General features: G+C 45.5%; 2 protein-coding genes across 5 annotated transcripts; one reads left to right on the forward strand and one right to left on the reverse strand.

Moving 5' to 3' along the window:
* Positions 1–5,315: 5,315 nt before the first annotated feature.
* ACIN1 (apoptotic chromatin condensation inducer 1) lies at positions 5,316–45,734 on the reverse strand. 4 transcript variants are annotated; one of them, XM_042476983.1, is made up of 18 exons: positions 45,548–45,734; positions 39,263–39,328; positions 38,846–38,957; positions 34,345–34,433; positions 32,967–34,202; positions 30,640–30,879; positions 29,899–30,002; positions 24,471–24,609; positions 14,811–14,856; positions 14,093–14,235; positions 13,844–13,999; positions 10,734–10,884; positions 10,473–10,618; positions 10,276–10,383; positions 9,688–9,795; positions 8,259–8,577; positions 6,750–6,850; positions 5,316–5,988 (listed from the first exon to the last, which is right to left on the reverse strand). In XM_042476983.1, the coding sequence occupies exons 1-18, from the start codon at positions 45,683–45,685 to the stop codon at positions 5,686–5,688; spliced, it is 3,705 nt and encodes a 1,234-aa protein (XP_042332917.1). In that variant the 5' UTR covers positions 45,686–45,734; the 3' UTR covers positions 5,316–5,685. The 4 variants fall into 4 exon arrangements, with proteins under 4 accessions (XP_042332917.1, XP_042332918.1, XP_042332920.1 ...); XM_042476984.1 differs by lacking the exons at positions 29,899–30,002; positions 30,640–30,879; positions 32,967–34,202; ... (2 more) ...; positions 39,263–39,328; positions 45,548–45,734 and adding an exon at positions 26,231–26,435; XM_042476986.1 differs by lacking the exons at positions 24,471–24,609; positions 29,899–30,002; positions 30,640–30,879; ... (3 more) ...; positions 39,263–39,328; positions 45,548–45,734 and adding an exon at positions 21,704–24,463.
* A 243-nt stretch (positions 45,735–45,977) lies between these two features.
* On the forward strand, positions 45,978–51,585 carry C6H14orf119 (chromosome 6 C14orf119 homolog). The gene is made up of 2 exons (XM_042476987.1): positions 45,978–46,129; positions 50,051–51,585. The coding sequence occupies exon 2, from the start codon at positions 50,052–50,054 to the stop codon at positions 50,397–50,399; it is 348 nt and encodes a 115-aa protein (XP_042332921.1). The 5' UTR covers positions 45,978–46,129; position 50,051; the 3' UTR covers positions 50,400–51,585.
* The last annotated feature ends 6,696 nt before the right edge of the window (positions 51,586–58,281 follow it).

Consider the following 58,281-nt stretch of genomic DNA (forward strand, 5'->3'; position numbering starts at 1 on the left):
ACCTATAATGGAGTTTTCTTGGCAAGATTTGTTCAGAGGTGGTTTGCCATTGCCTTCCCCTGAGGCTGAGAGAGTGTGACTTGCCCAAAGTCACCCAGTGGGTTTCATGGCCGAGTGGGGATTTGAACCCTGGTCTCCAGAGTCGCAGTCTAACACTCGAACCACTATACCATGAGCCCCCCAAAATAAATAAAACAAGATGGCATTTAACTAATAACGGATAATAAAGCTAAGCGGTAGCTGTAATTATTATAGCCCCTTACAGGACGCAGAATCAATATTGTTTCAGTGGGTTTAAAGACTAGGTTTGGATACCTTTGTGGCCTATGGACAAATGTCCCAGTTTGGTGCCCTGCAGAAGGGTTTAACTACAACACTCATCATCCCTCCAGTCAGGATTGCAAAGACCAAGGCCATTCTGGTTAGGACAATGGAAGGTATAGTCAACTCTGGTGGAGGAGGCCAAGTTGGGGAAGGTTTGAGATACCCCATGGGGAGCCTCCATATTCAGATGCAGTTTTGCCTTTGAAAATACCTTGTTGTTATTGTTGTTGTTGTTTGCCTTCCAACTTATGGCCACCCTATCATGGGGTTTTCTTGGCAAATTTCTTCAGAGGGTGGTTGCCATTGCCATCCTTTGAGGCTGAGAGAGTGTGAAAATACCTTTCAATGTTTTGTTTTAAATGTTGTTCAATGTCCTGGAGAACCCTGATCTCCAGCGTTGTAGTCCACGTTTCTAGCGACAGCAAGTCACATACTCTCAGCCTCAGAGGAAGGCAATGTCAAACCCTCCCTGAACAATCCTTGCAAAGAAAGTGTTCACCTTAGGGTTGCTGAAAGTAAATGTCTCAAAGGCACAGAGCAAGAAAGATGCATCGAGTCCTTCCTTGCTGGGAGAAAGGCAATGTACATATTTCATATAAATTAAGTTAAATTAATTGATTTTATCTGAGAAAGAGTCGATGCTTTGCCATTTTATGTCTCCATCTCACCTGTTTTTGAACAGGGACTGGAAACAGACAATGTGGGCAGACAATAAAAGCCACTACTAAACCATCTATGCACACTTACATTCCTCTGATTTAGGTGTGAAAAATACTTTTTTCAGCTCATTGTTCTAGACTTCAGATATGCAAATATTTTATTGATCTCAGACAGTATTTCTTGAACCAAGTGTAGTGGTCAATATTATTGAATGTTCAAACTTCCTATCCCTTTTTATAATATCCTGCGATTGGAGTTCATTCTTTATCTGGAATATTCGTATCTTGACCAGTCAACCTTGCTGTCAATTTGTCTCATTTATCTCTTTAATTGATGTGTTTTCAGTGACGCTGTTCGTTGTTGTCGTTCCTCACCTCGATCCATTGGGACAGGTGGGTAAGAAATATGTTGTTGTTGCTATCATCATCATCATCATCATCATCATCATCATCATCATCATCATCATCATCCTGGGATGTGTGGTCCAAAAGAAATCACATTTCCAAACTGGCTTCTGCAAGGGATGAAGCTGTCTACACAAAGGATATTGGGCCAGGAAATCAAAGGCAAGTGATGCTATCTGGAGGAAAAACAGTGAAAAACCTCCAAGCCTCATGTGGGGTTCCTATGCGCTCTCTCCCTGGAGAAGAAGCAGAGGAAAACCTTTGACACCAGCCACAGAGGGAAAGCAACTAGTGTCCCGGAGTGGGGATTAGCTGCTTTTCCAGCTGGGCCCTTTCCTTCCCCTTCACCACTTCACAATCCAGTTAGGTGCTGTAATCCCTCTAGCTTGAGCCCCCGAGTTAGGAGGATCGAAAGAGGAAATCTGGTAGATCAAGCCGTGAAATCTGCCACAGAGATAGGAGACGGAGGCAGAGAGGGCCGCGTGGGTGTGGGAATGTGTGCGCAGAGTGTTTTAAAAGCTGTTTGCAATGTCTACTCCCACCCCCGCCACATACGCACACAAATTGCTGAGCTCCTGGGTTTCCGGCCAGAAAAAGACGACTCTATGCACCTGGTAGACAGGCACATAAGATGGGATCCCTGAGGGGCAACGAAGGCTCATTTTAGCACACTGAGCATCGCCACAAGCTAAACATTTATTGCTCAGATGTGGAATAGTTTTGCTGCAAACAGGTAAAGGAAAAGGAGGTTGGGGATGCTGTAGGGGCATCTAGAAGAAATGATATACAGCTGGCCCTTGCGGCTTTGACTTTTTAGCTTTATTTGCAGCTTTTATTAATATGTTCTCTCTAGGAATCTCTAGGTCCTCCGGCGCAACTCTGCCAGAGGTTAACCACAGAGTTGCGGTGGAGAACCTAAATGTCCCTAGAGAAAACACTTCCCTGGGCATTTTTAGATCCTCCAACATAATTCTATGATCAACTTCTGGCAGATGTTGACCATAGAGTTGTGCTGGAGAACCTAGAAGTTCCCAGAGAAAACACTTCACTAGGCATTTGTAGGTACTCCAACATGGTTGATTCGATGATCAACCTCTGGCAGATGTTGACTGGAGGACTTGGCGATTCCTAGAGAGGTGTTTGCGCAGGTAAAAAGAATAGCGGGATTTTTTATTTGTGGCTTTTCCACATTCACAGTGGTCCATCACCCCTAACCCCAGCAAATGTGGAGGGACCACTGTAAAGGGAAATGGAGAAAAGTGGCAGGGAAATGAAGCGTGGGAGAGCAAGAGTGGAGAAGAGTGGGAACAATTCATGGCAGGCAAGAAATTAAAACCAGCAACAAGGAACCAGAGAAGCAAAGGGGAGCACTGTCAGCCCCATGGCTGGCTAGAAGAAACCATATCCCTCAAAGTTCAACCATGTATGCTCCAAGAAGTGCAATCAGCATCTTCTGGTGGGAAGGTAAGGATGTGAACCATAATGTTAACAGAGGAGACAAGAGAGACAACTACTGTAAATGCAAGGATCTGCAACAATAAACAAAGTATTTTTAAGCTCCTTATGGTTCGATAGGGGAGAAATTGTTGTTCAGTTTGGACCAGGGTTAAAGGACTCACTACTTAACACTGTTGTTGTGTGCCTTCAAGTCAGTTCTAATGTATAACTGCCCTAAGTTACCCAAACTGTATGACAGCCAGTGTGATATAATGGTTTGAGTGTGGGATTATGACTCTGGACACCAGGGTTCGAATCCCTGCTCAGCCATGAAGACCCACTGGGCGTCCTTGAGCAGGTCACATTCTCTTAGCCTCAGAAGATGGCAATGGCAAACTCCCTCTGATGAAACCTGCCAAGAAAACCCCGATAGGCTTGCCTTAGGGTTGTCATTTGTCGAAAAGGACTTGAAGGAACACAACACAGACAACACACAGAGCTCCTGTTATGGTGGACTTAGGTCCTTCTTTTGACCTGTGATTTAGCTGTGGAATACTGTCTCCACCTATTGACCAAGAAGGCAACTACACTCCTGCCAAATAACAAAAGGTCCTAAGGTGGGACATACAAACCTACAAATCCTGGGATCACCCATCCAAACCTTTTAAAGGGTTTTTGTTGTTGTGTGCCTTCAAGTTGTTTCCGACTTATGGCAACTTATGGTTTTATCTGCAAGATTTGGTCTGAAGAGGTTTACCATTGCTTTACACTGAGGCTGAGAGCATGTGACTTGCCCAAGGTTATCCACTGGGTTTCAGGACCGAGTGATAAATTGAACCCAGGCCTCCAGAATCATAGTCTAACAAGCTGCTCCTTAACCCATTGTCATGAGGCTTTTTGGGCAATCAAGAGAAAGTCCTTGTCTCAGCCTAGCCAAGCTTGATAAGGTTAAGCCTAAAACAAGGGATAGAACTACAAGCTCTATGGGATAACCATGCTAAGAAAGAAATAGTAACTCCATCCTCCATCAATGGGAAAACCCTGTAACACACTTTGCACAACAGCAGGCGATTTAATCTTATCACCTCTACACAATGCATTTGCCAGTTTCTGAAAGTGACTGAACTACGAATACCAAGCACCATTTTACAGGGATTTTTCAACTGTGTAAAAAAAGAGCAGGTGCTGCCTCTTTCCAAGACACTGCTAGGTAGAGACTGTACATTTTCTATTTTCACCTCATTGGGAAAACAGAAATGTGCACTGTACAGTGTATAAATGTACGTCGTCTGTACATTTTCTATTTTCACGTCTATTTTCACCACCTCAGCCTGAAGGCTCCAGATCCTCTGATTTTGGAAGCTAAGCAAGGTTTGCAGCCCATTAGTACTTGGATGAGAGACCATCAAGGAATACTATGTGCTGTCGGCTGCATTTCGGAGGACAGCAATGGCAAACCATCTCTGAACAGCCCTTGCTTGATAAAACCCTATTAAATATATAGGGTCACTGTAAGTTAACAGGCAATTTATGACGGCGCACACACATTTAAGCTTGATATTCTAAGAATATAAGTTTCTGCATCACGTTCAATTCTTGGGCAGGGGCAGAACTAATTGGAGAACCAAGTGACGCCTCTCGCATGCTTGCGCTTATACATGCATAAAAGTACATCTGGTAATTTAACAAAGCAAAACAGTGCTAGGTTTTTTCTGACCAGTTCTCTCTCTCTCTGATGCATCGCTTCCTGCAAAATCCCAGCATGTGGGGACACTTAATACCTGAGTAAGAAGCCATTTGAGGACTTCCAAATTAAATGAGACTTTCAATGATATGACAGAAGATCCATGCCCATTATGGAGAGCTGTTACTGGATTCTGAAAGCTTGCTGTTTTTCGTCAGTCTGCCCCATAGTGGCTGTGCAGTGTATCAGCTGTTGTTGTGGTGTACTTTCAAGTACAGTGGTACCCCGGGATACGAATTACCCAGGTTACGAATTTTTCGGGTTACGAAAAAATCCCATAGGGATTTATTGTTTCGGCTTACGAAGGTTTCTTCGGGTTACGAAAAAACCTCGGCGCTATTTTCCGCCACCGGAGGGCAGCAGAGAGCTATTTTTCCATTAGCGCCTATGGCAATTCGGCTTACGAAGGTTTTTCGGGTTACGAAATTAGCCGCGGAACGAATTAATTTCGTAACCCGAGGTACCACTGTAGTTTCCGACTTATGGCGACCCTATCATGGGGTTTTCTTGGCAAGATTTGTTCAGAGGGGGGTTGCCATTGCCTTTCTGAGGCTGAGAGAGTGGGACTTGCCCAAGGGGCTTCCACGGCTGAGCCAAGATTCAAGATACATTTTTTGAACTTTTCAAACCGTGGATGCTTGAATCCGTGTATAAAAAATCTGTGTATAAGAAGGGCCGACTGTACCACTTGCAATAAGCCCTAGCAATTGTCTCATTCACCCTCCAAAAAAGACGCACAGCAGGTATAAAACTAACGCCATCTCTTTATTATGCTCTCTTTTCCTGTATCATCAAGAATAATAATAAAAAAAATCTTCCCAAAATAAAATACAAATTAATGGGGAGGGAAATGGCCCTGGGGAGAGGAGAAGAGCGGAGGAGCCAGGGATACAATTATCCCAAAAAGGAAGAAGGGTCTTGCAGCTACTTCATCTTGGTGCTCACCTCCTACTCCTTCTCCTCTTGTAGCTGCTGATAAAGGAAAGCCAACCCACGGCTGTCTCGTTCCTTTCCCCCACAAATGAGGGTGAGGGGGCTAGGGAGAAGGGGAAAGGGCCATCACCGCCACCGTCCTCCCCCTTCCCCAGAAGGTCAAAGTAAAGAAGTTGGAATAGTTCAACGGCGCCCCCCTCTGTCCTGTACAGGCGTACTGCGACTCCGACTTCGGCTGTGTCGGGTCTTCGCCTCACGCCGCTCCCGCTCCCGCTCCCTGCCACTGCTGCGCTCGCCTCCCCTGCTGGCCCCACCTCCTGTGGCGCTGGGGCGCTCCCGCTCCCGTTCACGGCTGTGCTCCCGCCTCTTCTCCCGTTCAGCTTGACGGCTGCGCTCCCGTTGGCGGGCTTCCTCCGCTTCCTGTTCCTTGCGCCGGCGCTCCCGTTCCCGGGCTCGGGCAGCCCGCTCGGCTTGCTTCTGAACATACTGGAAACCAAGAGAAAAACATAAAAAGAGTTGGAGGGCTGTTAGAAAGCTAAACAGACAGAGCACCTCACTGACTTGAGAAAAGGAGGAGCCAGGTATACACCTAGAACTGTGGACTGAGCCTAGAATGAAGGCAGAACGAATCCAGGCATGTTTTAAGTGAGCTTTCTTCACAAGTTTTAATTTAAAAATGCTATCCACTGTCATTAGCATGTACAGTGGGTCCTTGGTATCTAGTGGGGTTGGGTTCCAGGACCCCTCATGGATATCAAAATCTGTGGATGCTCAAGTCCCACTAAACACAATGGCAGAGTAAAATGGTGTCCCTTATAGAAAATGGCAAAATCAAAGGTTACTTTTGAGGATTTATGTATGTTTAAAATTTGTTCATACTTGATAAACAATCTGTGAATGTGGAAGGCTAACTGTATGGCTCATTGCTCTCCGTGACAAACAGACAGGAGGGCAAAACAAACAGGAAAATAGGTTTCCGGCCCTCGTGGACAAAGGGAGCTGGGGTGGGGCAAAAAAGAAGAGAGAAACTTAACTTCTGCACCCTCTATCTTCTCACCATTTCACCCAACAATAAAAATCCTAAGTAACTGAGATGACAAGTTGTTGAACTGGTAGTCTGGAGGTGAGTCTACTCAAGCACTGAACATGACTGTCCAACAAGTCAGAGGAACTCCCTGTCTACCTAGGTTATGCCAACTGACACTGGAACCTGTTCCCAGAGCCTTTGAGGGAGTAGATTATCTCACCTGTGTGTCCGTGAGGGGCAGCCAGTAAATGCAGGGGGCTGCCTTGGTTTTGCGGAACAAATCGTCCAGTAGTTTAGCTGGTGGCTCCTCTTGAGCCTTCTCTATTGGGGAGCAAAAGAAAGGAGGGAAAATGTCAACAGGGAGGCTGCATTCTAAAGCCTAATCAAGATTTTGGGTGTCAAAACTAGAGTGTTAAGTGCGAGTCTCACACTCTTTTCTTGCTCAACCCATGTTCAACCTTGGAGGGCCAAGCCTACCCCCTCCTTCAAACGGACCTGGCTGATCAAAATGAGAGCTGTTGGAAGAATGGAGAGATGTTTTGGAAAATACACACTTTCTCTGTTGCATGGATGCTCACATCTGTGTTAGCCTGATGAACTGCAGGGCCAGTTGGGTTGGAAGGGTGTGGAGTTCTTTGCAGACCCTCCCACAAAAGAGAAGGAGAATATCTTACAATTGAAATGGACCACAAATGCAACCTAATCCAACTTCATTCTGCCATGCAGGAATCCATCGCTAAACCACTCCTGAAAGAGGACCATCCAGCCTCTGTTTCAAGACTTTCAAAGAAAAAGAGTTGACTACAAGGTCTGGAAACCTTGCCCTATGAGGAACGACTCAGGGAGCTGGGGATGTTTAGCTTGGAGAAAAGAAGGTTAAGAGGTGATATGATAGCCCTATTTAAATACTTGAAGGGATGTCATATTGAGGAGGGAGCAAACTTGTTTTCTGCTGCTCCAGAGACTAGGACCCGGAGCAATGGATGCAAGCTGCAGGAAAAGAGATTCCACCTCAACATTAGGAGGAATTTCCTGACAGTAAGGGCTGTTCGACAGTGGAACACACTTCCTCGGAGGGTGATAGAGTCTCCCTCCTTGGAGGTCTTTAAACAGAGGCTGGATGGCCATCTGTCGACGATGCTTTGATCTGAATTTCCTGCATGGCAGGGGGTTGGACTGGATGGCCCTTGCGGTCTCTTCCAACTCTATGATTCTACATCTGAACAGGGACAACTTCAAGGACAACTGATCAGCTTCCCTTCCAACACAACTAGAAGGGACTTCCCTCACCCCCTTTGATGCCAGTGGTGGGAATCGTACTTCTGAAGCCTTCAGAGCCCATCTACATTGCTGAATGTATGCACATGATGTATGTGTGGAGAAATGTCTCACTGTGGGGCACACTTCTCTTCTAGATCAAGTCCCAAGATTCTCAAACACAGGTCCAGTTCTTCTGGACTTCCAATTCCCAGAGTCAAAATTGTGGGATTGTGGGAGCTGAAGTCCAAAATATCCGAAAGCTCAAAGACTCAGAACCACTGCTCTAAAGCAAGCCACCCTCACAGAGCTTTGTTTTACTTCTGCAAGGCCATCTTATAAAAGTGAGAGTGACCTTGCGCTTTCACCAGAAGTGCCTGGCAAAGGCCACATCTGGCCCAAAAGGGTGGAAAATAGCATTCGCTGTTGCCACTATGGCTCCTCACTCTTGTCTTAAACCAGCAAAACCTACCTTTCTTCTCCGCTTTCTTCTCCTTGGACTTGGGCCGCTCCTTGCGGCGTCTCTCTCGGGAACGGGAGCGAGAACGAGGCCCCTCGCGTACTTTGTCCCGGTCCCACTCTCGCTCAGCCCGTGTCCGCTCCCGGCGCTCCATCTCCCGCTCCCGCTCAGCCCACTGCTCCCGCACAGCTGCTTCTCGCTCCCGTGCCTCCGAGCGCCGGGACAATTCGCGCTCCCCTCGTGCCGCTGGGCCCGCCCCTGGGAGAGGCAGCGATTCATTTGCCTTGGCCTCTGCGGGGCGCTCGGCCAACAGACCCCGATGGAAATCCAACTGGGAAAGGAGGACAAGAAGATTTGGCATATCTCTGTAGCTTTCCTTGCTATGCAGCCTACCAGCTGAAACATTTCCCATGAGGGTGTTTTCCTGACTTGTTTCACTGGATTTTAATGATTGGTTTTAATTGTTTTAATTGTACTGCAGCCGCAAGGTTGTGAGTTCGATCCCAGGCAGGGCTCCAGGGTCCATTCAGCCTTCCATCCTTTTGTAGGTTGGTAAAATCCGAACATAGCTTGTTGGGAGCAATTGGCTTACACATGTAAAATGCTTAGGGAGTGTTAGTTCACTGATTAGCAATATAGATATATACTTGGTCTTGCTATTGCTTTCAATCACCTGGGGGTTCCTCAATAATCAGACAAGAAAATACAGATAAATGACCTTATGGCCTCAACCCAACAGTCTTCTACCTTACTATTTTTCTTTCTCTCTCTCTGAGAGTCACATACATGCCTTGGAAAGATTACCAAGCAGGCCAGGTGATGTTCATTAGATGCCTCTATGCACTGGGCAATCAGAAGCATCCTGAACAAATAGAAAGCTTCCTACTCTGTCCAAAATGGGTAATAGCTGAAGGTAGATTTTGTTGTTGTTATTAAATGTCTCCAAGTTGACTCTGACTCATGGTGACTATCATGTGGTTTTCTTGGCAAGATGTAAAGACTTGCTACTGCCATCCTCCTAAGGCTGAGAGAATGGGATTTGCCCATGGTTACCAGTGGATTTTCATACAAAGTATGAACCATTACAGCATTCATTATAACTACCAACCATTACGACATCCAATGTCACAGAGTTCCACAAGAAAATGTGTTCCGCTGAGAATCACATTTCTCTTTCATCCATTTTGAACTGTCAGACATTTCTTTTCCAGCACCTTTGCTCCCCCTCCCTTTTTTGGTGTGTTCGGGTCCTCTCTAACAGGGAGATCTTCTACCCTTTTCTTTTTCTTAACATACTACATGGAGCACCCAGAAGAAGATTCTATTCGTAAACAGTAAATAAAACATCCTCCTATCTCTTTTGTCTGCTGAAGATAGCATTGCCACCCTGGCTTGACACAGAAGGGTAACCCTCCCATCCTTCAAATGTCAATGTTCATACCTCATCCTGCTCAGCAAAGTCTGCTGATAAGAATTTAGGGTTCGACTGTGGCCACCTGACCCCATGGAGGGCATTACGAGTTGCTACAGCTTCTTCCACTGTGGAATACTGAGGAAAAAAGGAAGAAGAGATTGACAAACATCTTTTTAAAATGCTGAATTTTAGAAGCTCCATTTTCTATCATGCGTGGAGCTGAGGACTGTCATGAAATGTTCTGCCAACAAGACTCAGTGGTGACTTTCACATCATACTCTGGGTTTTATACTGTATATAGCCACAGAGCACAAAATTCTGGACAGTTTGGTATCCCAAGTACTTTTCCTAGACATTTTATGTTTGAAAAAAACAAAACAAAAACAAGGGGTCAAGATATTAAGGCTGCTATTCTGCCTTCCTGGAGAAGGAACAAACAGGATTTTCTGTGAGAGAAAAGACGCTCTCATGCATACACAGAGAGGTCAGGTTTCCATAACCACCCACCAATGTTCCCTTGTTCTGATGTGACAGTAGACACAAGCACATTTGAAACAAGGACTCACTTCTCTCAACAGGGAGGAGGAAAAACAAAACACCCAAACAGTGACTCACTGTGACATAGCAGTGTGACTTGATCTTGTCAATCCAGAATGCCTCTTCCACCAATGTGCCTGTCCGACCCAGCAACTCCTTCAGCTGCCCCAAAGTGAAGGGTCTCACCTGTGTTGAAAGACACTCTGGGTTTAGGAAGGCACTGGTACTATCCCCAGTCGCTTGTTAAATGACTGCTGCACCCCCTCAGGACTTACCAGGTTGCAGATGTGGACGATGTTGCTGACCTTACCACGTGGTGGGGAGGGAACCTGGGCAATGCGGACAGGATCATCAATGGTGATGGAGACACCAGAGCGTTGCTGGCTTATGGAGCGTCGGGTCAGTGTATCGCTCAATGTGACTGTGGGATGAAGGAAGAAAATAAATGCCAAAGTGACCTCTCCAAATATATGCACCCTGAAAATCTCACCCCTTCCTGTGTTTCCAAAGTCCACCTTCCTGGCCCCCCACCGCACCCTTTTTCACTTCGTGCTCCACAGGGGGTGGTAACACCACAGCCTCAACAGCAACAACTGGAGGAGGCTCAGGCTGCTCTTCCTCACGGATCTTCTCCTCTTCCTCCTCTTCCTCTTCCTGGCCATTCTCCTGGCCTTCAGCTGGCACTACCTGCAGAAAATAGGATCATGGAGGACAGTGGGTGTTTTTTTGTAGTGAGGGAAACAAGAAACACAGAGGGTCTCAATCAAACGAAACAGCTGCAAAAATGGCATTTGGTCCCACTGAAATGCATTTAGCCACAGGTTAAGCTGTTCTATTTCCTTTCTTTAGAAAGCTTCCTTTTTGCAGTTAGCTTCCTCCCATCCTGAACGGCCAAATATGGAGGCTGCAAGGAAGCTTCCCTTGCAATTCTGCCTCCATATACAAAGCGGTTAGATCTGTGATGTGATGGGCTGGGAGAGGGGGAAGAGTCTTGTTGCATTTTATCAGACAAAGCATGGTAAAGCATAGTTATGTATGTGCTGTGTATTAGATGTTACAAGGTAGGGATTTGTGGGGAGAGGGCAAGAGAATGGTATGTTGGGAGTGACTGGTGATTGGTGAAACATCTGAGGGATTTAAATAAGGCTGGTATATGACAGATGGTCAGGGATGAGAGGGAGTCTGTCAGAGTTAGTGGGGTTTAGGAGTTTGGGTAGTTAAATGAGTTAGGGTCAGAGATAGAAGAGAGAGTCATGGTAAGAGTTAGTTAGGATATGAATGAATGTCAGTCAGGAGGTGTGTGTGTGTATCTGTGTAGCTATGCTCAATTTCTGCTTAATAAATTATTATTTTAAATCTCAGATAAGACATCTAAAAGATCCAAGATCGTCCTGGCCAGAAAGAGGCAAAGCAAAAGGGAATACAGAGTTTCTGCAGTGGGGGCACTCTACATAAAGAACATCTTTCTTATATGACATTCTTTTCCATGCCTTTTTAAGGCATTTTTATTTTCCCAGGTTTTTAATTTGAGAATCTGAGCCTCTGTTTTTCAGGTAGTGCCTTACTTTAGTAAAAATTATGTGGCTTTATATTTTACTTTATGCTGTTCATGGAACTACAATCTATGTACAGGTGTATCGCAGTTAACAAAGTAGATGAGTTCCCGGATATTACTTCTGTAGTGGAAAAGTAGCAGAAGCAGAAATAACATGGAAACAACAGGAATAGTTTTCTTCACCACAAAAAAGATGCATAGAAACCCCATGACAGGTTCCCCTTAGGGTTGCTATAAGTCAAAAACGACTTGAAGGAAAACAACAATAATTTTCACCATCCTTCCAGTGACGCTGCTGCTAAAAAAGGACAGGTTGCTTACCTGTAACTGTAGTTCTTTGAGTGGTCATCTGCGAATCCACATAAATGAGTTATTCTGCGCCTGCGCAGCATTTCCGGATCCTACTGGAATCGCTAGAGAAGACTTGGCGGTAGCTCCGCCCACCCTCTATATAGGCAGGATGTCTTCCCGTCCTTTCTCAGTTCCAAAAGGTCCCCCCGTAAGAGAAGACAAGGAAGAGAGAAGGACATGATGGAGGGGAGGATGGGTGGGATTTGTGTGGACTCGAAGATGACCACGCGAAGAACTACAGCTCAGGTAAGCAACCTGTCCTTCTTCTTCGTGGTCTCTGCGAAGCACAAAAATGGGTTAGACTAGCAAGCTTGTTCCTCTATGGAGGAGGGAGTGTCCTGGCAATAATTAAATTATTAAACCAGAAAAACAGTGTGAGTGTGAGTTATCTGAAAGGTGCCAATTAACCTTAGTGCATTCCAGAAAGGAGAACAGCTCTGCCAAAGGCTGCTTTACGTCGGTGTCTGGTATCAAGTCTGTAGTGCTTGATAAAGGTCAGAGGTTGTGACCATACTGCAGCCTTGCAAATGTCCTCCAAGGGAATTCCAGAGAGGAAGGCTGAAAATGAAGCTACCGCCCTGGTGGAATGGGCTCGAATTCGAGCAGGCGGGGTCTTCCCAAAAATCTCATAAGAGAAGAGGATTGTGGAAGTCACCCATTTGGAGAAATGTTGAGTTGTGACTGGAAGCCCCATTTTGGGGTTTGAGTAGCAGACAAAAAGTCTGGGAGAACGACAAGAGGATGCAGTCCTGTCAAGGTAGAAGGCTAGCGCCCTCCTGACATCAAGAGGATGGAGCCTGCGCTCGGTGTCAGTGGTCGGGTTCGGGGCTAGTGTTGAGAGGATGTCTTAACTAAAATGAAAGGTGGACACAACCTTTGGTAGAAAGGAAATGTCTAGACGGAGGAAGACCTTGTCCCTGAAAAATTTCAAGTACAGAGAGTCCATACAGAGGGCACAAAGTTCACTGGCCCGGCATGCTGAGGTGATGGCTACCAAGAAGGCTGTCTTGCAGGTGAGGAGCCTGAGGTCACAGGAAGCCAGAGGTTCAAATGATAAGGTAGCGAGTGCTGCCAAGATGAGCTGGAGGTCCCAAACGGGGATTGGGATCACTGTCACCAGTCTTAAGTTGGCTAGGCCCTTGAAAAATTTATTCACGAGCGGGTCAGTGAAGGATGGGCGGCCGGAAAATTGGAAGTGGGCACAGATGGCCGCGAGGTAGCATTTTAAGGATGAAATAGAGAGTCCAGATGCTGACAGGTAGTGGAGAAAAAAACAACAACAGAGACATTGACCTCCGAGGAGGTGAGTCCTGCTGAGGACAACGAAGCCAAACATTTAGTCCATCTGAGGGCGTAGGAGCGCTGAGTGGAAGGCTTTTGGGAAGCCGGAATTCCAGGATCCAGAAATGCTGCGCAGGTGCAAAACAACCCATTTGTGTGCTTCACAGAGACCACGAAGAACTTCCAGTTACTCAGAGGACAAAGGAATAAAATGGGGGAGGGGGCTGGGGGTGTAAAGAAGGACCTTACAGAGAAGATCCTCTATAAAAAGGACCTTCATTATCAAACTTTGTTAACTGAGGAAGACCTGTATGGAACTGTATCTATGGAAATCACTAAAAATGCTCACAACCGATTCTCACACTTCTTATAGGTATGGTTTCCTCTGAACACTCATTGTAACATTATGTTTGCTGCTGAACCCATTAAGAATGTCACCCATGACAGACAGACACTAACCTGTGTAACAGTGCGGCAGATCTTGAGAGCTTTCTCATGGGGGGGCTCTTCCGTGTGGCGCTCAGCTTCATCTTCAGAGATGCGTGAATCATCTGCATGGAGATCCACCACCGCTTCTTGCCCTCCTGGTGGTGGCTTGATCTCAGGGATTAGGCTCTAGGATACAAAGCAGAGATTGTGGGTCAGGCAGCAATGATGGCCGAAATCTACTCTTCTCCCACTGCTACTGTTAAGAGCCCACCCCACTACCTTGAGGGACTCTGTGGTGATGCTGATGGAAGGCTTCTTCTGCGTAGCAGCCGTGCTAGCTCCCCAGCGCCGTTTCCGGCCTCCCGGCTGGCTTCCCTCTGTATCACTGTTTGTTGCTGCGGGGCTCTTGGCCACAGATGAAGCTGCAACAGAGAGCAGACCCTGTGCTGAGACCAGTCTTATAGGTATGGGGCTGCCTCAAAGAGAGACAAAGTCTCTACTCCTCGCCTCTGCCCCAGTTCATACATCAGAGGTTAGCAAAATCTCTTCCAAGTTCATCAACCCTTGAGCGATTCATCTTGCAAAGAGATGTTGGTAGTTGAAACCTGGCTTGGAACACTTCTTCCTAAAACCCAGGCAAGAGAGGGGCCTACCTCACTTGTTGCCTGTACCAGATCTTTGGGGGGGGGACCCACTTTTTTGGCCACAAAAGTAAAGAGTTTGACTGTTGTATTACAACTCTGGGAGACCATTAATTAAATCTGTTTGGACACAGAAAACCACTGAGTGACCCCGAGCAAATTACTCTCTTTAGATTCAGAAGACAAAGCCAACTCCTCTTGGAACAAATCTTGTTAAGCAAATCCCATGATAGGCCCCTAAAACATACACATAACAATGCCAACATGGCAATTTAAGGTACATAACTCCCCTCCCTTCCCAAACATGTTCAGGAGTATTCAAACTTAGCAGATGCAAAAATGTCTCTTTTACTTACATACAACAGATATCTTCCTTTTGAAGGCCTTGGGCTGAGTTGAACCCTACAGAGAAAGGGAAGAAGGAATGGCAGGAAGAAAAGAGGGGAAGGGATGAAAGAGAAAAAGAAAAGGGGGGAAAAAAGCCCCGCATGGAGGGATAGTTAAGTCAGCACCTATGGCTTGGAAATTGGCTGCCACACCTGAGGAAAGTTGGGGGCCAGGGAAAGAGGAGAGGGCATATATATACAAGGATGCAGGGGCCCAGATGTGGAGATAGGAAGTTGGGCATGGGTTTCTCTGCTGGTTCAGGAATAAAGTGAAGATGGCAGAATCCCAGTTTCGTCTCCCTGCCTCCTGGCTTATGGTACAGCAAGCACAGCCTGACTTCAGGGCATCTAATATCTTCCCCAGCTCACGTCCTTTCTATGTTCCTCAGGCCTTATTTCCTTCTTCCCAGCAATTTACTTTTAAGAGAAAGTACTTGAATCTCTCAGATCTAAATAAATTTAAGAGTGGAATCCTGAATGAAGTTTTGAGTCCTCATGAGCATAAAGTACACTAGGCCCTTGGTATCTGTTGGGGTTTGTTCCAGGATCCCGCTTGGATATCAAAATCTGTGGATGTTCCAGTCCCATTATGGCACAGAAAAATTGGTGTCCCTTATAGAAAATGGTAAAATCAAGGTTTGCTTTTTGGAATTTATTTTTCTTAAAAAATATTGGTTGAATCTGTGGAGGCAGATTTTATAGATATGGCAGGCCAACTGTACCACAAACATTTGGAAGATGTGAAAACTTTGCTCTGTTATGAACTTGCCTTCCCTCTAAAATTTGTCCTGAATGGCCTGTCCCTCTCTATCTGGTCTCTATATGACATCAGGTACATTGATAAGGGAGCCAGAGCCTTTCTTGGGCTGTGCCAGATTATCAAACACCCACCCCATGGAGTCACAACTGGCCACATCTTCCTTTTTGAAGATGAATGTTTTTTAAGATAACTTTTTAACATGTAGTGTTCTGGCTTTATGAAAACTGTTAATATCTGATACTTTTAAATCTTCTTTTTACAAAATATTGCTATGATGCCTTAATATTGCTGTTTTTTGTGTGTTGTTTTATTGCCTTGTTTCTAACTGACTGGTTTTGCATTTGATTATTTTTATATTATGAAAGTAGCTTTAGGTTGTCTTTTAAATGAAAAAGCAAAGAATTATCATTGCACTAGTAAACAGCATACAAAAACAACATACTCTTCAATCCAAGGACTAAAGTATAGTACAAAAAGATAAATAGTGAGAAACCTTCCTTTACTGTAGGATTAAGTCAGTTGGATCTGTAATGATAGAATAATAGATTCTCCCCTTTTTATTTTCCTTTTCATTACAATTAGGATTGGAGGCTCAACGTCCTATTATCTCTTCATTATATGTTCTTTTTTTCCTTTATTTTATTTTCTCTCTTTTCTTTGTCTCTTTATTTTTGAAAGTACGCTTTAAATGTATTAAATGTATTTAAACTGTATTTTCTGAATATATGCAGTCGCCCCTCCATTTGTGTGGACTTCGAATCCATGTCCCTTGCTTATTCGCCAGGGATAAACGGAGGGACTTAAAATGGGGTGCGTCCCCGCAGCTGCCTACAGAGGTGCACCACCATTCAAAGCAATAGGGCTTGAATATTGGCGGATTTTCATTTTTGCAGAGGAGTCCAGAACAGATAACTACGAAAAGGGAGGGGCGACTGTCTTATAATGATCTTGATGATCTGTTAGATTGTTAATGTTAAAAGCCACGAAGAATCAGCATTTATTAAGGGGTGGAGAACATTTCAGGTTGCACTTGTGAATTTTAGCTATCACAGCACTAAGAATGCTTCAAGTCCTCACTGGGTGGGTTTTTTTATGATGTCATTTTTTCCACACCAGATCCTATCTGATCTTGGCAGCTAAGTAGGGTCACCAATGGTTAGTACTTACATGGGAGACCGCCAATAAATCACAAGGTGATCTAGGCTATATTTCAGAGGAAAGAACTGGCAAAAGGAGATCTGAGGATTCCTTGACAAAGGAAACCCTAGGAAAGCCATGGGATTGTCATATGTCAACAGGTAATGTGAAGGCATAGCCACACACATTTTTCAACTTATTTGGGCTCAGCCACAGCAGTGAGTCCAGCTAGCAGGGACCTAGTATGCCTGTAAGTTCTGAAAACACAACTGACCTCCAAGAGCAATCAGCATTTATTGAGAGGCAGGTATCCAAACAAGTAAAAGATTACAGTGGTGAGCCAGCATAGTGTAGTGGTTTGCATACTGGACTATACTCTGGAGACAAGGGTTTCAATCCCAGCTCAGCCATGTAAACCCACTGGATGGCCTTAGGCAAGTCACATGCTCTCAGCTTCAGAGGATGGTGATGGCAAACCCCCTCAAACTTGCTAAGAAAACCCTGGTGATAAGTCTGCCTTAGGGTTACCGTAAGTTGAGATTAGCAGTTGTGAAACCTCTGCTGAAAAAACCCTCCTTAGACCCCCTGATTCATAACAACTATTGGCCTGTGTCACTGCTGCCTTTTTTGGGGGAAGGTGATCGAGAGAGTGGTTGCCATCCAGTTCCAGGGGCTCTTGGATGAAACGGATTTTCTAGACCCATTTCAAACCGGCTTCCGGGCAGGCTATGGAGTTGAGACTGCCATGGTCACCTTAGTCGATGATCTCCATCTGGGCATGGACAGGGGTAGCGTGTCCCTGTTAGTGCTTTTGGACATCTCAGCGGCTTTCGATACCATTGATCATGGTATCCTTCTGGATCGCCTGAGGGAGTTAGGTATCGGGGGCACTGTGCTTCAGTGGTTCCATTCCTACCTTTCGGGCAGATTCCAGATGGTGCAGCTGGGGGACGATTGCTCCGATAAGAGGGAACTTACATCTGGTGTCCCTCAAGGAGCTATTCTATCCCCCATGCTATTCAACATTTACATGAAACCACTGGGAGAGAACATCCGGAGACATGAGGCGCGGTGTTATCAGTACGCTGATGACACCCAAATGTATTTCTCTATGTCTCCGACTGATGCAGTGACTAGTGACTAGGGATGACATCTCTCCTCTAAATGCCTGCTTGGAGTCGGTAATGGGCTGGATGAGGGAAAGCAAACTCAGCCTGAATCCAGAGAAAATGGAAGTACTGGTGATAGGCTCCCTGGGGCCGGATAGTGGAATTTGTCCACCTGTCCTGAATGGGGTCACGCTCCCCCTGAAGGACTCAGTTCGCAGCTTGGGAGTGCTTCTGGACTCGTCGCTCCAACTGACATCTCAGGTGGATGCGACGGTCAGAGGCGCTTGTTATCAGCTTCGGCTGATAAGCCAGCTGCGACCCTACCTGGACCAGGGGGACCTTGAAACTGTAGTACATGCTCTGGTAACCTCTCGATTGGATTTCTGTAATGCGCTCTACATGGGGCAACCCTTGTACCAAACCCGGAAGCTTCAGTTAGTGCAAAATATGGCAGCGAGATTGGTCGCTGATGGTTCCAGGTCAGACCATATATCACCTATCTTAAAAGACCTTCATTGGCTGCCTATTTGCTTCCGGGCTCAATACAAGGTGTTGGTAATCACCTACAAAGCCCTAAATGGCTTGCGCCCAGGGTACTTAGAGTACCGCCTCTCCCCATATAATCCGCCCCGCACACTCAGGTCAGCAGGGAAAAATGTTCTGGAGGTCCCAACTGTGTGATACATGAGGACCTTGCAACAGGCCTTTTCCATCTCAGCCCCAAGAGTATGGAACAATCTCCCTGATGAGCTCCGCTCCACCACGTCTTTAGATCTTTTTAACAAGAATCTCAAAACCTTCTTCTTTTCCCAAGCTTTCCCCCCATGAGATGTGACTTTGGTTATTTTCCCCTCTATCTTGGTATCGACTGTGACATGTTTCTGGATTCCCTAACTCAGCTGGCTGAGTATTAGTTTTTTATATGCTGTTTTTATATATTGTTTTATTGACTGTACTGATTATTATGTATTTTATATGAATTTGTCCGCCGCTTTGATCAAATTGGAAAAGCGGGATAGAAATAAACTTTATTAATTATTTATTATTATTTACTATTATTATTATTATTATTATTATTATTATTATTATTATTATTAAACAACGTGAAGGCACACAACAACAGATCACTGTTGGTGTGACTGTGGTGACTAATCCAACTGTAAGGACTTTCAGCCAAAGTGACATCTTTGTATTATTTTTACATTGCCTGTTAACCCTTTCAAATTGTTTTAACTTTCTTTAACAGTTTAAACCCTATTTTAAAGTTGAGCCTTTAACTATACTGTTATCACTGTAATTGTTAGGTTGCCTTGAGTCTCGGTGGTGGGGAAAAGAAGGGATAAAAATAAAGTTAATCAGCACCACCACCATCAGGCTGCATGGCTCAGGCAAGTGTGTTTATGTGTTTTTAACCACTACTCAAATAGGAAAATCAGCGTTACAAGCCTGTGTTTACAAGAAGAAAGACCAGAAGTGTTAGGTATCACTGTGAAATATCTTAAAAGCAACATTTGCACGAGCGAGGAGTTCAGAAGCAAGGACCTCTATTTAGCTAGCAATGTGGGAGCCATGCTTCCCTGCTACACAGAATTTTGCTTCATTCTTGGATCCGCAGTAATACATTGCTCCAGGAACACTGACTGCATAGTTCCCGCCCAGGCCAGCATGACTCTCTCCCATTTGACTGCTGATGCTGGCGCAGAAAGGAACTCCACCATTAGCCTCACTCTGTGAGGAGAGCCACAGGTTACAGAAGCAATGTGGGACCATGCTAAGTCACTTGAGGCAACTGAGGGATCCTTCTTGACTTCAGTGATAAATTAATTAGTACTCAAGGGGAGCAAATAGGATTTTATCAGTTAAGAGGACATTAAACTGTTCCAAGGCTTAAGTTACCCTTGTTCAACATGGGGCCCTCCAGATGCATCAGACTACAAATTCCATGATCCTCAGGCAGTGTGGTCACTGACTATATCATCTGGAGATGCTGGGAGTTAAATCACATGCAGAGCACATCAGATTAAACAGGGATGAACAATTATCAGGGGTTATGGGGTTGCATTGCCTCCCAGGAGACTCTGGAGGGCTGTACCCCCTTGAAAAGTACACACACACAGTTATCCCTTGCTAACTGTGGGGGATCTGTTCCAGACCCCCCCCCCCATGCATAGCAAAAAAGTGAGACCTTAAGTCATTGGGCATGTGCGCCCATTCACAACATCATGCGCACAACCGCCCATTAAAAAAGCTGGGGTTTGCCATCTGCGGAAGCTCAAACTGCTGATAGCAAGCCTGCAGTTGGCGTGGGCACACTGTGTGTGTGTTGTTGTTGTGTGCTTTCAAGTTGTTTCCGACTAATGGTGATTGTAAGGCAAGCCTATCACGGGATTTTCTTGGCAAGTTTCTTCAGAGGTTTCCCATTGCCATCCTCTAAGGCGGAGGGTGAAAGAGTGTGGATTTGCATGGCCGAGATGGGATTCAAACCCTGGTCTCCCAGTTCCTAGTCCAATGCTGAAACCACTTCACCACACTAATAGCATGTGTGTGTGTGTGTACACGCACACACACATATACATGCTTCCAGGGAAGCACCTGCAGTGTTTTCAGCCACCTTTGGGAAAAGTTAGGGCCAGGAGAAATATTCTCCCCAACAGGAAGTGACCAGGAAATTAATTGCAGGTCACTTCCTGTTGGGGGGAAAAGGGCCTCTCAGAGACCTAAAAAGGTCCTTCCTGGATTGTCTAGAGCAGGCTTGCACAACATATGGGCCAGAGGCCGCATGTGGCCCACCAAAGGATTTCAGGTGGCCCGCAAGGATGTGGAACAACTTCAAGGCTGCTCCACTGCTTGGCCTTCTTCTGAGGAGAAGGCCAGGCAGCAGAGGAGGAAGAGGATGGGCAAATGCTTGCGAGCAAGGCTCTTCCACCATCTGGCTTTTTCCTGAGGAGGCCGGGTGCTGGCAGCGGAGGAAGATGGACAAATACCTGCCTTACAAGGGTCCTCTGTTGTCAGGCTTTCTCCTGAGTAGAAGGCCGGGTGAGTGATGATGGGTGGACACTTGCAATGCTCCTTAGCTGCTCAGCCTTCTCTTTAGGAAAATGCCAGGGAGAGGGGGAGAAGGGTGGAATTATTATTAATAATGTTAACTATTAATGAATAATTGTTAATTAATATTTAATTTAAACCTATCTGCAGCCCGAAGAAGTTACCCTATTTGAATTTTGGCCCCTTCCTATTGCCAAGTCGTGAAGGTCTTCTCTTGAGGGCATCTGGGGGCACGATGAGATTTCTTTTAAAAACTTATTTTTATTTTGCAAAAGCCAGGGAGGAATCATCTGAGGTTTGCATGCTGCACTTTCCCCATCCCTTAGGTTGAGGGAAGCTGATCTGGGAAGAACCCCCTGCTAGGTGAGCCTAAGATGCCAGTTTGAGAACCCTCTCTCTTTTCTCCATGGTGTTCAATGACTCAGTCCCAATAGATCCACTTTATTCCTGAACAGCAGGTTCCACTGGAAATGAGGGGGCAGGTGGGGTAGACTCCCAAACCCCTATATCAACGTACCCCTCAGTCTGAGCAAGGCTGAGGGGCTGGACTGAACCAGGTTTGTACACAAACTAGGTTTCCCCCCCCAAACAGATTCCATGCCCCTCTCATCAATAAATGAAAATGTAGGGAGAAACCCCTCTGTTTAAGCTACAGCAAGAACCACCCACCCCCAGGAGATAGTGCAACTGATTTTTTTCCTTTAAAAATTATATTAAAACAACAGAAAAATAGATATAGATAACAACTTAGGACAAGCGCTCCAGGTACCCTCTCACACCTGGGGCAGGGTCTTCTGTTCAGCCAATCGCACCTCAGTGTGTGCGCTGTATCTAGGCAACGGTTGGTCCAATCGGAATGAGCCCTCCCTGGCCTGAAAGGTGCGTGCTTGGTTGGGTTGGGTGACAAGAGAGGAGGTGGTGGTTGGCTGGTTGGTGGTAGGTAGGAACCTAGCGCTTGGCTGGTGGTCGGAGTCAAGTGTCCCGGAAGAGAGAGGGCGAGACAGAAGCACCTCCCGCAACTGGCAAGGTGGAAGGGGAGGCTCAAGGCAGCAGTTCTTGGCAGGCAGAGACTGGGACCAATGGAGAGTGAAGCACCGCCACATGGCAGAAGTCCCATACATGGTGGGGGGGCTACAACCAATGGAAAACGCCAGCAAGCACAGTGGAGGAATAAATCACAAATTGGGCAGAGTCCGAACAACAGGTGGAAGCGGGATAACTGAAAACTGAGAGTCCAGGTAAGGCAACAACAGAAGCCAACGACTGGGAGAGTTCCATATTCGGAGGACCCTAGGCAAACTAAGTCCTCTTAGGCAATACTTTGCAGTTCCAGAGAACTCGGTGGACATGCAAGTTCTCAACATCTGGCAGAGAAAACCCAGGACTTGTGAAAGAAAACCCTGCAGTTGGGCAACAAAGTCCACAAAAACTTGCCATTCTGCTCACCAGGACAGAGGAGATGGCCAATCCCTCCTTCAGAAAGCCGCCAGAGTCCAATCCCATAATCAGCGAAGGAACTGTTGGAGAAATCAGGCTCCCAGGAGTTGGAGGTCACTGAATGGGACCCTCCTTCATGTGGGACTGAGCACGATGGAGAAGTCCTACGAATGCTGTGGCCTCCAAAAGCTGTCTCAAGCTCCCAAGGTAGCAAGGGAAGTTCTCCAAGTCTTCTCCTTGCTGCGGAATGGACCAGAAAAATCACAGCAACCATTTCATGGGAGGAGACTTGGCTTTCTCAGACAATAGTTTAGAATGCATGAAGACTTTACAGATGCTCTTGTGGAAACCTTGTTGACAGGAGATACAGGTATTTCAAACACATGGCAGCGACAGGGATCAGCATCAAGTAGACAGTAGGAGGCTGAGAAGTACTAGGCCAAGTTCTCTGGTTCTTGGACACTTAGGCCTGTGAAATTTTCAGCCAGAAAGGATTTATAGCAGCACTCTTCTGAACTGAATGCAAGCACTGTTCTGTGGGTCAACAGAACTCCACTTGGTAACTGGAAGCAAGATCATGGAGCATGAGAGACCCACAGGGCGTATGGGTCTCTCACAGGCATGTTCCTTTGCAGAGCTCTCTAGTTCTGGAGCCAAGGAGTTTGTCGTAGAGCAAAAATCAGTGGCAGGAAAGGCCTAAGCTGGGCAGACAAAAAGACGAGTCTCCAAATTTCTCATCCACCTCTGTGTGTACCTGCATGCAGCCTGTTCAAGTATGTTCGCGCTCTCTCTCTCCGGTTCTCTCTCTCTCTCTCTCTGTCTTTCGCACTCCCGGTGGATTGGTGCCTCTTTAAAACGGGGATCAGAACAAACGAGTCCAGAGGAGAATGTCAACGGGATTGTGGGGGGAAGCTAGCTTTAGGGTGAGGAGGAAGCAAGGTCTGTCCCCACCCTCCCCTCTTCTCAGCGGCAAGGAAAGCAGGGTCTCATAGGGGTGTGTGTGTGCTTGTGTGTGCGCGTGCCCCCACATATGACTCCCCAAACAGCCCTGCCCATACCCTGGCCATGAGCCCTCCCTTTGATGGAACAGATGGAAAGGACCAGCTTTTCACCCTAGCTCAGGGTGAGAAAAGTTATTTGGTGGGAAATATAGGGCTGGGAGGAGTGTGGGCAGAAGAAAATTGTCCATAAAGTGACTTTCAGCAAACAAGTATCTAAACCTCCCAAAATTCAGGGGTTTGCTCATTAACACCAAGAGCCAGGCTTAAGGGTAGGATGGGCTTGGGTTATCACTATCTTGTAAATTCATGCAGCCAACATAATTTACATTTATACCAACCCTTGGCTTAAGGCAGAGGGAAGTGCTCAAATTCAGAATTCTGTGCCCAAGAAAACCAAACTGTCCACCAAGTAAAGCTGATCTCCAAAACAAACTCTGAATATAAATTATGCAAGCTGAGCAAGTCTGCACAATTTTTTTTTACTTTGTACAACTCAGTCCATTCTCCTGTGCATAATTTGTTCTGCCTTTTATTAGCCACAGGAAGGGGCCAGAAATGTTGCAGAGTACTTAAATCCTGCCCCATCCCTCCACCTGGCCAGAAGGTTTGCTCAGCCATTGCTCTGGCATTTATTCCCCACACACATTCACACATTTCTTGTCACAGCCACGAGAGAGCTAGAAACTTGCTTCTGTTTTCCAAACAAAAACAAAAGCTGAGCTTCTTCAGAAGCCATCACCAGTGGACTCTCACACCCCCCCCCCAATTCATTGCAAAACTGCAGCACACACAAACACACAGAGCCCTGGCTTAACACTTCCTGGTGCTAAAGGGGATAAAAGATGAGGGGAGGCTTTGGGGAGGGTGTCAGACAACAGGGCAGCTCTTTCCCACTTTGAGTTTGTAAAGAAACTATGGGCTAGCCAAGCATCCAGCCCTCATCTGAGGAAATCTATGACTCACAAACTCCTCCTATTCCCACAGCAGGACTGGAAAGGTTCATGGCCCACTGCTCCTAAGGGTGCCCTCCCCAGGCGTGCCCTTATGCACCTTTTCACTTCCCCCATTTCCTGCAACTGGCTACCCCTCTGCACCCTGGGGTCCCCTCACGCATGTGCCAAGGAGAGCCCCAACACACTACCTCTTTCTTGTCCTCATCTTCAGGGCCTGCGTCAGGGCCAGGGGGCTCTGCAGATGGGTGTTCGTCGGGGCCGGGCTCGGGGCCCTCGCTCTCGGGACGGGGATCAGACGGCTCCATGGACACCTCTTGCTTCTCCTCACTGTATGGAGAGAGGGAGAGGCAGTCACTGCTGGCTGGTGGGAGGGGGCTTTCAAGGATTGCCCCCCTTCTCTAGTCAGGTGGGCAGGTGATCCCCAGAGCTAAGGCAACTCAGCCTCCCTCCCCACTTTAGACCACCCTATGAAACTGGTCCCCATATTCACACACTAAATCTCCACCCTGTGGAAGTGCTCCCTTTCAGTTAAACAGCATTTCTGTCTCCTTGCCTCCTCTTCTACCCCTCCAAAGAAAAAATATTTTTTCCAACCCACTTTCCCCCACTGCCATCTTTGCCTTCCACAAACTCCATCTGGGATCCTTCCACCTGCACCCCAGCCAAGCTTAACCCGCTCCAAACAGTGCTCTTAAACATGTGAAAAGTGTTTTTCTGTTATCCAAAGTGTCAATCACAGCCTGTTTCCACACATCTGGAGTTGGGGGCGGCGGCGGTGGGGGTGGAATCAGAAAACTGCAGCTGGCATAAGAGACCTAAACTGGGTCTATCTCCACTCATCCTACTTTTAAGGCAACAGCCACAGCTTCTAAAATAACAGCAGATTTCTAGAACTACAGAAACCCTCCTCTTGACTTCACTACCACTGGTCATTTCCCCATTCTTGTGTGTTTTTACTACAGTTCCCAGAATCCCCAGTCAAAAGGCTACGAGTCATGCTGGTTGGGAATTCTGGGAGCTGTAGTAAAAAACAAAAAGAATGCTTCAAGATCTGGATATTCCCTTCCCCAAAATGTTGCCTCAGGCTGCATCTTCCACACCACAAGGCTGCACTCATAGGTGCCAGCCAGGGTTGCCCCAGGGTCTGGGGGGCACCAGCCTACCAAAGGCCACAGAATGGCCGACAAAACCCAGGAGAAGTTAACCCTGTCGGGCAAGGAGAGAAAAGGACGATGGACAACTGAGGCAGGCTAGAAAGGCAGAAGAGACGCAGGCACGCTTTTGGGAAAGAGGGGAGAAGACATGTGGGGTCCTGACCCAGGAAAATGCAGGGAAGAGAACCTGGAAGAATGGGAAAGAGAAAGAGGAGCAGGAAAGACACAACCATCAGAGAAATATCTGCAGAAGGATGTTTGGGGGGGGGAGATGCTGATGCTGAACATTGGAGGGCATACAGATAGGGGAGGGGGGTGAGGGAAAATGAACCAAAAATGCAGCAAATTCAGGTCTGGAAGAATGGAAAGAAAAAGAGAGAGAGAGAGAGGAGGAAAGGGAAGGGAAGCAAGGTGAAGAAGGAGAGTGACCCTGTCACAGAAGGGGATGGATGGGGAAGAGAAGGAAAGCAAGGGCTGGGAAAGAAAATGGATGGCAGAGGGGCTCCTGGAGGAGGAGGCAGAAAGAAAGGGGGAGGAAGGGAGCAGCGAGGCTGGGAGAGGAAGGAAGGAAGGAAAGAAAGAAAGAGGCAAACAAGCGAGCAACCGGGGGAGGGGTGGAGGAGGCGAATGAATGGATGGAGAGAAAGGAGGGAAAGAGAAAGGGGGATGGGAGGAAAAATACCAGTATGGAAGGAGGAGGAGGGAGAAAGTGAGGATGGCGCAAAGGAAGGGAAGGAAAGAGGAATGAATGAATGGAGGGACGGAGGCGTCCAGGCCTGGCCTCCCGGTCTCACCCTCCCTTGCTCTCGGAGAGCAGCATGGCCGGGCCTGGCTTCCTCCTCCTCCTCCTCCTCCTCCTCCTCTCGCCTAGGAAGCGCCGCAGGGAGCAGAGGACCAAGGGCCGCCAGGAGGAGGACGAAGGAGAGGCGCCGAGGACACAGCGGCAGAGCCACCGAGGGGCGGCGGAGCCATCTTGCCGCTGCCTGCCTCCTTCCCAGCAGCCCCCGGGAGGATGGACTTTGGGGGGAGGGGGGGGGAGAGGAAGAAGGCGCCAAAGAGGAGGGATGGAGGGAGGAAGAAGGGCTCTCTGCAGCAGCAGCAGCAGCATCCCAGCCCCACCTGGACTCTCCCTCTCCGCCAAAGGCAGGGAAATGGAGGGCAGGGCCCAAGAAAAGCCACTCATCTGGAGACACAGCCATTCCTTAGGCTGCCATGGTCCACTTTGGAGAACTACGGCCCTGGCTCAGTGCTAAGGCATCCTGGGAACTGTACACACTGCAGAAAGAACCCCGTTTGAGAGCACTTTAACTGCCATGGCTCAATGCTATGGAGTTTAAGGGGATTGTGTTGTTTTATCTTTTGTACATTTTATATGGTTATTGTTGCTAATGTATTTTGTGATTGTAACCCGCCTCGATCCTCTGGAAGAGGTAGCCCATATATATATATATATGTGTGTGTGTGTGTGTGTGTGTGTGTGTGTATGTATGTGTGTGTATACATATATATATATATATATATATATATATATATATATATATATATGTCTCACAAGAGTAGTTCCCACAATTCCCCTGCACTGAACCAGGGCAGTTAAAGCACTCTCAAACTGGATTATTTCTACAAGTGTTTTGGACCTTTGTGAGACATTGAGCCTTCTCTGTCCGAAAGCTCAAGTTCCCAGGATTCCCTAGCACTGAGTCTGGGCAGTTAAAGTGGTCTCAAACTGGACTATTTCTGCAGTATGTTTTGGATCACAGAGATAAAGCCACGCTTCTTAAACTGCACCACAACTGCAAAAATTATAATCCAGTTTGAGACCACTTTAACTGCCTTGGCTCAATGCTATGGAATCCACAGAATTCCACAGCACTGAGCCATGGCAGTTAAAATGGTCTCAAACCAGATTGTTTCTGCAGTGTGGATGCAGCCTGAGTCATGCTTGGAATGGAGGATACTTTGGACATTCCTCCTGGACAGATAGGTGAAATGGAGGGGGGGGGGGGAGGCAGAAATCCAACAGTAGCAGCCCCTATGGAGGGGAAAGGGGGCTTTTCAGGCTCTGAAAAAGCAGGGTGGCCCAGTTTATATACATCAGCAGAGCCCCAAGCAGCTACTGTCAGCAGTGGATTAATTCATTCATTCCCAGGGTGATTGGATGTCCTCCTTTTTCTAGGACATGTCCTCTCTTTCATCCTTCCATTTAGCTCAAAGTGAAAAATGCTTTGGAATCCCTCCTGAATTCCATAACAATCTCCATTTTGAGCCAAATGGCTAAGAAGTATGGATTTATCTTTATATGAGTATTTTTAGCTTTTATTCGGTCATGTCCAACATTTTCTTTGAATGCCCTACGTTTTGCAGTGCCTCCTCCTTTGCGGTGAAGGCTACTGGTCACTGTTCATTTCAGGATAACAACTGTTCTAGGGTAGCGCTTGCACTACAAAAATAATGCAATGTGAAGTCGAAGGCTTTCATGGCCGGCATCCATGGTTTTTAGTGGGTTTTTTGGGCTATGTGGCCATGTTCTAGAAGAAAATCTGCTAGAACATGGCCACATAGCCCGAAAAACCCACTAGAAACCAAAAATAATGCAGTCTTCACACCACTTTTAACTGCTACAGCTCTGTGCTATGGGAGACTGGGACTTGTAGTTTGTTGAGGTATCAGAGTTCTCTGGCACAGCTAAATCAGTGGCACTCAAATTATTTACCCCTGGGACCCCTCCTCTACATGGGGATGTCACACACACACCAATTCACTGTTGTATATGAATTAAAATATTTGCTTTCTTTAGTGTGTGTACTTTCATTCCCATGTTTATGTATATTCACATTTTAATATTTTGTAAGAAAATAGCAATAAAATTAGAGCAGATTTATTTAAGGAGATTCAATATTTAACATAACGTTTGTGTACATTTTACACACAGAAAAGTTTGGGAAGGAGGGAAGAGGAAGGGCCTCCAAGTTTCGCCACCCCTCCTTGAGCAACTCTCCCACCTCACTGTTTCAGAATCACTGGGCTAAATATCTCAGAAAACCACAAATCCCAGAATTCCATAGCACTTCGCTATAGTGGTGTCAAGCTACATTATTTCTGCAGTGCAGATGCAGCCTTTGGTGTGCAAAGGATTTCCCCCTCCAAAGTTTCCACTTCTTTTCTGCAGTGCAGATGCACCCTAAGACCACACTAAATTATTTTTTTGCCCTCCAATTGGAAATTTCCATTCCTTTCCCCATGCCCATCCTAGTGTACGCTGGAGCAGATGATTCTCAACCAAATCAGGTCCCTTCTGCCTTGAAACTACCCTCCCCGTCAAATTAGCCCCCTCGAAATGAAATATGTCCAAGCAAAAGGAGTTGTTGTTAAAGTAGGTCCCTGCAGCCAAGCTGGGGCAAAGCCCTATCTCCTAGACAGAGTAGAACACCAAGCACAGAGTAAGCACTGTGTAAACACCATATTTTCCTATTGGAACTGGCTAGTTTGACCAAAGGGGTTACTCCAGAAGATCCAGAGCTGCTATCCCCCTTCCTCATGCAGGGACCTTTAAGACAAAGCTGTTCATTTATCTATTTCCAACTACACCTTAGTTAAGTATCTTGGGCTATTCAAGACACTATCTTCTTAAAACGGAATCATTTTGAGATCCTGGATGTGACAGTAGAAATGGAGAAAGGTCCAGTCTGATTACATTAAAATGATCAGATACAATTCAAGGGGTGGGGGGAACCTCACTGTAGTTTGGTTCAAGGAGTAACATGCAGTGTTAACTTTCTAAATCAAGTGATGCAGGAGTTCATGTTAATCTGAACATCATCAGTCTTTGGTCACAGAAACTCTTACACAGCGCACTGTGCACATGCCTCTGTTGTCCAAAATGGTGGCCTGTGCACTGGTGCCACGGTTCACAGCAAGTTGTCAGGACAGTTGTCTATGAGCACAAATATGGTATCAGTACTTGGCATATGAGGGAGGGAAGCCCAGCCAGTCCCTCACTTCAGATACTGTAATTTAAGACATGCTGCCACTGGTCCAAAACACACTGCAGAAATAATCCAGTTTGAGACTGCTTTAACTACCCTGGCTCAGTGCTAGGAAACCCTGGGAACTGTAGTTTGTTGTGGCACCAGAACTCTGACAGAGAAGGTTCAGTGTCTAACAAAACTAGTTCTCAGAATTCCCTAGCACTGAGCCAGGGCAGTTAAAGCGGTCTCAAACTTGATTATTTTTGCACTGTGTTTTGGATCTTTGTCCAAGGGCCAATTTAAACTAGTTTTTAAAAAAGGCTTTGTGTGTTGAGTACTGTGGTGTTATTTAACATCTCTGTCACGTCTGGGTCTGGAGCTGACCTCCACTCACTTGTCGGGTGCTTTGTTCAAAAGTAGTGTACGGTGTCGAGACTTGCCCAGCCTCTCACTTGCACCTACCACCCAGACCTCTTCTTAGCCTTGATACTTACCTTTTGCTGGGCTGCTGTTGCTCAGGAGGGTGCTGGGGCTCCCAGGCTGGCACCTCGTTGTCTGGGCCAGAAACCTCCATGGGAGAGGGAGGCTCTGGACTGTCCTGTGGAGGGAAAGGCCTAGTTTAGCAGGAAGAGACCACACAGACAGGGTTTCACAATCTCCACTTTTTGTAGGCAACTCCCCTGCAAGCACCCACCAAGAGCTCTGAAAAAGGTCTGGAGGAATTACAACTCCCTGAATCCTCCACTGGCCATGCTGGCTGGGGATTTGGGAAGCTAAAGCCCAAAGCAAGTTCCCACCATCAGGGCTAGCCTGAAGGAAGAGACTCCTCCCTCCATAACTGTCATCCTTCGGCCTATGAGGGAGTGACCAGGCAGGCCCAGCTCCATCAGGGCTAGCCTGAAGAAGAGTCCGCCCTCTAGTCCATCTGCCTTGGTCCAGGCCTCACAGGGAGAGAAGAACCACTGGACCTCATCCCCTTTCCCACCACCATTCCCTTCTCCTTTTGTGTCATGTCTTTTAAATTGTAAGCCTGAGGGCAGGGAACTGTATAATTAAAAATAATAATTGTAAGCCGCTCTGATAGCCATAAGGGCTGAAGGGCGGGGTATAAATACCATAAATAAATAAATAAAATTTCCATCTCTGACCTCCTCCTACTCCAAAGAGGAGCTAAAGTGGAGATGACACCCTGACAGAAGAAACCCTCCCCCATTTCCATCCCCTCTATTCCGTACTCGCTCTGGAACTGTGCTCTCCAACTCCATGTCATGGTGCTGCTGCTCTTGGACATGGCTGGGGTGTTTCAGGGGGTCCGAAAGTGGAGAATGAGTGGCTACTTTTTCCTCTTCCTGGGGACTTGATGACTTGTCTTGCTGGGCCGGGGGGCTGCTATGAGAGAGAGTCTCCTGCAGCGGAGAGGGCTCTTTGGTGTGAGCGTAGCTGGTACTGTCTCTTGATACTTCAGGGCTGCGAGACTGGAATCAGAAGGAGAGAATCTTAGAGACAGAAAGCTCAAGCATACCTGCTTGGGGATGGCCACTCAAGAAATCAGAAACCAGAAATGGGTGGAAGCAAGATGTGGGGAAGGCATCAAAATAAATCTATTTTAGTTCATTAACTAAGTGAGCTTGTCAATCAACTGGATGATTAAATCTACATAAGTGTGTGTCCAAGAAAAGACTCCAAAGCTGGGGGGGAAAGCTTATTTTGTTTGTTTTCAAAAGGTTTGCTGATATAGACCAATCATGATTCTTGAAAGGGTATTCCCTTTCTCCCTGATTTTCTCACGCAGGATGGAATGTACCTCTTGAGTTGGTTTCACCATCTGCAGTTTTTATATACACTTGAACTTTTTTTTTAAAAAACTGATTAATTTGGAAATACGAACGTTGGTACTTACCCATGATACGTTCATTTCCAGCAGGTGTTGGAACTGTGTGCCATTCAGATGTCATTATTGCGATTCCCAACATTCCTCTCCTCAGGCTACACTGGTTAAGGTAACTGGGTAGTTCAACCACCTCTGGAGGGCTTAATAATTCCTACTCCCTATCTAAAGAATGACATCTAAAAGTCTGCATAGGAACTTTAATGTCTATGCAATAGAACAGGTACTTTTTAAAAAGGCATTCCAGTGTGGTGTAATGGTGTAAGTGTTGGAGTAGGACTCTGGAAAACAGTGGGTTCAAATTCCTGCTCAGTTGTGGAACCCCATGAGAGACCGGGCAAATCACATTCTATCAGTCTCAGAGAAAGGCAGTGGCAAACCTCCTCCAGAAAAATCTTGCCAAGAAAACCCTAGCACAGAGTCACCATAAGGAGTTGATTTGAAGGCACAGAACAACTACAAAAGGTGGGTAACTCCGGGTACCGTTTTCTTCCTTGGAATTTTCCAGAAATTTTCCATGGACTACACAAAATTTAAAAATAAACACAGAACAGAACCCAGATTGTGCTGTAAGTCCACTTCTGGCTTTGAAAAATGCCTATTTTACATTAAACTCTGTGTGTGTTCTGTGTGTCCTGAATAGCAACCTGGCCACCAACTGAATTACTCCCTCATTGAATATGCTGTTACTGTATTTGCTTGTTTTTTTGTATATTTTAATGTATGATTTTTAATAGTTACTTGTTTAATGTTTATGGGGAGGGTGGGAATTATTGGGACATGGGGTTTGTATGGATGTTTTAACTGTAAGCCGCCTCAATTGTCACTGACAGAGAGGCGGGGTCTAAATAAAAATTATTATGTGTGTGTGTTGCATCTGTTTTAACAGGAAATCAACAATTCCCACCTTTTTAATCAGAAAAAGGATGATCAGACTGAGTATGAGTGAGTTGGGGCCACGAAAATACCTTAACAGGAGTCCCAGGGTTGCCCTATGTCCAGCCCTGCTTTAAAATGACTTCTGCTCCCACCCTACTCATCCTGTTTAAATATCATTTCCTTTCTAATACAGTACAGCCCTTGGGATGCTTATTTTTTTATGTTGCTCAAAGAAAGCATTCCTTGTTCCCTTCCACACATCAGGAGTTGAAAAGTTTGGCGAGAGGCAAGTGAGGAACCTCTGAGGCCTAGAAGAATCTAAAGGGCTAAGTTCCCTCCTGATCGGCCTGAGATTGATTTGCCCCAGTTGGAAACGCCTGTTTGCTTTTGAAGGTGGAACTTGCCTCGGGCCAGAAATTCTTTCAGCCCCCTGCTGCTGCTTCAAACAAGACTCCTGCCATCTTGACAGAAACACCAAGTTCAAGCAGTGTATTACTAGCCGTGGGTTCTTCTGAGCTTTGCTTGAATAGGTTTGCTGTCCACAAGTCAGGGAAGGAACTGGAATGAGCAGCAACTACACTGGTGGCACCAGGAAGAAAAGTGTTGGAAATACATCTAGAAAAGTTTAGGCTGTTTGGGGAATGGGATAATTCCCAGTAAGAGTAAATTGACTCAAGATTCCAATACAAGGGTCTTGAGATTAGCTAAACTGTTTTTTTAAAAAGTTTTTGCCATGATGGCAGCAGCTGCCCAGAGGCCCTGGAAGGAGCCAAGCAATGCAGAGTTCCCACTCACCTTTCTGCTGCTCTCGCTGCTGGAGCGTGATCTTGAACGGGATCTGGAACGAGACCTGGAGCACGAACTGGAGTGCCGCTCAGAGCCAGAACGGGATGGGGAGCCGGAAGCCCGCCGCTTCCTCACAGGTGACTCTGATGAGCCAGAGCGGGGCCTTCTGGTGTGGGTCTGGGTTTGTGAGCTGCCCCGGGAGCACGATCGAGATCTGGAGGAACTGGATGCTGAGGAAGAGGAGCGGGATGAGCCGGCGCCCCTGGGCCTTTCCTGCTGCTGCTGGGGGAGAGGCAAGGGAGATGGCAAGTGGCTGGGCCTGTCCTCAGGGATACTGGGACTCACTGTGCCCGGTGGTTCCTGAGTGGGGGGAGAGGGGCAGGAGAGGTGAGGTGGGGCCTCATCTTCCGAAGGACTGGGCCCAGCTGGGGCCTCCTTTGTCAACAGGGGCAGAGGAGGCTCCTCTCCCCCGTGATCCTGTTGGGCTTGCTGTGCTTCGGTCAGCTGCGGGGGTGAGGGGGACGCCTGGATCAGGGCCGCAGCTGCTGCCGTTGCAGCTTCCTCCAAGGACCGTAGGGTATCTGCTGCTTCCTCCTGATCTTCATCTCTTGGTGGCTCCTCCATCGTCTGGTCGGGCTGAAGAGGAGCAGGACTAGCTTCACCCAGGCTGGCCACCTGCACTTCAGGTGTCGCATGGATGCCAGTCACCCCTTGCTGCTCCTGACACCCCAGGTCTCCATCTGCCCTCTCCTCCTTAACGGTTTCTGGTAACTGGGCTGTGGCCTCTGATTCCATGGCATCAACTGGCTCCTTTTCCTGAGGGCCCGATTCTCTGGGTTCCTCTTTCTCCTCCTGTGGTTCTTGCAGTACATCTGTTTGCTGCTCTTCCCTGTCTGCTCGCACCATGGACTCAATCTCTCCTTCAGCAGACCCCTTCAAGGGGGAAAGAAGCGGCATAGCTGCTTCGCAGTCTTGGGTATCTGGATTCTTGGCTGAGACCTCCTTTTTCTGTGCTTCTGGGGTAACAGGTGGTGGAGCTTCATCCAAGGGAGCTGGTGCTACCGGCTCAGCTGGCAAAGACACTTTTGGCAGCACAGGCAAAGCTTCCTCTTCTTCCTCCTCCTCCTCCTCCTCCTCTTCCTCCTCCTCTTCATCTTTTATAGGTGCCCGTTGGGCAGCCCGCCGACTCTTAAGAGATGTTTCCTGTTCTTCACTGCCCAGTGGAGGGGGCTTTATGACTCTGGCCTAAAGGAATAAGTGAATCACACAGCCTGAGTGGCTCTCCAAACACCTCCAGATTTCATGGGGCAAAGCCCACATATTTGGGTCTCCACTTTAGAGTACCTTACCCTAACCCAACTCCCCCTACACCTCTGCTGCTATTTACCTGCCTAACCCGAGAGGGATGTTGCTCTGGTCTCCTTGGCTCTTCTTCATCAGACTCTTCCCTCTCCCGCGACGTGATACACCTTTTGCCTAGCAAAGGAATAGGACAGCCATCAGGAGGGGGGTAGACATTATTTCTCAATTTACATGGCATCAGGCTGCTATAAGGGAAACTCAAGTGGAGACACAAGTATTACAAGGTCCCTTGTAAACAGAAGCAAGCAAATGACGTTTGAAAGAATCAGGCGTAAGATACCTAATGGGGGCCTGAAGCATACAATCCTGCCAATGGATTTGACATCATCCTTGTTCCTCTCACTTTGCTGTCTGACTAGTGGGAGGAAGAGACAGAAGACGGACGAACTCCAATCTGTTAGAGACCCAGTAGAGGATCTCCTCCTCTCCAGTGTGTGCCTCCTCCTTGAGTTAGGGAGCGTGTGCATGGTGTGCATGCTAACACCCTGACTTATCATTCAGATTCAGATGCAGGCTTGCATCTAAGTTGTCCTGGGATGATAGGAATGATGGCCAGAAAGGACAGCTGGCTGGGGGATTCTAGAAGTAACAGCCCAACAGGTCACAGAAAGCTGTGGTCACGCAAGCTTTGATCTTCACAAAGCCACAAAGATCAGCACATATGAACAGCAGTAGTTAACGAGCTAGCACCTTAGCCCTATTCACAGCAATATAGCATCTGGAATGCCTCCTGGGTATTCTGTGGAAACACCTCCCCTCTCCCAGTCAACAAAACATCTCAGCAGTAGAACTGCGGGTAAATATGTCTTCTGAATGAAGAAGCTAGATGAGTATCAGGAGGGATGCAAATGTGTCTGCCAGGATTGGAAAAAAGCCAAGATTTTTAAAAAAAGCCAAGGGTTGTTTTTTTTTAAAAAACAAAAAACAAAACACGAGCCCCCCTCTTTTTTTGCATTAATATGTAGGTCTAGACAAATACAGGACTAATTCAGAAAATTAAGCAGCAACATGCAGGTCAAATGTTACGGCCACTAGCTTAAATAACAATTGTTCTTATTAATATGCTCTTTTAAAGCAAGTTGAACTTATGTTCACTGAAAGATTTGTTTCTGAACGGCATTTCTTGCACTATGAAATAAAGTGATTAAAAAGAAGCAACCAACACTGGATATTGGTCTAACAACAAACTACCAATGAACTGTTAAAAATTAAAATGTTTAAATTTAAACTGTCATCCTGTTGTTCCAGTAAGAAGGTTGGAAAATAGTAATAATAGCCACACTTTTTGTAAATGAATAATTGTTTTATAAATCTATTAGTGTGTGTGTAGGTTTTTAAAAGTCATTTGGTTTAAACCAGCCAACCATGGTGCCTGCTCATTTGGAACACCTTCCCTCTATTTGTTTGCAATTCAGGTAGGCAGCATGCTAGGTAAGACGTACACCTGTTTCTGAGAGGGCAGCAAAGGGATTCTGGTTTCAAATGCGGGAGGTTCACATGTTTATGTTTCTTACCAACACAGAATGGCACCAGCTCCACTATTAGGCAACAGGAGGTGAAGGCCTCATGCAGTACATTTCAGATATCAGGAAAGGACAGCAGATAGTTTGTTATTTTTATTTTTATCACCAGGGATGGGAAGAGGAGTTATGGCTTTCCTGGCTCATGTGCCAAAATAATCTGCCTGATTTTGAACATTACACACCTTAACCTGGGTGAGATAAGGACACCATTTGTGGTTGTACCTCAGGTAGTATGTCTTGGGCTATCCCTGCTGTGGAAAGGTGACCAAGGCTGAATAACACCAGCAATCTAAAGGACCAAAAGGTTTACTTTGGTCCAAAACACACTATGGAAATAATCCAGTTTGAGACTGCTTTAACTGCCCTGGCTCAGTGCTAGCGAATCCTGGGAATTGTTTATCAGAGCACCAGATCTCTCTGACAGAGAAAATGAAATGTCTGAGAAAACTATAGTCCTCAGAATTCCCTAGCATCGAACCAGGGTAGTTAAAGCAGTCTCAAACTGGATTATTTCTGCAATGTGTTTGGTACCTTAGTGTTAGGTTTTGCACCAGGAGGCCCTGCATAATGGGCCGTTATCACCACTGTGGGATTGTATAGCTATGTTCAAACCAAAGCTTGGAGAAATTATTCTTATAGATTTAAATTCCCTGAATCCCTCAGCAAGAATGTTTTTCCAACCGAACATACAATATCCCTATCTTTAAATCATAAGTCTAAAAAGATGTATAGAGGCAGTTTCCACCCAGCAGAATTAGGAACACACAATCATCAGGCCTACTGGACTCTCAATAGTTGCAGAAGAATTAATGATGATCAGCTCAAAACCATTCAGGTACTCTTTATATGCCTTTTATCACAACCCATGTATCCCCCAAATTAGTGAATGAAAATTTCACAGCACCTATCACAGGTATGGAAAGCTGACTTCACCTACTAACTGAATTTGATCAAAGTTTCTACACAGTTATATCCCAGGAGGACTGGTACAGAATTCAGCAGCCAGAAGCTTGTGGGAACCAGGTACTTATTCTGTAAATTGTATGAGCTCCATATTCATTTCCCGGCTTATTTCAAGACACTGATTGTAGACTTTAAAACTGTCAGTTGTTTGGGATCAGATAATTTGAAGGACCACGAGGTTACCTGAGTGTTAAGTTCTGCACCAGGATGCCATGCTTATTGAGTAAAGCTATCAGATACAAAGAACGGAGCTATCTCATTGGTGACCACACAGCTCTGGAACTCCCATTCTTGGGAGGAATACATAGAACCTTATCACTGTCTTTTAAAAAAAGATTTAAAGGGTTTTCCTTCTCATCTGCATTTGAACTGGATTGTACACGGGTGCAGGCAAGGGAGAACAGATGCAGCTCTTTTCAGATTAGGGGTTAATTATTGAAATGGTAGATTATCACACTTTTATGTGTTTTAGACCATGTAAAGACCAAACCTTTTGAGGGCCAGTGCACCCCGGCAAAGCATATTTTACAGAGGTTTTTCATAAACAAACACACAATGTTATCCAGCTTCATAAACTTGTTAATAAATAATCATTTTCTAGAAAACAAGCAGTGACTAATGACTGATGGTATCTTGTTGCAAAACCAGAAGAACACATTTTCACAGATTTCTTTTCACAATGTTCCTGAAACCTGAGTACTGTATCAAGATACAAAACCTCAACCTCTATTGCTCACATTAGCATCATAAAAAAATATCCAGAAGCCTCATAGGGTCTGTCATCATTGCTCCAGTACCTTGTCAGAGTTATAATTTCACCCTTGTTCACCAAGCAATCTACCCCTCAGTTTTCTCAGGTATTCTCTCCAAGATTGGAAAAGGAATTGTAAAGTGGGATGGTGAGTGGGAAGAGGCAGATTCTCAGCCAGAGATAGCCTTCCAGATGTAGGCCAAAAGGGTGGTCAGAGTTCCTCTCTCACAGCAAGGGTCCTCTGTTCCATCCTATCCTACGATTCCCTTCCAAAGTGCAAATTTGGGAGTTAGGATTGCTCTGCCCAACTGCATCTTAATTACCTTTCTTTCAGAGCAAACATTACTGAATCCAGTGGGACTCGTTTCTGAGCAAACAAGCTATAGGACTGCATCTGTAAATTATTTTTCCTTACACTCTATTCTCTAGCTCATCTTTTACTCAGGATCCCTTCCTTTCCTACTCATTCCTGTTGAGCACTGTTTTTTAATTATTTTATTTTTGGGCAAATGCTTGTTTTATTTGCCAAGTTATCTACTTTCTCTTCTGAGCTAGACATTTATTTGTTTTATTTATGGAATTTATACCCTGCCTTCTGATTCAAAACACCCTTCAGGCAACTTACAGCAATCAATAAAAGTAAAAGAATACAAGTAGCCAAAAAACAGCAATAAAACCAGGAGGGTGCAAACAGTAGTACCAGCTGACAAAAACAACAGTATCCGTTCCTTCATTTTTCTGCGTATAATTTCACAGTTCCTAACGTTTTTCCTCCACCAATTCCTTGAATTCTGCAGTTAACAGATTGTTTTTTAGCTCTTTGATCTCTCAAATCATCAGCATTATCTGTACCTTCAGAGTCTTTCCTTACCCCTGGCTGAATGGATAGAACCTTCATTTCTTCTAAGAGGGTGAAAAATTGGTACCATTTTTATTTTTCCATGGAAAATTGCCACACAGTCCAGTATAAAACACACACTTTGGGCTATAGGTTTGTCTTGTTCTTCTTCAGAGGTGAGCTGTTCTTGCCAGTGCTTGAGTTACAGAATCCAGGCTGCCCAAGTGGAACCAGAACTTGAAAAAACTGATTTTTGGACTACAACTCCAAGATTCTGCCATCCTACCCCAAGCCAGCAAATTGGAATGTGATTTAATTAATTCTTTCTGAAAGACAAACTTTCCCAAAAGCTTATGGGTGAGGACAGAAGAAAAAGATTTTGGGTGGGGGAGAGAGGGGGGGGGGGGGAGAGATTGAAAATAAACACAAGAAAGAACATTATCCTACTCACTCTCTGGGTCTGCAGCTTCTCGTGCCTCTCGTTCCATACGCTGCCTCAGCAGTTCCTGCTGCTTTTCCAGGTACTGCTTGATGAAGCTGTTTTGGCTCATCTCCTCACCAATCTGACAGAACATGAGAAAGAAAAGTGTGTCTCGAGGAGTAACACACCATGGTCTTAATCCTGACACAAAGCAACCTGCAGGAATACTTAGAACAGGGATTAGGATTTTCCAGGATTCTGAACAGAATTCTGGAAAGGGAGCCAGGAAAGGGGAAGTTGAGGGTTCCTGAGTTCAGGTCCCAGTTGAAGGACAGGAATGCATCAGAGTACACACATTCTTGAAATGATTCTGGGGGCCTATTGCAGCCTTGACTATGCTCCTTGTAGCCTCAATCACACCTTAGCAGGGGGGCAGGCACCTCTTACCTGGGAATTGGGTTGGAAGGTGGTGTGGGGGGTTGAATGCTTCTGGAGGTTTTCAAGCATCAGGGCCTGCAACAAAAAAGGAGATCAAATGAGAGGATCCCACAACACATGGAAAGATCACACTCCCAATCCATTGACCAATCATGGTAGAAACCCCAACACAAAGTCCATCAATACATGCCTCCCTCTGCTGATGAACAAGCAGAGTAATGGAGAAATACATTCCCATTACAATACAAACTTCCTGGAATCACTCTGGTATCAAAATGGTAACTGGATTTCCATTTTGGCAGTTTGGGTTTTGTGGTGGCTCATCTGCTAATGACTGAATCCAGAGGTCCAAAGGTTGTCTGGTGAATGAAATTGACATTTAGTGCCCAGGTTGGTCAATGAAATTAAAAAGTCAAGATAACGTCTCTACAATTCAGCATGAGCCTCTCAATCCACACTTAGGTCCTTAAGGTAAAAACAGTGATCAAATCAAACCCTCCTTTTCTCATCTCCAAGGGAAGATGAACCATTTAACCTACCTCTATTTTCCCCAAAATCTTTAACCAAATTCTTCAATGGCCATCTCACCCAAGAACAGAAATCCAAATCATTCTGGTCCATAATTTATGACAGATTGTCTTTCACATCTTCCATGATGGCTCTGACTTGGCTTTATCTTTTTAATACATGGGTCTATTATATAATACCTATTATACAGTTGCATGTTAACATACAATGGCCAAAGGCTGTTACTTAATGTATTTTTTTCACCTCTCACTATGACTTTATCACCTAATCTTATCCCGCTGAAACAATTCAAGCCAACATGTGGATATTAACTTGATTGTTCCATTGGATTTCCCTCCACATTCCACAATGGAAACCTGGAACCCTAGGTGAATAGTTTGCTTATGCACCCTTCATAAAGAAATCTCATTAGATCTCTCAATATGATGTCCACCAAACAATCTGGTGACAGCAAAGTGAACCACACATCTGTGTGAGATCAAAAACACGCTTTCTCTCAATACAGCACTCTGCCCAATGCACCGTAGAAAAAGCCTCTGCGACAGGTTAGCCTTTATAACACACTTTTATATTTGCAAAAGATGATGACGTTTTTAATCCTGTACATCCCACCTGGGCATTTGGCAATAATGGTATTTGAATGAAAAGAAACAAAAGCAAAGATGTTGCAGTTACCAGTAATTTAAGGGGTTTATGTGTCTGCTGAACAAATTAAATATCATACAGCCAATTGATTTATTATCCACTGATCCATAGCTTTATGATCTATATGGTACTCAACTCTGACTGAATGCCAAGCTCCCATGCAATGGCCTCTCCCAGGAACATGGTGTACTTTAGCTGAAAGGCAGACAGCAATGGCTGTCCAGATTGCCTATGCCTACAGTCCTCACCAGGACAGTCAATGGTAAAAAGATCATGGAAGCTGTAACCTCAAAGTATCAGTATAGCCACACTTGATCTCACCCAACAGATCAATAATAAAAAATTCTACTTGCCCAAAGCAACTGTGCCCTGATATTATCCAGTCCAAAGCAATGATAATGTATTATGCATACATAAAAAGCCAAAGTCAGTTATCAACATAATTTCATGATGCCACATTGATAGATATGTCTAAAAAGGAGGAAATATTTATACATGTGTTTAAAACACAGAATGTGACATCTACCTCAGTGCCGTGAAGGCTGGGGTTAGAAGACTGGTCAATGGACAGCTGACCACTTATTCAAATATTCCAGGAAGCCTAGAAAACAACTGTGTGGGTGATAGTCTACCAGTTTCATTCCAGTAGGGCATTTTGGGCTAATGAGGTGGCTTGCTCCCTAGCCCTGGACTGGGGTGCAGCAAAGTGTCTCTAATGGACTTCCACCTACTAGCTCTTGGTTCAAAGAGGACTAGGTTTGTCTCATTTCCAAACAAGGATGGAAGAAGTCATCAGCATTAAAAATTAATACCTGGTCAGATCTTGGAAGAGTTATTTATTTGGATAATAACTCCAAGAACCTCCCAGGCAGACTTGCTGTGAGTAAAACATTGGCAAGATGGTTACCTCAGAGCCTATTTGAGGAATATTTTGAGGAATAAGATGATAAATTCTGGGAATGTTTCCCAATTCTGTACCCTTTGAGTAGCTGGATGGTCAATGTTGACACCAATGATAGCAAACGTAGCCAACAGATTTTAAGGACACCTGGCTGGGGAAGGCTGGACTAGAGAAGAAAGACACAGGTCAAAATTCTCTTTGAATCACAAAGCAAATTCCACAAGGCAGTGTCAGTCACACAGCCTGAACCTAACTCACAGGGTTGCTGCAAGGATAAAGGCTACTGAAATAAATGATCTGTAACTTTTAAAATGATGTTAGCTCATTAATAACAACCGTTTCAGTTAGGTTTTTTTAAATTGGTTGTCAGCAGTAGCACCAAGCTTCCTGATGATGATCTTCCTGGTTAATTGCATAATGGAAGTGCTTCAAAAATATTGGACTGGGCAACTGGCTAAATCTGTAAAAAAAAAATCAGTGCCCAAATCTAGCTCGAAGATTGCCAAATGTGAGTAGAGCAACAGAAAATACACAACAGAACAGAGGAAAATGGAAGTTCCCCCTTGAATGTAAGGTTTGTGGTAGCAGCCAGGGATGTATCATGGAACAAAACACAAATGCTAGTCACCATATGTCTATCCAAGCACTTAATTTTTATGTAGCATATGTAGCAAAAGTACCTTTTCCACACACTGTCTCTTAACTGACATTTCCACTGATGGTTGATTTCTACAACGGGAGACTCCATGGCTCAGGCTGGAACCAGAATCAGAAAGTTGTGGAGCTGGCTGTCACTGGCAAGAGATCCCCTCTTTTGGTGTCCAGGTGTGATTCCGGGTGAATGGCACCTTCAATCGAGACAGTGTTCACACCCAAATCTATGCTATTTATGTAGGCTGAACCACAGCTATACAAGAAAATAAGTGGCCACATTCCACTTTCCTTGCTCCAAGGAAAATCCTCCACAAAACTAACCCAGTCCTCTCAGCCCCAAATTAGTAATGTTGTACAGTACTATTCTGTCCTTTAGGAGAACATAAATGGCTCTCACCTACTTTGCCTTCACAACAACCCCATGAACTAGGCAGAGAGTGTCAAAGGTCCAAGTTTACCTAAAGCATGTTTAAGGATAAACACACTGGAACCTGAATCTCCTGGTCTTAGGGTGCATCTACACAGTAGAAATAATGCAGTTTGACACCACTTTAACTGCCATGGCACAATCCTACAGAATGCTAGGTTTTGTAGTTTTGTGAGGCACCAGAACTCTTTGGCAAAGAAGGCTTGTACAAATCCCAAGATTCCACAAGATGGAACTACAGCACTTAAAGTGGTGTCAGGATGCACTATTTCTGCAGTGTAGATGCAACCTTAGTCTGAGATCTGAGGCCAAGGATTGGCATTCTAGAGTTGTTGATGTATGTGTGTGAGTGACGGTGTGTTGTTGTGTATTCTGACTTACGATGAGCCTATTACAGGGTCATCCTGGCAATATTTGTTCAGAGGGTGATTGCTTTTGCCTTCCTTGGAGGCCGAGAGTGTGCTTTGCCCAGGGTCACCCAGTAGGTTTCTGTGGCTGAGCAGGGATTCGAACCCCAGTCTCCCAGTTTCCAGGAAGGTGCAACACCTCAAACCACTGACAAAAGAGTTGATAATTAAAGATGATAAAACCTGTAAACTAACAACATCTGGAAGGGACTAGGCTGTTTTTCCTGCTCTAGGCATTCCAGCTACCCAATAATCCAAATCTGTATGTCATCAGCAAAAAGCAACACACCATGAAATATACTTATTATATAATATACTTTGGAAATATACTTATTAGGGATTGTGCCCAACTGAGTGAAGTAGGAATAATTTTTTTCTTTCAATTTAAAGGTTTTTTAGAGACACAAACACTAACTGTTCAAACCGACCAATGTGCAAGATGCAAAGACAAATATTATTTCAGAGACAACATGCACAGCAAAGCATTAACACCGAGATCACTGAGACCTACAGCAGCCTAAGAAGTGACTGAAACAGCAAGTCCTGAGCACCTTCCTGTCATGTAACAAGCAAAGTGTCCTGAGGAGAAAGACGCACTGACAATTTCAGCCCGCCTGCCGTTTGCAGAAATTAACACTGACTTACCTGACAGGAACTTGTATAAGGATTACTGGGTCACGTGTCACACTTGGCACACCATAAATGCTAAGCCGTATTACAATGCTCATAGTATTTTAAGCCAAGCCACAAGTTATTGAAGAAGAAAGATGTGGAGCAGTCTGTGGAAAAGGTGCTTTTGTGGACTACATTTCCCAGTGGCCACAATGGCTTGGGGAGTCTGTGAGATGCAATCCAAAACGTAATTGAAGTATGCTCTGAACATCCAATATGCACACGTAGGCACTCTGTGTTCAGACATAACAGCAGGATATAGAAACAGATAACATCATGCCACTCCTTATCCATACATCTCTGTTCCAAAAAATATAATAAACTTTTTGCCACCAAAGGCTGCAATTTCCTTTTCAACTACTCACCTCACTACACCATTATGAGGCACCAACCTCAATCACTCCATGGTACTAGGCCTTCAGACTCCCCTGTTACATTGCTGACTTGTTCTCAAACCCTTTAACTATTTTAAAAAGCAAAGACACTGCTGTTTAATGCTTTGATATCTGGTCAGAGAACAGGACTACCCATTCTCCTCGCTGTGTACAATTCTAATCTTGACTTATTTGTCCAAGGTAAGTCACAAAGCTGATCAGAAAGGGCTGCAAAGCACTTTGCAGGCTAAGAGATCTTCCAGAAACTTTTAACAGCAATAGATAGGTGTTAAACTGGAACAGCAGAGCTCTCTGACACGGCACCCCATCTCTTGCCATGCTGATCCCATATGTCTTAAATGCCTATAGTGGGTACAAGGGAGTGCTGACAGGAGAAATAAACACTTATGGAAATGTTAAACAAGGCAAAACACCTCCCACAAAAGTTGAAAAGCGAAACCCCAAAGTGGTAGTGAAGTAGATTAATCAGATCACTGGTTTCATCCCATAAACTGGCATGAGCAAAGAGATGACATTACCCATGGTGCAGCAACCAAAGTCCCAACTCCCATGATGTTTACCCTCTTATTGAAAAGCATTTTAAATCCCTTTCCTCCTGTTCCTTCTCCTCTTAGTTAACCCAAAAGTGGTGTCAAAATGGAGGCCCTCTCCCCACCAATGATATGGACAGAATTCAAAGACATAGCCGTGTTAGTTTAGAAAATCAGTACGCAAAGGGATCTTGCAGTGCCTTTGGGTCTAACTAAAAAAGACATAAGTTAGTAGTATGAGCGTATGTAGACTTGAGCCAAATGCATCTAAGGAAGTAGACTCAAGTCTAAGAAAACTCATGCTACCAACTTCTACCTTTCAGTTAGACTCAAAGGTGCTACAAGATCTCTTTGCATAATGGTATGGATAGGATCTCTCCTCTCCTCCCAACCCCACTTGCAACTAGTTCTCTCCGTTTCATGTGATGACCAATAAATAAATAAATACTCATGGAAAAGTTAAACAGGGCAAAAAACATCCTCCCTGGAAAATGAAAAGTGAGACCCAAAGTGGTAGTGAAGCAGATTCACAAGATCATGGATTTCACCAGGGATGCTTTGATTGAGATTTCCTGCATGGCAGAATGGGGTTGGACTGGATGGCCATTCTTGGGGTCTCTTCCAACTCTAGGATTCTATCCCATAAACTAGCATGAGCAAGGAGATCACATTGCGCATGCTCCCATGAGTCAAAAGAAGGGAATCCCCCCATTTCCCTCCTCTTACTTTACCCAAAAGTGGGGCCAAAGTGGGGGCCCTCTCCAGAGACCACACTACCCATGGTGCAGCAACCAGAGCCCCAACTCCCATGAGGCTTAGCTTCTTACTTAAGAAGGGAATCTCCCCTTTTCTTCCTCTCTCTTAACCCAAAAGTGGGGCCAAAGTGGAGGCCAATGGGATGAATAGGAGGACGTCTCCCTGTTCAACTAGTGAAGCCCCATACAGTCCTTCCCTCCCCTTCCACTTGGTGGCAGCAGTGGGCCACTGCCCCTGCGCATGCGCACTGCCGACCCGCACCCCAGGGCCAAGGGCCCCTTGGCCGAGAGGCCAAAACTGCCCGCCTTCGTCTGCGCATGCGTGCGGCGGAGACTGGGGCCCCTGCCCCCCCATTTCAACGGGACCCTTTCCTCCTCACCCCGCGGAGGCGCTTAATCAAAGCGCTCTTCTGCCCGCTCTTCGCCAGGCCGCGTTGCTCCAGAGCCGCCTTCAAGTCGGCGACCCTCAGCTCCTGAAGCGGCCTCCCGTCCAGAGTAACCTCCTCCCCGTCCGCCATCTTGTGTGGCGCCGCTGCTGCCCTCCCCAACGCTCGGGAACTTCCGGAGACGGATTCGGCGCTCTGAGGAGACCTCCGACACGGCGTTCGGGGATGCTCGACAATCTCCGTCAACACTCGGTAATTTCCGGAAAAGAGGGACTATGGCCGAGGCGCCAGTCGTCTCCAGTCTCCGGCCTACTTCGGAAACCGGAAGTAAATTCCGACCAAGGTTCGGCAATTTCCGGAAACGTTCGGAAAAAATGAAAACTTGGCAGCCTTCGTCCATTTCCGCCGAGCGGAAGGAACGCGTCTTCCTGGCTGTGGCCATTGGAGCGCTCCAAGTTCGGGTCTTTCCGGATCTCTTCGGCTCTTTCCGCCTCTCCTTATATAAACTCCCCTCCCAGCCAGCTTCCAGCAATTCTGTGTCTGGAAATGGAGGCAGCGCCCACTGAGCGGACCCAGGTGAGGACTCACGAACAGCCTCCATAGGTTTTTAAATGTTTAATTTGTTTATATTTATTTTGGCTCTTGGGAGCTTGTTGCGACTGTTAAATAGGTGGCCCAGGTCTAGTAATAACACCAATAATTGGTAATAATAGTAGCCCATTGTAGAATTTATATGTAAGAAGAAGGCGGGGGGGGGGGGGAAGGCAGTTCTTCTCTCTCTGTCGGCATTGGACTAAAATGGGGTTTCTCCACTTCGTGGGGTTTCTGGGCCAGTAGGTCACCAGTTGAACATGAGTCAAGAGTGTGATGCAGCAGCTAAAAAGGCTAATACGATTCCAGGCTGCATCAATTGAAGTATAGTGTCTAGATCAAGGGAAGTCATAGTGCCGCTCTATTCTGCTCTGGTCAGGCCTCATCAGGAATGCTGTGTCCAGTTCTGGGCACCACAATTCAAAAAGGATGTTGAGAAACTGGATCATGTCCAAAGGAGGACGACTAAAATGGTGAAAGATCTGCAAAACCATGCCTTATGGAGCTGGGGATGTTTAGCTTGGAGAAGATAAGGTTAAGAAGTGATATGATAGCCCTGTTTAAATACTTGAAGGGATGTCATATTGAGGAGGGAGCAAGCTTGTTTTCTGCTGCTCCAGAGACTAGGACCCAGAGCAATGGATGCAAGCTGCAGGAAAAGAGATTCCAGCTCAACATTAGGAAGAGCTTCTGACAGTAAGGGCTATTCAACAGTGGAATATGCTGCATATGATGGAGTCTCCTTCTTTGGAGGTTTTTGAACAGAGGCTGGATGGCCATCCATTGTAGGTGCTTTGTTTGAGAGTTCCTGCGTGGCAGAATGGGGTTGGACTGGATCAGGGCCCTTGGGGTCTCTTCCAACTCTATGATTTTATAGACTCCTTGCTGTTGGAAGGACACTCTGTGCATGCTCTGGGGTGCCCTCTTGGATGACTCCATAGATCTTTTAAATTATGATTATATTTATATCCCCATCCTTTTCCCAAAACCGGGACTCAAGGCAGCTCACAACATTGGGGGAAAAAACCCAGTACTTTTAAAAGAACACAAAGATAGTACATTAAAGAAAGAGACATTGGTGCTTTCTGCACCGGCATTTGGGACGTCTGGAGGACGTCCCATTTTAAAAAAGGGGCGGCTCTTTTAGACGCCCCTGGGCCTAGTACGGACTCCGTCCGTACAAGATGGCGCCGGCCCTTCTACACGGCCGACGCCATCTTTGTGTATCGGACGCTGAGCGTCCGTACGCATCGCGTCCTTTGTGATGTAGCGAGTGCGCCCCTGGCGCCTCGCTACGTCGCAAACGCGACGGAAAAAGAAGCTCCATTTTGGAGCTTCTTTTTCAGTCCGCAGGGGAGCCGCGCCATGTGGAGGCTCCGGCTCCCCCACGGACTAACCGGCAGCAGCGGCAGACCGCCGCAAAGCGGCGGTCTGTACCCCGCCCTAGAGTACAGTCTACGCTGTAGAAATAGTGCAGTTTGACACCACTTGAACTGCCATGGCTCTATAGAACCATAGAGTTGGAAGAGACCCCAAGGGCCCTGATCCAGTCCAACCCCATTCTGCCATGCAGGAACTCACAATCAAAGCACCTCCAACAGATGGCCATCCAGCCTGTCTTTAAAAACCTCCAAAGGTGGAGACTCCATCATATGCAGCATATTCCAAACACTGTTGAACAGCTCTTACTGTCAAGAGGTTCCTCCTAATGTTAAGGTGGAATCTCTTTTCCTGTAGCTTGCACCCATTGTGTGTTTTAGCTTGCATCCATTACTGTGTTTTACCCAATGTTGTAAGCTGCTTCGATCCTACAAGGAGAGGCGGCATATAAATAAAATTTTATTGTTGTTGTTGTTATTCCAGGTCCTATTTTCTGGAGCAGCAGAAAACAAGCTTGCTCCATCTTCAAATACTTAAACAAGGCTATCATATCAACCCTTAACTGTCTCTTCTCCAGGCTAATATTCTGTGCATATGATACTGGAACAGAATATCCTATATATTACAAAATTCCTGTGATTTGTAGTTTTGTGAGGCACCACCAAACACTCTTTTGGCAGAGAAAGCAAAAGAGCTTGTCTAACTGCAAATCCCAAGATGCCATAGGAGCTGCAGTACTTAAAGTAGTGTCATACTGCATTATTTCTAATAATAATAATAATAATAATAATAATAATAATAATATTTATTTCTTACCAGCCTCTCCCCATGGATCAAGGTGGGGGGACAACCATAATTAAACAGCAAACAGCGTAAGTTAAAACACATCAGTTAAAGCACACATAAATTTAAAGCAGCAGTTCCCAAACTTGAAGTGTTGGACTTCAACTCCCAGAAGCCCCAGCCAAGGACAAATAAGATGTACACAGATTAAAACAATCTACATCTAAAACAGTGTACAGTAGATGCTCCCCCAGCCAGTAGCACAAATATAGCTTGGAGGCGCTCAGATAGAATTCAAACACATTCTCACTTCTGCCTCACCCCTTAGTTAGTGTAAGCAATTTTTAAAATGTATTTGCATGTTTTGAATTATCATGTTCTTACTGGAGGATATCAATTTGTCGTTTTGCTATTACTAAACATGCTGTATTCCGTTTGATCAGACATTATTTACGTATAAGGCATGAAGGAAGTGCTCTTGTCTTATTAATTAAGTAATCCCAAGCTCTTGCCATAAATTGGAAATGACTTGAAGGCACACAACAACAACAAACAAAAGTTCAACCCCATCCATGCTGGAATATACAACTAAAGCATCCCTAAAAGATGCCCTCCTAGCCTCAGTTTAAAGATTTCCAAAGATTTTTAATAGGTTCTGTCTTTTCCATAGCTGTGGCCCAGTAACGGATGGCACAAATGCTTTGCAAGTATAGAGTATTGGTGCCTCCCAATAAAAGATCATAGAGACTATGGCTGTGCTTGAAAACTTTGGAAATAGATGAGTGGTTTCCAGCTATCGTGTCAACTCCTTGAGACATAATCTGTTACCTGTTTCTGTTTATTGTATTATAGAGAAAGGTAGATGTTGAACTTGGAACATCCCTTTAATATTACAAGTACATGTAAAATAATTCACTGCCATAACAATGTTGCAAAGGGTAATTAATCACATTGTTAGTTATTTGTCCATCATTTTTGTTCTAAAACACACACACACACACACACACACATATCCATAGGCTTGATAACTGCAAAGAATATACGTAGAAAAATTCCGTTTTCAGGGTCAGAAAGAAGTAAAATGAGAGGGAGGGAAGGAAGATCTAGATGTTAGAAAATCCTATAGGTTGCAGGTTAGGATTGAGGGTTGGCTTCTAGATTTGGGAAAGTAGAAAGTAATGAGCTTGACAGAAAATGCAGTGGGCCTTCCATGTTTGCTAAGGTTAGGGGCACAGGACCCCCATGAAAGTGAAAAAACTGCACACACAAAACCCACTATTTTTAAATTAATGTTTTATTTTTTTACTGAGAGAAGACCTCTCTAGGAATCTTTAGGTTCTCCAGTGCAACTCTGTGGTCAATTTCTGCCAGACATTGACCACAGAATCATGCCAGCAGACCTAAAAATGCCCAGAGAAGTGTTTTCTCTAGAAATCTCTAGGTCCTCCTCTACAGCTCTGTCGTCAGCTTCTGACAAAATGGTGCTGGAAGACCTAGAGAGAACATATTAATCAAAGCTGCAAATGTCAAAGCTACAAATGTGGAGGGCTGACTGTAATATCCTCCCTTTTTTCAGACAATCTTTTGTCCTCCCCGTCAAAGGATGCTCTGAATTCAAATGCTACCTTGTGCACCTTGGTCTCAGTTCCAGTTCCTTTCCTTGTCCCTTTGACCAAGGCAGAAGGCTCTACTGTCTGTCTGGAGCCTGTCACTGGTCTCTCATGCATGTTTCTTTTGTTGCAGGATGTCTGAGCCACTACCCCTGTCTTATGTGACTTCACAGGAAATGCGCTGCCTCCTCCACTGGCTCTCAGGCTGGTCCCCAGCGCAACGCGAGTGTTTCGTTCATGACCTTGCGGACAAAGCTGTGCCCTGGAAGGTGCTTCCCCTCTTGGAAGGGCTGGCAGGACTCAGCATGGAACCTGGGAAGCCCCCATCCATCTTTGAGTGCCAGATGCGCCTCTGGGACCAGTGGTTCCGCGGATGGTCGCAGGAGGAGCGCAACGAGTTTGTGAGGCAGCTGGAGGAGGCGCAGCCAGATGTGGCTTCTCGCTTGTTCCAACAGATTGCTGCGACAGTAGGGCAGGATTAACAGGAGATGCAGCTCTCCCCATTCTGCCAATATTTTACAGTGACTGCTCTTTCATGTCTGCAGGGTTGTCATAAACCTACCCCCATTTCATGCATGACTTCAAGTCATAACACAATAGAATAAAGATTAAACAATAAAAATGCAAAGGATTAGCATGCTCCCTTGTCTTGCAAAGGGTTGACTCAGAGATTTCTCTAACTGTGGCTTCTGACTTTGAAACAGATTTCCAAAACATAAAAAGCATAGACTCATAGAAACAGAGTTGGAAGGGGCCTCATGGACCATCAAATCGAACTTACTGCTCAATGCAGGATCTCCAGCTAAAGCTTCCTAAGCAGGGACTGTCCAGCCTCTTTTTGAAGATGTCCAAAGAAAGAACCCTCCGCACCTCCATTGCTGAATCACTCTTAAGCAGTTCCTTCTAAGGTTCTAATTTGTTTGTTTTTTTCTCTTACGGAACTAGATGAGAGCTTTTCAGTGTTTGCCTCTTTAGTGGTAGGGCCACTGAAACAAAGTAATGAGGAACATATTCTATTGCAAATGTAATGTCACTTAAATCAAAACAATAGAGTAGTGACACTTTAAAGATTAACAAAGTTTAGTTAGTGGAAATATGACTGCAGTATATGTCAGGCAGAGTGTTGCATTCTGCAAAAAATTATGCCAAGTAATATCTGTGTCTCTATAGTGCCATTGTTCTCCATTGTTTTTGCTGCAACAGACTAACAATCTACTGTCCCCTGAAATTTAATGAAGTTAATTTATAAAGGATCTAATGTCCATCCAAGCTGGGAAAGGGCATTTGCTGAAACAGTAATTGTGTAAAATCTGTTCTGTTTGCTAACTATCTAAAATATGGTAATGAACTGCAATTTGTCATAGTTTATTTAGCATGGTAGTGGAATGTGTAAAAAGAAACCAAGCTACATCTTTATTTCTGGCTAGAGGTATTATTCTGACAACTTGCCGTAGATCAGGGCCCTTGAAGTATCCTATCCTGCCATGCATTTACAACATTATATTGCCATTGCAATGTTTCAGCAATAAAATCAGCCAAGAAACAGTGTGACTTACCCCAGCCTTTGAAAAACTCAAAAGAGCAGGGATGCACAACATGTATATCTGTAGCTTCGGCCAAGGGCCACCAAAAATGTCAATCCATTTCCAAATGAAACTGATGGAACTAGCTAATAGTCTACTCCCATTATTATTATTATTATTAGTATTAGTATTATTATTATTTAATGGCAAACAATGAGGTATGTGAGTGAGACAGAGGCAGGAAAAACCTAAAATGATGAATTAGTGCTCTGGATATGAATTACTCTTTTGGCTTTATATAATAAAGAAGAAAGGGAGGGAAGGTTGGAGGAGTTGAGCCACAGAATGTGCCTTGGAAGCTGTAGTTTGTGTTTGATGTATGCCTTCCCGACTTATGTAGACCTATCATGGGGCTTTCTTGGCAAGATTTGTTCAGAGAAGGTTTGCCATCACCTCTTCAGGCTGAGAGCATGTGACTTGCCCAAGGTCATGGCTGAGCTGGGATTCGAACCCTGGTCTCCAGAGTTGTAGTCAACAACCCAAAACACTATACCATGCTGACAGTCGGTGTCCATAGTTTGTGTACCCTGTGCTAAAGAATGAGTCCTCTGGAGTGTATTCTTTCATTTATCCCTCTAGGACTGCCTTGCCCACCCTGTTATGTTGGACTGCAACTTCCAGTATCCCCCATGTGAGATATATGCTGGCTAGCAGATAGTCCAACACCTCTGAAGGAACTTGGTTGGGCAAGGCTATTCTATAGCAATACCTCCCACACCACGTGATGCAAGGTCTTATATATCAATATTCCCCCCCCCCCTTTCCCCTATGTGTTGGGCTGCTGCTACCATGCCTCTATTTACATTGCCTTAACATCTGCTGCTCACCCAGACGTAAGGAGAGAGATCTTGTTTGCCCATCTCAAGGCCTTTGGCTGTCTCTAGGTAGGAGCCACCATAAATCTTCTGGAGAGTGAGATAAGCCAGGAGGAACAAACAGCACAGCCTCTACAGCCACAGTTGGCCATAAACAAGATTTTTGTTGACACAGGGCCTTGGGTGAACTTCTTGACTTTTCTGGGGAGATAGCAGGGGGCCTGTGTCCATTTCTCTTTGTTTGACGCTCCTTCCAGTTATGCCAGCAATAAAGCCTTTCTTGTCACAAGGGTCAGGGGTTGAGGCAGACATGCAGTTAAGGTTGCCAGAGCTAAAACTGGAGATGGCTCCTGTGGTGGTAGTGTGATTTGTGCGTTGGCTATAACTACAGACCAGGGTTGGAATCCTCCTTCATTCATGGAAGTCCACTGGTGACCTTAGGCAAATCACCCTCTCAGCCTCCGAGGCAGGCAATGGCAAGCCCCCTTTGAACAAATCTTGCTAAGAAATCTCCACAATAGGGTTGCCTTGGGGTCACTATAAATGAGAAATAAAGCATACAACAACAACGAAAAGGTATCTCAGTAGGTGTTGCTTGTCTGATTGGTGACAAGCAACTTCTGCTGAGCTCCCCTCTTCTATGCAAGTACAGGAGCCCTCGCCAATTTTCACCCCAGCCATCCAACATGCAGGCCATTCCCACTCAACATTTGTTGTTTGTTGTTAACTGCCTTTGAATGGACCCTGATTCATGGTGACCCTGTGGATGAGACGTGTCCAAGATCTCTGTCCTCTACTGCTCTGCTGAGGTCCTGGAAGTCCAAGCATGTGACCTCCCTGATTTGAGTCCCTCCATCTGCCATTTGGTCTTCCTTTCTTTCTACTACCCTCAGCCTTTTCCCAGCATCTTTTCTAATGAATTGTACCTTCTCATGATGTGGCTGAAGCTCAGTTTGATCACCCTGGCTTCGAAGGAGATTTCTGGCTTGGTCTGTTCTAGGATCCGCCAGGTGTCCACAATATCCTTAGCACTCATCTCTAGCACCGCGTCTCAAATGAGTTGATTTTCTTCTTAGCTGCCTTCTTCACTGTCCAGCCTTTGCATCCATACATGCTGGTAGGGATTACAATGGCTTGGATGATTCTAACTTTAGGGCTCACTCTTCACGATCTTGTCTAGTTCTTTCACAGCTATCCTTCCCATAGGAACGTAGGGCCTCTCAATTGTTGCTGAGTGTCTTTATCAGGGAGGGCATGAGACGCCAGCTTGCTCCTACAGTTGCCCTCTTGTTTTCCTGTGTGAAGCCATTTTGGTACCTGAGTAGGTGCATAAAGAAATGGTGTACCCTCTCACCTGTTAATCCTGGGCCCCCAAAAGAAGTCGGCCAAATTATTCTGACAAGGCAGAATATCCTCAGAAACCCCTCTTATTCCTTCCCTGGCAGGATAATAATACATCTCTTCTTTTGTGACCCCAAACTTTCTGCTTGTGACAGACGCTTCGCTCTGTCTAAAGCAGGGATGGGCAAAGTGCACCCATGGGCCAAAAGTGGCTCCCAGGAAACCTATTTGTTTTTTAAATCCTCAAAAAATACATGCTGAGAGATGCCCTGCAACAAGATCTTCAGAGCATCATGAATCCAACCCTGGGAGGAAACGGTCCAGGTGTTCTCACAGCTCCCTGTGCCAATGCCAGTTATGGCCACTAGAGGGCCTCGCAGGTCTATCCTGTGATGAGACACAGTTCTCTAGTGTTCACTTATTACTCACTTTTGTAGCTGTTGTTGTTGTGTGCCTTCGAGTCATTTCCTACTTATGGTAGGCCTATGGCGAACCTATCATAGGGTTTTCTTGGCAAGTTTCTCCAGAGGGGTTTGCCCTTGCCATCCTCTAAGGTTGAGAGAGTGTGACTTGCCAGTGGGTTTGCATGGCTGAGCTGGAATTCAAACCCTGGTCTTCCAGTGTCTAAGGGCCAAAACACACAGCAGAATTAATCCAGTTTGAGCCCACTTTAGCTGCCCTAGTTCGGTGCTAGGGAATTCTGGGAACTGTAGTTTGCTGTGACACCAGAGTGCTCCCTGGGCTTGCCTTTTTCGGACCCTTCCCCAAAGAAGCGTGAATGTCTCCCTGGAAAATTCACAGCAATACACTTTTTAAACTAGATTGCAGTGGGCCCTGTGTTGTTTCATATAAAAACCAGCCTTTTTCAAAATGAGAAGTGGACTTCTGGCTAGTCTGGGAGGGGTTTTTTGTTCTTTTTAAAATGGTTTTTTGCCATTTCTTCTGTCTCTTGGGGAGCTCATAGGGGGCAGAAAACTGGCTGACAGACTTGCTAGAATTGTTCACCTCTGTCTTTGAGGTTCCTTCCATCACCAGCTTGCCAATAAAGAAGAGGAATCCTAGATATAGCTATTTCTTTTGAGAAATATGCATCCCTCCAAAGATGGAATGTATATGTGTCTGTGTGCTGCATGTGCCTTCAAGTCATCTGCTGACTTATGGCAGGCCCATGAATTCTTCATAGGGGTTTTTCATAGGCAAGGAATACTCAAGGGTGGCTTGGCCAGTTTCTTCTTCTGAAATAGAGGCTTTAGTACCTGACATCTGTTGGCGATCTCCTATCCAAGTACTAACCAGGGCTGACCCTGCTTAGCTTCCAAGATCAGACAGGATTTGGTGCCTTTAGGGTATTTAGGCCCTCTAAAGTTTGAGTGCTACTTTTAAATTAAATTTCTTTCTCTCCCATTTTTGGTTCCTAGGGCAGTTCCTAGGATCCTCTCCCAACCTGGTGCTCCATCTCCCAAGTGCCTTGATTTACAATTTCCATCATCCCCAGTCAACATGCCTACTGGGATCTTTGGTCAAATCCATCAGAACTGTTATTACATACTTATGCTCCTAGACCAAGGGTGTATCTACACCATAAAAACAAAATGCAGTTTGACACCACTTTAACTGCTCCATCATATGGAATTATTGGATTTGTAGCTTTGTGAGGCATCAATACTCATTGGCAAAAAAGGCTATAGGCCTTGTAAAACTACAAATCCTAGGATTCTGTAGGCTGGAGCTATAACACTTAAAATGGTGTCAGACTGCATTACGTCTACAGTGTAGAAGCACCTCAAGTCACAAATGATATACTCCAGTTTTTGATTTAAGTCCATTTATCTTTTCACAAACTTCAGACAGCTGGAATGATTCCAACAGCATGGGACTCCTGGGTTCTTTTCTCCCTGTTCATCTCTCTCTTTCTTTCATACCATACACAGGTTTCACAAGCTAGCGGTTGATGTTACAACCTCCGGAGAGCAGCTTTGGGGATGGAGGTGATGTGATGTTGCTAACCTCCTCCCAGCGACTTCACGAATCCTGCAGCTGCATTGTGCTTAGCTAGTGCTCCTTATTAAAAATGGACTCCTGCGTCTTTCAGAGTCATAGGTTTTGGGATTCCCAGCCTACTTGGTGCCAATGTTTTCCCTTCCCCTCAAGTCCCTCACTTCTATATTAATGTGTGGGTACAAAAGGAGCCAACTTCAAGGTAAGGCACCCCTTGTTGCATTATCTTGTGAAACAACCTGTTGCGCCACGGCCACCGGAAGGAGAACAAAGCTAGCCACAAACCATGACGCTTCTTGTCTCTGCTCTTCCTTCCCCACAACACAACCAGTCTTATCTGTGTCCTCCCCAACTTAAAGCAGACTAGAATTTGGGAGCCATCATCCCTGGCTCCCTCTCGTATCCCTTGTGTCTGTTCCTCCTAGTTCTGAGGATAGGTCTGTAGTATTGCCAGGGGGTCCCAGAAGTTACAATCAAGCCTACACACCTCTGCCCCGTTGCTCTTTTTCCTGACCATCAAGGTCCCTTTTCTATACCCATGCTAGCTGGGCCCATTGCAACGGGTCAGGTTTACGAAACATCTTGGATATCCTGGGGCTGGCTTGCATTCTGGAGAGGCTTTAGAGAAAGTGGGGGGGACACACATACATTTCCTCCAAGTGTAGTTTGATGCAAAGAAGTAAAGAGATTTCTATTTTCCCACTTGATAATGCTCACAATTTGATCCTTATCCAAGTGTTTCTTAATATGGTTCTCCTGTAGTGCCCTCATATCTTGAAAGCTTGCTTTTGACCATTTTAAAAAAAGGAGAGAATTTGCATTTTCACTTCAGGGTTTCTACTTCCTAGGGCAGATCAGTGCCATTTTGCTGGCTGGGCAAAAACAGCACATAGCACGCACCTCCAGTCAAGGTTGTTGCTGTTGTTGTGTGCCTAACTTACCATGACTCAAAGGTGAACCTATCATGGGGTTTTCTGAGACTGAGAGTGTGCAACTTGCCCAAAGTCATCCAGTGAGTTTCCAATGGCCCAGCAACGATTTGAACCCTGGTCTCCAGAGTCATAGTCTGACACTCAAACCACTACACCACACTGGCTCCATCCAGTCAAGGGGCTTAATACCAAACACCTGCCAAGTTGATTTATTGGTTTAACTATTTTGTTTTTACTTACATTGCAAGCCACTTTGTGAGTAAGGCAGGTGATAAATCAAACAAGTCAATAAAGTATGTAAGCTGTTTAGTTACCTGAGGCAGAAAATTCTACAGCTGCCTCTCCCCCTTTCAGGAAGCAGTGCTACTAATACAGATGCTAATAAATAACTACTATCAATTGGTTGCCTGTCAGCTCCCTCACTCTGCTTCTGGTAGAGATGGCGCTGCCCCCATAACCACCACAGGCTCCCAAAAATAGGCCTCATGTCCATGATAGGACTTAGAAATCCAAGGATGGGGATACTTTTCTGGAATGTATTTCTGTAGTCGGGGAGGCTTTACCAGTTGAACTGCTCTACAGAGGTTTAGCCCTCTGAACAGGCAGCCTCACTGGCAGATTTAGCTCAACCATCCTGAGCTGAAGTGATGCCTCTTACCTTACCTCTTGCTGAGAAAAATTGGCAGTTTCTCCATTACTAATCATCCATCAGCTTTCAAGGAAGTGGACAACTGTGGTTGGCTCTAGGATGACAAAATGCCAAATAGCAATAACAAAACCAATCCACTTGGTTTTGAAAAACAGGTTTTTCATCCCTTCCAACTGTTCTGATTTGGCTGGGATGGTTCCGACTAATCTTCTCTTATTCCATTTTCCCCAGCTACTTTGAAAATGTCCCACCTTCTCTCTCCTCCTCCCACTTTCCTTCTTTGTCCTCAACTTTCTTCAAGTGAACTAAGTTCAAAGTGCAAAGTTAGCCTTACACTCAGCAGAGTGGAGAAGGGGAAAGGCGACATTATTTTGCCTTTCCCAGTAGGTTCAAGCAAAAGCAAATTGCTGCAGTTTCTCTTATCTTGAATGTTCCTCCACATTAATAACTTTTGCCATCTTGAGTCCGCTCATATACTCTGATGACGCTTGGCCACATGTGTCCCAGTTTTCATCCACGAAATGTTGCAGGGTGTAATTGTTGTGTGTGGTGTGTGTTTGTGGAGGGGTGCTGTTAATCTGCTCCAGGATCCTCTGCAATATTTTTAAAAGGTGAATTGCTGTTACTTCTAAATTAGATAATCTACTCTTTTCTTTTGGCAATAAATAAACAAATAAATCCAGGTGAGTTTGGGAAGTCTGGAAGGGTCAAGAGTCAGAAAACAACCTATGTTACCCCTGGTGAAAGGTGATGCTACTCTCTCCCTGGCACACAGATCCAGTGGTAATTTGGTTTTGCCCAGAATGTGTGTAGAGGTGATGCACGGATGCCGAATTCTTGTGCTGGCTTGTTTCACTTCACTTGATTCTGGGTGGATTCACACAGATGTTAACTGAGCCAGGAAGGGAGATGGAGATGTTTTTATTTACCTACTTCTTCTCTACAGAGTACTTGCTCCCGTCATGTGTGTGCCCAAATCAATAGTCCAAGAGAGACAGAAGATAAGGCTTATCCAGGTGACTGTCTAGCATAGTAGTTTGTTGGGA

The sequence above is a fragment of the Sceloporus undulatus genome, chromosome 6 (genome assembly GCF_019175285.1).
Source record: "Sceloporus undulatus isolate JIND9_A2432 ecotype Alabama chromosome 6, SceUnd_v1.1, whole genome shotgun sequence".
Taxonomy (NCBI): Eukaryota; Metazoa; Chordata; class Lepidosauria; order Squamata; family Phrynosomatidae; genus Sceloporus; species Sceloporus undulatus.

Bases quoted from the DNA above. Each gene is read 5' to 3' on its own strand.
- ACIN1 (XM_042476983.1), bottom strand. From the start codon at position 45,685: ATGGCGGACGGGGAGGAGGTTACTCTGGACGGGAGGCCGCTTCAGGAG. The intron at 9,796-10,275 runs GTGAGTCACTGT...TTTTTTCCTCAG, and splicing joins AGTCACACTGCTATGTCACA to TATTCCACAGTGGAAGAAGC. The intron at 6,851-8,258 runs GTAGGTTTTGCT...GCTCCCCAATAG, and splicing joins GAAGAAAGCGGAGAAGAAAG to AGAAGGCTCAAGAGGAGCCA.
- C6H14orf119 (XM_042476987.1), top strand. From the start codon at position 50,052: ATGTCTGAGCCACTACCCCTGTCTTATGTGACTTCACAGGAAATGCGC.